General features: G+C 35.4%; 1 long non-coding RNA gene across 1 annotated transcript; it reads right to left on the bottom strand.

Moving 5' to 3' along the window:
* Positions 1-45308: 45308 nt before the first annotated feature.
* LOC129049166 (uncharacterized) lies at positions 45309-55487 on the bottom strand. Its single transcript, XR_008511999.1, has 3 exons — positions 55293-55487; positions 49669-49725; positions 45309-45566 (listed from the first exon to the last, which is right to left on the bottom strand). It is a non-coding gene; the product is annotated as an uncharacterized LOC129049166 (long non-coding RNA).
* Positions 55488-72089: the final 16602 nt, after the last annotated feature.

Here is a 72089-nt window from a genome sequence, read left to right on the forward strand (position 1 = left end):
CCTGCTCCACAATGTCCTGCTTTCATCCTGGTGTACAAAGTTGTCCTATTTAAACGGCTTTCCTCCCTATAACTAGTTGTCTAGTTGACCCATCCTTTTAAGGTCTACTAAATGCCTCTTTTCTAATGTTGCCTTCCTTGAGCTCTTTTGACAGAATAACTAATTCTTTTTTTTTTTTTTTTTTGAGATGGAGTCTTGCTCTGTCGTCCAGGCTGGAGTGCAGTGGCGTGATCTCAGCTCACTGCAGCCTCCGCCTCCCGGGTTCACGCCATTCTCCTGCCTCAGCCTCCTGAGTAGCTGGGACTACAGGCGCCCGCCACCACGCCCAGCTAATTTTTTGTATTTTTTAGTAGAGACGGGGTTTCACCATGTTCACCAGGATGGTCTTGATCTCCTGGCCTCGTGATCCGCCCGCCTTGGCCTCCCAAAGTGCTGGGATTACAGGCGTAAGCCACCGCGCCCGGTCCAGAATAACTAATTCTTTCTTCAAACTTCCATAGCCTCTATAATTTTCTAATTTGTATTTGAGCTATTTGTTTTCTATTTGTATGCTTCCTTAAAGAAGCATATGTCTGTATCTAAGCATCTTTGACGTCTCTAGGCACCTGCATAGCACATAAGAATAGCCACCTGGAAATTACTTTTTTTTTTTTTTTTGCATTAAAGTATAGTAAGATAGTATAGCTAGCAGTGGAAAAACAGAACCAAGTATATACTATTATGCACACCGTAACATGCACCAACGTTCAGCTAATAGACATAATACATTAAACTATGAATTTTAACCTCACTGAAAGAAAAATTTCTTCTAAGTGTTTTCGAACATTGAGCCAAATGTAGTCAATGCAGCTGAAATGTTTCTAATAGCTCTTTTAAAATTCTGCATTTTGTTCTATTTTGTTGGAGATCAGTTATAGACTTTTTCTTTTAAAATTAACTTTTGCAGATTATTTTGTTAGTGGGACCTATACTGTTTATGGAGAAAAAAATCTATAAAACAACAGTATTGAAAATTTAGCCACAATTCCTTAGAATGGTACTTCTGAATGAAGAATAATGCAGTTTAGTACAAGTCTCTTAAATATTGAATATAAACTAGTTACTTTTGCTCTCACTTTAAAAATTTAGCAATAAGCAGTTTATTTGGGATGACACATGCAATTCTTTAATTATTGAAGTCTAACCCTGCCTATTATAGCTATATACATATCTAAAGTTAGAAATAATTCTTACTCATAATCCAATTTCAGACACAATAGTGAATTTTAGTTCTTATTATAATACCAGAAGCATAGGCATCTGTTGATTATTGTTTTAATAAATCTCTGTTATAGCATGAATATACCTTTATTAATTGAAGAGAAAGAGTAAGAGATCATTTATCAAGTTTCTTTGAAAACTTTTAAAATATGAGAAAATATTTTTAAAATGTTCTCTTATCCAAACTATACTAAACTAAGTTCAATAGTTAAGATTTAAATATTTAGTTAGTTCAGTTAGTTTTATTAAAGTTAATTACCTTATATCTATATTGCTATATTATTTTGTGTTATTCAGCAGTAGTCTATTGAATTTGACTGACTCAGAAATTTTTATCAAAAACTTCAGTAAGAATATTATATATTATACATATCTTAAATATAGTAGCACATTTTAATGTGCTTTAAAGTTTATAAGACGTAAATTATTTGCTTACTTGTGCGATTGCTAATAAAACAGTAGGAGTATTTGAAATTTCAGATCAGGTGTTGCCAGAATTTAAAATATACATTTTAAACTAATAAAGAATCAAGAATGTAAAATAAGCTTTCTGGTATTTATGTTGGTGAATGATACATTATACTAAAAAAAATCAGATGAACAAACACACAAAATCAAAACCCAAACAAACAAGAAAAACTGTTCTGAATAAATGAGTAGTTTAATAAATGTTTAATATTTATTAAATGAGTAGTTTAATAAATGCTTAATATTTCAGATTATCTTTGTAGGCCTTATGATAATGCATTTAGTCATGCTTTGAGGAAGATACTATCATTAAATGAAATACAGATGTGCCCCAGAGTAGTTGAGTAACTAACTCAAGATTCCATAGCTGGTGCTATGGAAAGCTAAGATTTCAAATGGGTACTTTGACTCTAGATCTGTGTGCTTGCAAAGTGTTTCATTTTACTCCCATTTAATGTGTTTATGGAAGATTTATTTAGAAACTTCTTACAGAACATCAGACTTTTGAGCTTACAGTACACTCAAACAGGACACACATACACACATACACACACACACACACAAATGCCTTATTCAAGCATCAACATAAATGAGTTTTCCTTCCTGGATTCCAGAATCTTTGTAACAAGTGTAAGTTTGGAACCAACTGATTGAGCTCGCTTGCTCTCTCTCTCTCTCTCTCTTCCTCCCGTCCTCCCTCCCTTTCTTCCTTTCTTCCTTCCATGTAGTCTTCCTCTGTAACCCAGGCTGGAGTGCAGTGGGCAATCTCAGTTCACTGCAACCTCTGCAAGTGATTCTCCTTACTCTGCCTTTGGAGTAGCTGGGATTACAGGTGTGCATCACCATGCCCAGCTAATTTTTGTAGTTTTAGTAGCGATGGGGTTTCACCACTTTTGCCAGGCTGGTCTCAAACCCCTGGCCTCAAGTGATCTGCCTCTCTCTACATCCCAAAAGTGTTGGGATTACAGACATGAGCCACCGCACCCCACCAGATGTACATCTCTTTAATATTACTTCTATTAATTTTAGAGATGCATTCCTATAAAGAATCATATTTTATATTATGTTCTTCACCAATTGCAAGTACATAGCTCTAGGTATTTAGTTATTATTAAGTATGGTAGCAATATGCTCTTCAAAATAAGGACCATAGGCTACTGACAAGTTCCTATTCTCTTTCCATTAGTGATTCAAGTTGACAGATTCAGAGTAAGAAAAGAACTTCCAGGTTAAACAACCTCTGGTAAGTTTTTAACTCATTTTTTCTACCTAGTTGCTGCTTCTGTCTGCAACAATGCCTTCTTTGGAGCAGCCTGTGTTTTATTATTAGTTTGTCTTGTTTTGTTTTGTTATTTGGTTAGTGTTCACACCAATTCTTTGAGTTATAAATGTTTTCACTATTTTTCAAAAAAAAATCATATAATATAGTGAAGTTTGATTAGCAACGTAGTATAAGTATTGTGAGAATACACTGTCTACAATACAATAAAAGCTCAAAGAAGAAAACAGAATGTTCTAAATTGGGAGAATTTTATCAGGGAAACTTTATTACCATCTAACATTTTGTCTGAGTCCTCAAAGATGCACTTTCCTCATATAAATATTGAAGGATGATTGATACAATAGAAAGAGCATCAGAAACAATGACAAGGATATGAAATCATAAGGATATTCATTCAGAAATATTTGATAGAGTGGCATGGAAAATTTAAATGTTTTAATGTTTTTAAGGAGTCTTTTAAACTGTATGTCATAGTTTGGATTTTATTCACAAAGAAAGATCTACTAGTAGATATTACCTTAATTAATATGGATAAGACATTATGTGATGCCTACAATCAAAAGAAATAGTGGCGATAATGGAGAGTGAAAAAGTACAGCTGGAGGTGAGAGTAAGGTAGAGTGGATAAAACTTTGCCATCTGAGAGATGTAGGCTGTGAAAGACAGTGAATCCATTCCATTCTCCAAATTAGAAAGTAAGTAGAGACAAAGATGTAGAAGAAAGTTAAAACATTTAATTTTGGCATTTTGAAATAGCGTTGTTTTCGGCATATCCATCAGAAAATCCAGCTAAGAAGTTTAATTGGCCAGCAAAAAAATTGGTGATATCATCAAATATGTGGAAGTTGAAGCCTTAGGATTAAATAAGTTTCCTAAAGAAAATGCTGAGAATGGAGAAAAGAATCAAATACTGGGGATATTCAAAATTCAAAGCAATTCTGAGACAAACTTTACTGAAGATATATCTGAGGGGGAAAAAAGCATAACCAGAAAAGAACGAAGAGAAAATGCACTCCAAGAGAGATCTTTCAAGGTAAACAAACAAACAAAAGCTTTGATGATGTCTATTTTTTTCAGAAAAATGAAATAGAAGAATCTGTTTACAGTATTTAGCAGCACAGGTGACAATGGTAATGTTTCTTAAGACAAATTCAACAATGGGAGCAGTTGCCACAGTTTACCACATGGAAGTTGAAGGAAAGGAGGAAATAGAATGAATAGCTTATGAAAAATATTCTTTGAAGGATATTGGCTTTGAAGAGTAGTGATACTATTGTCACTAGAAGGACAAAATAGTTAATGGTGACTTTTTTCCCTTTAAATATGGAGATTTATTATAAGCTATTTGCTGTAAAAAAAAAAAAATGGAGTGTGACAGACTTGGCATTCAGGAAAGGATGTACTAAACCAGTAGATCAAATCCCCTAAGGAAGAAAAGACGGCATGCTCAAGAGCACAGAGGAGAGATGAGTCTTGAATAGAAACAGACACCTCTTCCCTAGATACTGGGAAAAAGAGTTGACATGTGATTGCAGTGTTAATGTGTGATACTGGACTTCACAGAAGTCTATGCTGTAGAGTTTACATTAACGAACTTAAATAGGGAACATTCTGTTTTATAAGATTATTTTGAGGATGGAGCACAACACACTGGCATTCAAAAGGTTTAAGGTAAAACTGTTTCCCACAAACAGCTCTGAACAAGAAGGCTGCGCAGCAGGGTCACAAAAGGATTGCATCTAAGGACAGTGTAACAGCAAGCTGGAGCTATAGGAGGTAGCTAATATATGTCAAGTGGGGTGTGATTAGCTAGACTTTGTAGACTCCTTACAAATTGGCCAATTTAAATAATTTCTTAGGCTCTGGGACATAGGGGATATAGTCCCTAGTTGTCTGTTCTATAGCCCTGGGGCAATTAGAGATAGTCCAGTAGTCAGGAGTATAAAAGCCTGAGAAGGAAAGTGTTTGAGATGTGGACTTAATCAATCAGCTGCTGAAGGAGGACTGACTCACCTCTAGCCAAGGGTTCAAAACTGGATCAAGACAGTATTAATAAAAATATGCCATATTTCACTTATGAAGAAAGACAAGATTTCAGAAGGTATCTTACATGTATCCTGGATGATTGAGTAAGAAATATGACAAAAAATACAGCTGACATTTTCAGGAAGGATTTTGAGCATTGTGCATATGTTATTTCAATCTTTGCTGCCATACAAGGTAAATAATATTATCTGTTTCAAAGATGAGGTATCTGAGGCACAGAGATGTTAAGTAGCTCGTTAAAAGTACCGTATTGCAGATAAAGGAGCCAAGACAGTGTTAACTTTAGAGCTCAGACTTTTAACTTCTTTTCTCCTAGTGATACCCACTAAGTGCTTAATGTCTTGCTGAGATGGAAATTATATCAACTGTAAAGTTATCATTACATCTCTGCACTGTGTCATGCCTCCCAGAAATATTCAGCAACCGAGTTGTAAGAAATAATAGATTGGGGGTTATAGGACAAATCCATGGAAAGGCAAAAGGAATTGGATCTTGTAGTTACGGTTTAAGGGGTCCAAATAAATAAAATATGTTTCTTACCCAGCAATGGAATAGATTGAGAGAAAGATTAAGGAGTGTGAGTAATAAAAACAAATTATTGCCTTAATTGCTATGAAAGGTGATTATAAAATATGACTTTTCTTCTGAAATCAATGAAATTTCTAATTCTTCAGTTCTGTCTTGGATATACGTAGCTGTCACTGGTTCCCCATATTAACTAGTTGCTGGTCTTTCATTTCAAGGTAGGCTTCCTTTTATATGACGGATCAGAAATAACAATGCAAGACTTGTTTAAATAGGCTGGCCACAAAACATAAGAGGTTAAAGCAAGAATGCTCAGTTCCTTCTCTTAAATTCCCAGATGATTCATTCTCCTTTTGTAAATAACAAATATGTTGAGTGGAGAGAGAACCAGATATGTTAGTTTAGTAAAAGACCTTATGTGGTAATAGAAGCAGAGAGTCATTGCCCATCTTGTCTCTATTTCTTTGCAATTTTGAGTCCACATGAAGTAATTCATCAAAGAGTTTAGCTTATTGGAGGAGGAAACGAGGTCATACTTTGGAATATGGATTGAGAGAAAAGGATTAGTTTGAGGGACTGAATTATCCCTCAATATTAATAGGAATATATTTGTAGTAAACTATAAGGTAGGAGACAGTAGCAGAGAAAGGCATAAGAAGAATTTTAATTAAATGAAAGGGTATTTTTTTAATTGATAAAACGGACATGAACAGGAAAGGCAAATAAGTTTCACACCATTCATGTCCCTTCTTGCTTAGTATGGCCACTTAAAATAGTATTTTGAGAGAACTGAAAAGACTGTCCCAAAGCCTCTAAGAAGCACTGGACAATGGAGACATTTTCTACTTTTTGTCCCTGAGATTGAATGAACCGTTGTCAAAATGTTTACTACCTCTTTCTACTGGCCCTTGCCTATAGGGGAATTAAATTTCCTCTGTGAATATGACTCACTTTATCCAATTAAATATAAAAGGAAGAGCTATCATGCATGTCCCCTCTTGTACATATTCATCTTCCAGCAGACAACATGACCCAGGGTAGAGCAACCCTCAAGCAAGGGTCTGAAAAGAAAGAGAACAGAAACTCAAGCCACAATTGTACCACAGTGGATATTCAAACTTACACTATGAGTCTCTGTTTTTCTGTCGGTATTAAGTTAGTTGTTTTTTAAGCATTACTTAGACTAAGAATATGGATAAGTACTTATACCTGAGTTTGACAAGCTTAAATGCTATTTCCTTCACACCAAGAAGGAGAATATAATTAATTATAACTCATAACCTGCTTCAAGTGTTGTAATAATAACTGATGCTAATGAGGATCAAAAGAGTGACTCCTCAGTGACCATCAGGAGCCTAATTCTAGTCGTTCCATTGCTGATAATATTAATGTGGAAAGTTAAGCAAATAAACCCATTAAGCGTATTGAAAACTCAGCAATAGTCTCGAAATAGATGAATAACATAACGTGGTAATTCATCAGGACTCTCATTCTGGGAAATTTAATTAAGCATTCTCTCACCTAAAATGCACACAATTCAGTTTACTATTATGCTTCTTGGAGCACAATACAAATGAACTTTTTATGAGGCAAGAGCAAAAAATACTTTACTGTTTCTTTCCTTTTTACACCTAACAAATGCTTCAGTTTAGGAATGTCTCTAGTACTCAAAGAAAGAATTGTCTTTCATGATTAGAGTATGCTTAAAGTTTATAAAATTCTCAATTGGCCTCTTATACTCTATGTTGCCTCTTAAAAATACAAAAGAAAATGGATGAAAGCTGAGAATTACATACAGAAGCAGAGACATAATAGCAGAGACAGAAAAAGGCAAGAAGAAACAAAATAATGAAAAAATAATTAGTTGTGGGAATTGAGTAAATGAAACTTTTTTCATTACACAACACCTAGCTTAATACCTTCTCTGTGGAACATATGTTGAAAGGCCACTTGGATTACCTCTTCTAGTCTATCTCCATTACCCCACCACCACCACCATTTTTAAACTGTGCAAAGATGATAATATGCAGTTTATGTCTCCCTCTTAGTCCTTTTCCCATAATATTTCATTTTTATGCTTATTTATTTTTTCAGCTAGATTGCTCTACCAAAACAGATGTACATCAATATTTATATCAATATGTATTAATATGTATAACAATTTGTATTAATATGTATATGAATTCTGTAACCTTTCTGTAACCTTATTGTATAAGGTTACAGAATTCATTTGGCTTTATTTTGCTTTGTTTTTCACAGTTTGGATGGATTTGGGGTGATAAAAAAGTTAATAACTGGAGAGTTCAAACTCTGTTAAGTATGTGTCTAAAATTATTTATAACTTTTCAATGTAATAATACAAAGACCCACACATTTTTTCATAGATTGCTTTTGTTCTTACTGGTGTACTTGATTAATCTTGTACTGGTATAGTCTAATTTTCAACTCATTATTTCTTAAAATAGCTTCAAATCTTTTTTTTTTTTTGATGTATTCACAATGATTTATTTAGCAAAAACAAGTTGAACTAGCTTCAAATCTTTAATTAGGCATTTTTAACAAATAAGCGCATCTTTTTTTACTAATTTGCTTGTTTGCTAATTTTTCTTGGAGAAATTAAAATCACCTTTGTTTTTATAATGAAAGTAATTTTGTATGAAAAGAGATGAAGCTCACTTGGAGATTTCCTTCTGTGCCCAGCACTCATGCATGGATCTATTAAACCTAAAACTGACAATTACAATAAAATACTTAAATATTTAAGTATCATCATCACAGACAAAATACTAGAAATATTATAAGTATGTGCCACAAAACATACTACATAGGAATTTTGTAAAGGAATACTTTTCAAGCACAGGTACATGCAAAGCTGATGATTTCTGATATGTGAAGACCAAAATGAATTGTTTTTTGAATGTTGGAAGGATTGGACATGGTGAAGTTTAATGAATTTTCATAATATGCTTAATAATAAACGTGCAAACAGAATTTTAAATAATGCTTAGCATTAAGAAGAAATATTTTTGAACTGAGCACTATGTGAACCCGACTGGAGTAACAGCAGATATTCAATAAAGCCTTCATATGTAATGGTAACTTTAGAAGATTTGGGAAAATGGAATTTGGAAAAAGTTTGAGACATGTGCAAAGTCTAAAGAATCTCTCCGACAGCTTAAGAATCTCTTAGGAGTTACTACACTTTGATTTTAGGGTAGATCTTAATGAAAGGGCAAAACGAATGAATAAAGTTTTCCTATTTTTAAAGACATTTCACTACATGCACACAGCTACACACACATATGTTATCTCTACGTAAACATACAAGTACACATACACACATATGTACGTGCCTATGTGAATATGCACTGGTCATGTACCTACATATGTGTATGTATATGTGAATATACACAAGGTATTTATATGTATTTGTATGATCTCTAAGCCAAACAGATACCCTGAAAGATAAAAGAAAAATCCAACATATTGATTCTGTGGTATGTTAGTATTTTGATTCCCCTTGGCAATTCAAATATCATTTTTCAAGAAACATTTTCAATTATTTTAAAATAAATGTTTGGCTTTATTACAAAAGTCTTCTCACACATTGAGGTATACTAAAGTGTAAACACAAATTTTAAAATTTAAATTTGACACAATATCTAAAATCCCCTTCAAATTTTCAGTTCCTCCCTTGACTTTGCCGTGATACATCCCAATGTCTTCCTATAGGAAACATTGTTTTGTATAATCACAATTTGCTAAAAGCTTAAAAGATGACATTCTTAGTGCTCCATTTGAGACTACTTTAATTAAATATTTCAATTTGGTATTGAACACTATGGAACTACAATTTAAAGACTTACTGTCAAAAAGTCAAACACCATTTTAGGACATTTAGTCTGATTTTAAATATATCTTTTGAAAAGCTCGAAAAGTTCTAAAATCCAATTTATGATGAACAACAGAGAGAGAAGTTATGTACTGCAATGCTCAAGTGGTTTTTAGCATGCGGTATCAACTGTAACAAAAGTTTGTATTTCAGTAACTGTCAGTGTATAAATATAACTATAGCTTTTATTTTGATTTCAGAATATCACACAATTTTGGATATAATTATAAATTACGTTTATTCTACAAGCTATTTAAAATTATTTCAAATTATTGGTTACTCAATTAAGGTCTTTTTTTAAACTAAAAAAAGTTTTGTCCTATTAATTTTAATGTTTATTATAATAATTTGATCTTCAATATTGAACTTTTTAAACTGAAGTTTTGCAGTAACAGCTTTTCAAGTAATTTCTGATGCTTCAAAATGAATTTCCTACAAAACAGAATTTTATCACACAAAATTTTCTATGAAAAATTCAAGCCACTCTTGCATCTTATACAATTGATTTTCTCTTTGGAGAATCTGATGGTACCAATATAAAAACTGGTAATTTATATGTTTTCAAATCTCCTCTTTGGTTAATGAAGCCAACACATTCACAGTCATTGTTTCATGCTTTGTATGTGCAGAGGAAAACTTAGAATTAAAAATGAATGAATACAATTTTTAAACAGGGTCTCTGTTTAAATAAAATATGTAGTTTCATAGAGCATTATTGTAAATGCAGCTTCTGCTGCTGCATATGTATAATATCATCTTTGGGGAGAGCCAGTTTCTTAAATTAACTACTAACTTTTGAAATAAATGCTAATACTTCTTCCGAAAATTTGTTTCTTCTGATTTCTTGCAGTCAGTGACACTTCGATTTTGATAGGATACAGAGTTTCCTATTGTGAATGAAATCAACTTCCTTTTAAAAAGAGACATTTAGTATGTTTTATAATTAAATATGAACTTTTGTTTTTAGTTCACTGATGAAGAATGCAGTTATAAGAATAATATAAATATTTTTGTATTTACACCACAGTAGGTACACAAAGCACAAAGGGTACTTTCCTCAGATTAACTCCCACTATGCCTTGGAGTTTTGTTTTTATTTTTTGAGGACATAAATCTGAACTGTTCTAGGAAATCCAGAATCCATGCTCACCTTAGAATCAGCAACACGAGTCCTTCAACTCAGTCCGTTCTCTATTTAAATTCTATCTGTCTGAAAATTTCAGAACACATTCTGATTTGATGAGGATTTCAGAAGACAGTGCCCTTAAAAAAAATGATGTAGCAGAGAGTGCAATGATATTCAATGTATTTTAAATATGAAGATGTATTTATTTTACATTTTTGAGCACAACTAACTATAAGAGAGATTTTTTTATGTTGAAGAATATCAGAAAGAAAAGTATAGAAAAAGGAGCAATTGCAACAACTTAGCTTATTTCTTTTCACCAAGTTCCTTTTTCTCCTCTTTCCTTTGTATCAATTGTTTAAATCTTAGATTCTACATCAGGTTTAATTTATTTGTCTGTCCTGACTTTCATTTTAGCCCAGTAGCTCTCACTCAGTTAATTAGCAGAGAAAATAAAACTTAGGTGTTTATTCAATTGCTCAAGGGATTCTCTAGGTTCTTTAATAGCAAGTACACATTCATTAGTATTTATTTCAGGTATAGGGGAGACAAAATCTATACAGATTTTGTAAAGCAAGTTACAACCAGAATTAAGCGAATAAAATGCCAGTGTTGAAAGGTGCAAACATCAACTATAAGATAATATTATTTAAGATATTAGAACCCCCAGTGGCAGAATAAGAAGAAATATTTAGATAAATGTAAGCAAAAATATTAATGATAATGACCTCTTAATGATGATGAGTGTATAACACTCTTTCCAGGCAAGAGATGGCAGTTATCACTTACCAACTCTGTAGCTTAACTGGATAAACTGCTAAGACAATATCCTTTGGAAATAATATGTACTGTCAAGGAGAAGGAAATAATCTCAAACTAAGAATGCCCAATAAATTTATGACACTCTTTTCTATGTTATCACTTTATATATAAAATTATATTCCTATTCACTTTTCTGAATAACAGAACATCTAACTAAAATTATTTCTTTAAGCAAATTTGAATGAAAAACTCAGCCAAGTTGAACTTTATTGGTATTACCTGCCCATAGCTTTGTTACCCTAAATCTTTTGATTTATTTAATCATTGTTAGTTTCTACATTCACAGCTAAGAATATATCAAATGCTGTAAAACCACCACACTTGCAGGAAGGGTACCTGGAATTCTTGATCCAAATTAATTTAAAAAGTACACATGTCAATCAGTCATATTTTTATTCACACAAAAACTAGTACATTCCACCAATAATTTTTCCAAATAGAGAACAATAAGTTATGTCAAGATTTCTAGCAGTTTGTTGATCTCAGCAAAAGCTCTTTAATTTTTTTCTTTGACTATAAACAATAAGAAATGTTCAGGGTCATTATATAAAATGAGGTTGTTTTCTTGCTGGAGAAAAGCCTTTCTGGGAATCAAGGTTAGAGTTAGGTAGGAACAGAGAAATGTAATTTTACAGAATTCTATTATCCCTTTGACACATAGGGGGAAAATATACTGGAAATGATTTCCTGAAAAATAGAGAATATATGCATCACAAGATTTTATTTTGAAAAATATCTTTGTTCAGCTTGAGACCAATGTTCCCAAGAAACATCAATGCCAAATATACTGTCAGAGTTTTTCACTTCACATAGGTGTCTGCTAGGAATATGAAAAGGAAACAAACAAAACCAGAAAACATGTGGTCCTCACTTTTATTTTATGAGATGGCTTATCATGGAAGAGTTTTCATTATTTCTCATAGATAAAGCTGAGTGGTAAGCACTCATTAAAAATTTAATTAACTAAGAAACATTACTCCACCATTATATATAACCACTCATTAAAGGGTTTTAGTAAGTATAATTAGAAGACGGTTGCATGAAAGTAAGTTTACCACCAAAAACATGTTTTATAAAAATAGCTAGTGTCAATAGCAGAATCAGCTATTGATTGTTACTCAGAACATGCTCCTGGTAATGGAGAATTGTTAACCCAAACCCAAACCAAAACCAAAACCTAAATTGAATTCCACTAGGAGATGGCGTTATGTTGACTGAGGTTCATCACGTATCTGCAACTGTCTCTTCCATTTCCTCCATATTCTTTAGATTTATAAGTAAATCAAAATTATGCTAAACAGGAGATAAAATATTAATGTGAAGTAGCCTTTTGTTGAAGTAGTAATTCTTACATAAAAATAGGATTGACAACTGACAGATAAGTGTCATTGGTATTGAATCCCTAATCTTTATTTATTAGACATAAATTAAAACATTCTGGGAGGAGGTTCCAAGATGGCTGACTAGGAACAGCTCCAGTCTACAGCTCACAGCGTGAGCAACATAGAAGATGGGTGATTTCTGCATTTCCAACTGAGGTACCGGGTTCATCTCATGGGGGATTGTCAGACAGTGGGTGCAGGACAGTGGGTGCAGCCCACAGACTGTGGGCCAAAGCACGGTGAGGCATCGCCTCACCCAGGAAGCACAAGGGGTCAGGGAGTTCCCTTTCCTAGCCAAACAAAGCTGTGACAGAGGGCACCTGGAAAATCAGGTCACTCCCACCCTAATACTGTGCTTTTCCAACGGTCTTAATGGTCTTAGCAAACGGCACACCAGGAGACTATATACTGCACCTGGCTCGGAGGGTCCCACGCCCACGAAGCCTTGCTCACTGCCAGCACAGAAGGCTGAGATCCAACTGCTAGGCAACAGCGAGGCTAGAGGAGGGGCGCCCACCATTGCTGAGGCTTGAGTATGTAAACAAAGCTGCCCGGAAGCTCGAACTGGGTGGAGCCCACCACAGCTCAAGGAGGCCTGCCTGCCTCTGTAGACTCCACCTCTTGGGACAGGGCATAGCTGAACAAAAGGCAGCAGAAACTTCTGCAGACTTAAACGTCCCTGTCTGACAGCTTTGAAGAGAGCAGTGGATCTCCCAGCATGGAGTTTGAGATCTGAGAACAAACAGAATGCCTCCTCAAGTGGGTCCCTGACCCCCAAGTAGCCTAACTGGGAGGCACCTCCCAGTAGGGGCAGACTGACACCTCATACAGCCGGATGCCCCACTGAGACAAAGCTTCCAGAGGAACAATCAGGCAGCTACATTTGTCCTTCCACAGTATTTGCCATTCTGCAGCCTCCACTGCTGATACCCAGGCAAACAGGGTCTGGAGTGGACCTCCAGCAAACTCCAACAGACATGCAGCTGAGGGTCCTGACTGTTAGAAGGAAAACTAACAAACAGAAAGGGCATCCACACCAAAATCCCATCTGTATGTCACCATCATCAAAAACCAAAGGTAGATAAAACCACAAAGATGGGGAGAAACCAGAGCAGAAAAGATGAAAATTCTAAAAATCAGAGTGTCTCTTCTCCTCCAAAGGAACCATAGCTCCTTGTTAGCAACGGAACAAAGCTGGACGGAGAATGACTTTGACAAGTTGAGAGAAGAAGTCTTCAGACAATCGGTAATAACAAACTTCTCCGAGCTAAAGGAGGATGTTCGAACCCATCGCAAATAAGCTAAAAACCTTGAAAAAAGATTAGATGAATGGCTAACTGGAATAACCAGCGTAGAGAAGACCTTAAATGACCTGATGGAACTGAAAACCATGGCATGAGAACTATGTGACGCATGCACAAGTTTCAGTAGCCAATTTGATCAACTGGAAGAAAGGTTATCAGTGATTGAAGATCAAATGAATGAAATGAAGTGAGAAGAGAAGTTTAGAGAAAAAAGAGTAAAAAGAAATGAACAAAGCCTCCAAGAAATATGGGACTATGTGAAAAGACCAAATTGACGTCTGATTGGTGTACCTGAAAGTAACGGGGAGAATGGAACCAAGTTGGAAAACACTCTGCAGGATATTATCCAGGAGAACTTCCCCAATGTAGCAAGGCAAACCAACATTCAAATTCAGGAAATATGGAGAACACCACAAAGATCTTCCTCGAGAAGAGCAACTCCAAGACACATAATTGTCAGATTCACCAAAGTTGAAATGAAGGAAAAAATGTTAAGGGAGAAAGGTCAGGTTACCCACAAACGGAAGCCCATTAGACTAACAGAGAATCTCTCAGCAGAAACTCTACAAGCCAGAGGAGAGTGGGGGCCAATATTCAACATTCTTAAAGAAAAGAATTTTCAACCCAGAATTTCATATCCAGCCAAACTAAGCTTCATAAGTGAAGGAGAAATAAAATACTTTACAGACAAGCAAATGCTGAGAGATTTTGTCATCACAAGGCCTGCCTTACATGAGCTCCTGAAGGAAGCACTAAACATGGAAAGAAACAACTGGTACCAGCATTGCAAAAACATGCCAAATTGTAAAGACCATTGATGCTAGGAAGAAACTGCATCAACTAATGAGCAAAATAACCAGCTAACATCATAAAGACAGGATCAACTTCACACATAACAATATTAACCTTAAATGTAAATGGGCTAAATGCTCCAACTAAAAGACACAGACTGGCAAATTGGATAAAGAGTCAAGACCCATCAGTGTGCTGTATTCAGGAGACCCATCTCACGTGCAGAGACAGACATAGGCTCAAAATAAAAGGATGGAGGAAGATCTACCAAGCAAATGGAAAACAAAAAAAGGCAGGGGTTGCAATCCTAGTCTCTGATAAAACAGACTTTAAACCAACAAAGATCAGAAGAGACAAAGAAGACCATTACATAATGGTAAAGGGATCAATTCAACAAGAAGAACTAACTATCCTAAATATATATGCACCCAATACAGGAGCACCAAGATTCATGAAGCAAGTCCTAAGAGACCTACAAAGAGACTTAGACTCCCACACAATAATAATGGGAGACTTCCACACCCCATTGTCAACATTAGACAGACCAATGAGACAGAAAGTTAACAAGAATATCCAGGATTGAACTCAGCTCTGCACCAAGTGGACCTAATAGACATGTACAGAACTCTCCACCCCAAATCAACAGAATATACATTCTTCTCAGCACCCTATCGCACTTGTTCCAAAATTGACCACATAGTTGGAAGTAAAGCATGCCTCAGCAAATGTAAAAGAAGAGAAATTATAACAAACTGTCTCTCAGACCACAGTGCAATCAAATTAAAACTCAGGATTAAGAAACTCACTCAAAACCACTCAACTACATGGAAACTGAACAAGCTGCTCCTGAATGAGTACTGGGTACATAACGAAATGAAGACAGAAATAAAGATGTCCCGTAAAACCAATGAGAACAAAGACACAACATACCAGAATCTCTGGGACACATTTAAAGCAGTATGTAGAGGGAAATTTATAGCACTAAATGCCCACAAGAGAAAGCAGGAAAGATCTAAAACTGACCCCCTAACATCACAATTATAAGATCTAGAGAAGCAAGAGCAAACACATTCAAAAGCTACCAGAAAGCAAGAAATAACTAAGATCAGAGCAGAACTGAAGGAGATAGAGACACAAAAAACCCTTCAAAAAATCAATGAATCCAGGATCTGGTTTTTTGAAAAGATCAACAGAATTGATAGACCGCTAGCAAGACTAATAAGGAAGAAAAGAGAGAAGAATCAAATAGATGCAATAAAAAATGGTAAAGGGGATATCACCACTGATCCCACAGAGATACAAACTGCCATCAGAGAATACTATAAACACCTCTATGTAAATAAGCTAGGAAATCTAGAAGAAATGGATAAATTCTTCAGCACATACACCCTTCCAAGACTAACCAGGAAGAAGTTGAATCCCTGAATAGACCAGTAACAGGCTCTGAAATTGAGGCAATAATTAAGAGCCTACCAACCAAAAACAGTCCAAGACCAGACAGATTCAAAGCTGAATTTTACCAGAGGTTCAAAGAGGAGCTGACACCATTCTTTCTGAAACTATTCCAATCAATAGAAAAAGAGGGAATCCTTCCTAACTCATTTTATGAGGGCAGCATCATCCTGATACCAAAGACTGGCAGAGACACCACCAAAAAAAAAAAATTTAGACCAATATCCCTGATGAACATCGATGCAAAAATCCTCAAAAAATACTGGCAAACCGAATCCAGCAGCACATCAAAAGGTTTATCCAACATGACGAAGTTGGCTTCATCCCTGGGATGTAAGGCTGGTTCAACATACACAAATCAATAAACGTAATCCATCATATAAACAGAACCAAAGACAAAAACTACACGATTATCTCAATAGATGCAGAAAAGGCCTCTGACAAAATTCAACAGCCCTTCATACTAAAAACTCTCAATAAATTAGGTATTGACGGGATGTATCTCAAAATAATAAGAGCTATTAATGACAAACCCACAGCCAATATCATACTGAATGGGCAAAAACTGGAAGCATTCCCTTTGAAAACTGGCACAAGACAGGGATGCCCTCTCTCACCACTCCTATTCAACTTAGTGTTGGAAGTTCTGGCCAGGGCAATCAGGCAGGAGAAAGAAATAGAGGGTATTCAATTAGGAAAAGAGGAAGTCAAATTGTCCCTGTTTGCAGATGACATGATTGTATATCTAGAAAACCCATTGTCTCAGGCCAAAATCTCCTTAAGCTGATAAGCAACTTCAGCAAAGTCTCAGGATACAAAATCAATGTGCAAAAATCACAAGAATTCTTATACAACAAAAACAGACAAGCAAAGAGCCAAATCATGAGTGAACTCCCATTCACAATTTCTTCAAAGAGAATAAAATACCTAGGAATCCAACTTATAAGGGATGTGAAGGACCTCTTCAAGGAGAATTACAAACCACTGCTCAATGAAATAAAAGAGGACACAAACAAATGGAAGAACATTCCATGCTCATGGATAGGAAGAATCAATATTGTGAAAATGGCCATACTGCCCAAGGTAATTTATAGATTCAATGCCATCCCCATCAAGCTACCAATGACTTTCTTCACAGAATTGGAAAAAACTACTTTAAAGTTCATATGGGACCAAAAAAGAACCCTCATCGCCAAGTCAATCCTAAGCCAAAAGAACAAAGCTGGAGGCATCACACTACCTGACTTCAAACTATACTACAAGGCTACAGTAACCAAAACAGCATGGTACTGGTACCAAAACAGATATATAGACCAATGGAACAGAACAGAGCCCTCAGAAATAATACCACACATCTACAACCATCTGATCTTTGACAAACCTGACAAAAACAAGAAATGGGGAATGGATTCCCTATTTAATAAATGGTGCTGGGAAAACTGGCTAGTCATATGTAGAAAGCTGAAACTGGATCCCTTCCATACACCTTACACAAAAATTAATTCATGATGGATTAAAGACTTAAATGTCTGACTTAAAACCATAAAAACCCTAGAAGGAAACCTAGGCAGTACCATTCAGGACATACGCATGGGCAAGAACTTCATGTCTAAAACACCAGAAGCAATGGCAACAAAAGCCAAAATTGAGAAATGGGATCTAATTAAACTAAAGAGCTTCTGCACAGCAAAAGAAACTACCATCAGAGCCAACAGGCAACCTACAGAATGGGAGAAAATTTTTGCAATCTACCCATCTGACAAAGGGCTAATATCCAGAATCTACAAAGAACTTGAATAAATTTACAAGAAAAAATCAAACAACCCCATCAAAAAATGGACAAAGGATATGAACAGACACTTCTCAAAAGACTTTTATGCAGACAACAGACACATGAAAAAAAGCTCATCATCACTGGCCATCAGAGAAATGCAAATCAAAACCACAATGAGATACCATCTCACACCAGTTAGAATAGTGATCATTAAAAAGTCAGGAAAAAACAGGTGCTGGATAGGATGTGGAGAAATAGGAACACTTTTACACTGTTAGTGGGACTGTAAACTAGTTCAATGATTGTGGAATTCAGTGTGGCGATTCCTCAAGGATCTAGAACTAGAAATACCATTTGACCCAGCCATCCCATTACTGGGTATATACGCAAAGGATTATAAATCATGCTGCTATAAAGGCACGTGCAAATGTATGTTTATTGCAGCACTATTCACGATAGCAAAGACTTGGGGCCAACCCAAATGTCCATCAAAGATAGACTGGATTAAGAAAATGTGCCACATATATACCATGGAATACTACACAGCCATAACAAAAGATGAGTTCATGTCCTTTGTAGTGACATGGATGAAGCTGGAAACCATACTTCTGAGCAAACTGTCACAAGGACAGAAAACCAAACACCACATGTGCTCACTCATAGATGGGAATTGAACAATGAGAACACTTGTACACAGGATGGGGAACACCACACACCGTGGCCTGTCGTGGGGTAGGGGAGTGGGGAGGGATAGCATTAGGAAATATACCTAATGTAAATGAAGAGTTAATGGGTGCAGCACACCAACATGGCACATGTATACATACGTGACAAACCTGCACGTTGTGCATATGTACCCTAGAACTTAAAGTATAATAATAATAATAAACATAAAAATTTGAAAAAAATAAAATAAAAAAATAAATTAAAACATTCCACCAGTACATGCCAGTAAGATACTATGTAATTATCAGGAAAATCACATTGAAGTATTTGTAACAATTATAAATTACAGAATACCATACAACACACACACACAAACACACACACATACATTTTGTTACAAAAAATATTTTTTGAGACCGTGTTTTTGTGCAAAGTATTGAAAATCTCCTCTGAGAAGGTCTTCCCATAGTCAAACTTCCTGTTTGATGCAATCAATTTGATACATTCTCTTGATCACACAAAATATTTCTCACCTTTTTCTTGTTAAATCTAGTGTCCACAGACTGGGAAATATTTCTGTAATTTAGGATTCATGATGTATAATTTTAGAATGTGTTATGGCTTTTTCCCTCACTTTCAAATCTGATAGCAATTTATATGCACTACATATAGATGGTGCTTAAACCATAATCATCATGATCATTACAATCGTAGTCAGGATCTGTACAGGAAATACGCTAAGGTTCTATTAATTTGTGTATTTATGGAAACCCAACATAATGTGAACTAGAAACCATTTGATTGCTCTGAAATGTGGACATTTTAAGAATTTATCATTATCAAAATTATCAGCAGTTCCCAAGGGTCAGTTTTGACAGAAACGTAATATATATTTAGATCAAGCTCCCAAGGGTTAGTTCAGACAGAAACATAAGATATATTTAGATCAAGCCATGGAGCAGGTAATGTGCTCTGCTATACTGTAATCCCTTTATACATTCAAAGCGTACAAGCTGGCAGGGCAGGATTTACTTGAGTTTCACTTTACACTTAGCTTTGCCACACAGTAGCATTAAGGTGAATCTCCCAAAAGATAACAGGCTAAGATGAGCTCATCTAAATGCAACCCAGTCATTCAGGTTTAGATAACAGCCACTGCCAAGATAATTTATGGTTTTCAACATTTGTTAGCATTGGTGACAAACCAGAGCCTAGCAACTGTATTAAGTTATGAACTGACACAAGTGCAAAGTAATTTGCAAAGGGCTGAAAAAGAGAGTCACTAAGAACTTTCATAATGAAAGTTTTATTTGAACTTTACCATAACCCTAGCTTACAGAAGTTAATTTCTACCCTCAGTTTCAAAAGACAAAGATTAATTGACCCTCCTTATCTGAGCGTTCTTTGATTAGAAATGTGCTTTTCTCACCTATATCTTCCGTCACAGATGGTGGTCGCTCAATAAAAAGATGTACCCTGAACCAATGCTTCCATTTTTCAGAACAGCAATATATGGCTACAGGTTACTGCTTTGGTAAAGCTGTTACTTTTACGGTCAACATGACTGCAGCACTAAGATGTCTCATTAGGTGGAATAAATTGAAACAAACAAACACAACATCTGCCTAGATGCCTCCCCCCACCCAACAAAATATCTGTTGCAGTGACAAAAAATAAATACAAACTTCTGTCACCATGCCTTTTAAAGGAAATGGAGAATAGGAGTTAACCCTTAATAGGACCTCCAAGAACTGTATTGTTGGGTATGTGAACCAAAAGTATCTGAGACAGGTCTCAATCAATTTAAAAAGTTTATTTGGTCGGGATTAAGAATGAATGCCTGGAAAACAGATCTGTGCCTTTCTCCGAAGATGATTTTGAGGGCTTCAATATTTAAAGAGGAAAGGGTGGATACTGGAGAAAGGGTAAGACCATTTTTAAATGTATGGGTAGATAAGAGACAAAAGTTTACATTCTTTTGAGTCGTTGATCAGCCTTTCACTGAATACACAATTTACACATAAAAGGGGACTAGAGGGTTAGCCACTTATGCCTTAGTCTAGCTCAGTGAACCTGCATTTTTTATTTATTTATTTGAGATCGAGTTTTGCTCTTTTTGCCCAGGCTGGAGTGCAATGGTGTGATCTCGGCTCACCGCAACCTCCGCCTTCTGGGTTCAAGCGATTCTCCTGCCTCAGCCTCCCAAGTAGCTGGGATTACAGGCATGCACCACCACGCCCAGCTAATGTTGTATTTTTAGTAGAGATAGGGTTTCTCCATGTTGGTCAGGCTGGTCTCGAACTCCCGACCTCAGGTGATCCACCCACCTCAGCCTCCCAAAGTGCTGGGATTACAGGCATGAGCCACTGCACCTGGCCATGAATCTGCATTTTTAAATAAACAATAGGACAGAGGAAGCGATCAAATATGTATTTATCTCAGGTGAGGAGAGGGATGACTTTGAGTTCTGTCCTTTGTCCTGCAACTGTGAAGATAAACTATCAATTTACATTGTCAAGGTGAAACTCAACAGAACTGTTTTAGGGAAAAGATCTTGAGGGCAGGATTCCTTGTGGAATTTTTGCAGCTGCATAATATCCAAATTTGTTGTGGGAAAATTATGAGGGAGGTATGTAGCTTTGTTATCTTTGTAGCTCTTTTATTTAGAATAAAATGGGAGGCAGGTTTGCCTGATGCAGTTCCCAGCTTGACTTTTCCCTTTGGCTTAGTGATTTGGGAATCCCGAGATTTATTTTCCTTTCACAGGTGAGACCAGAATAAAAGTAACAAGATCCCCAGTATTACTCTGTAACTGAGAAAATGAAAAACTCTTCTACTCTATGGCCCATTATAAAAAAAAAAAAGTATGAGAAAAAACAGCTATTCAAAGGTTTAAAGACAAACCAAAAATTTCACATCTAATAAAAGCCAATTGTTTTATTAATGAAAGCTAGTTAAACATATCATCTGCCTGTATGACAGACTTGCTTAAAATTCTAATTCCTGAGGGATCACGGATGAAAGCTTGAACTGAGCCAACACTAAAATTTTGGCCTTGTGCTGTCATTTGTAATTAGGATTTTTAAGTTTCTGGTTTCATTTCTTATTGAAGAATGGTTAAATGTCTTAAAATATGTAGCCAAAGAGACTGATTAATTTATACAAAATATTTACTGAATGAAAACTGGCCAAGAAGTCCTATTTTAAGCTTACTCTGATCAACATTAGCATTAATCCCTACTTATTTTTAGGGATACCCACATGATAAGCCAACAACTAGTTCTGTCTTTTGAAGATCATATATTTTTATGTTTTAAGAAATTAGATGCAGAAGTAATTTTATTTGACATCTAGCTATCCATTATTTAGTCTTTTATTCATTCCTCTCCAATATTTTGAGTAAAAAATTTCATCCTGTATAATTACACCTGGTAATCAATTCATAAGTGTATGAGTTGAGTTGATTCTGCCCAGAAAGATATGTTGAAGTCTTAACTTCAGAATGTGCTCTTATTTAAAAATAGGATTGTTGTTGGGGTAATTAGTTAAGATGGGGGCATACTGGAGTGAGCTGTTCTCCTAATTTTATATTCCTAATGTCCGTATAAAAATTTGGCCATGTGAAGACATAGAGGGATAGAGAGAACATCATGTAGTGATGGAGGCCGAAGTTGAAATTATGCAGCTGCTAGCCAAAAGATGCCAAGTATTGCCAGTAACACCAGAGCCAAGAAAAAATGTGAAACAGGCTTTCCCCTAGAGCCTTTCATAGAGCATAGCCCCGACAACTACTTGAATTTTGACCTGCAGAACTATGAGACAGTAAATGTCTACTAGGAAGGAAAGGGTGGGTGTTGGGAGGGCATGGTTTCAGCCACTAAGGTTGTTGTACTTTGCCACAACAGACTTATGAAACATACAAGTTAGGCAAACTTTTGTTTATTATAAGACTATCAAACCCAGATTTTCTTCATGTTTCCCTTTTCTCTTAGTGATTCCTCCAAGATTTTTCTGTGGAGTGGGAAAAAAGTGTTGCTAGCTTCTAAGAACTATCCCAACAATGTAAGGGCTATGCCATGTTTTATGGCTAGAGGAACTGCCTGGTTCTTCTAATGCTAAGGCACAAAACCCAAGAACAGAACACAAACTTGAAGAAAACTCTTAATATGTACTGAATATTTCAGTAACTGACAAATCACCATTAGGGCAGTGTCTAATTGCCATAAGTGTGCCAAGTGGAAGGATGACACATGAGGAATGTGTTATATAAACATGTGTTATATAAACAGCTTTAAAAGATTATGCCTGTAATCCCAGCACTTTGGGTGGCCGAAGTGGGTGGATCACGAAGTCACGAGATCGAGACCATCCTGGCTAACATGGTGAAACCCGGTCTCTACTAAAAATACAAAAAATTAGCCAGGCTTGGTGGCGGGTGCCTGTAGTCCCAGCTACTCAGGAGGCTGAGGCAGGAGAATGGCATGAACCCGGGAGGTGGAGCTTGCAGTGAGCTGAGATAGTGCCACTGCAGTCCAGCCTGGGCGAAAGAGCGAGACTCCGTCTCAAAAAAAAAAAAAAAAAAAAAAAAAAAAAGATTATGCATGACTCAAATACAGCTCAGAAAAACTAATGAAATAAATAAACTATTAGACTTAATGAAAGCTGAAATTCTATTATATGACTCCATATATAGAGGAAGGCTAGGTCAAAACAGTTGCATAAAGAGACAGATTATAGAATGAGATTCAATGTGAGAATGCAGTCTTACAAATTGGACCAACACAAAAATAGCAGCTAAAATATGGTTCGAATAAAGTATTTCCTGTCGTGTTGAACACCAGAACTGGCTAGGATCACAGTGTAATTTTAAACCTTACTGCTGGCTTGCTTTTGAATTACTCTTACTTCTTAATCCATCTCATGGCTGACACTGAAAATATTCTAAGCTCAACTCTGAAAGGAAACCATTAGCAGATTCAAGTGTCAGGAGACAAGACCGTTAGGAAGTCAAAACAACACTCATTACATTGGGACTAACATTTAATTTTCAGTCAATTTCTCATCACTTATGGGCCACCAAGCCAGTCTTAAATCTGGCTAAGGTTGTATTCTTAACAGGGTCAGAACATCTGAAACATCCAATATCAAGCTAGTTTAAAATAATGATACTCTTCTTACTGTGGTTTCATATATTAATTCCTTCTCCTATCTTTTTATTTAGTTCCTCAACTCCTGTAACTCTATTCTTTGTGGCACAATTTACTTAGACTTTCCATCTTAGGTTTCTTAAACTTCTAACAGCAGCATCATGATTAACATGAGAGAAAAACATAAACACACTCTTTTTCTGAATCTATGGCAAACGTTTTACTAGGAACTTTGTAAAGCATCATTTCCTATTTCTTACAACTTTAACGATCCTTTCTTATTCTATCTTTACAGTTATCTCACTTCTTTGGATTTTGCTTGCTTTTCTGATTTAGGAATATTCTGATAACCTTACTGCCTCCAACTCTGACCACTTCATTTGTGTAATAGTTCCATTATTTACCACCTCACCTTTGTCTTTTTGCCTCAGTCAGGAGCTTCATTCAAGGCAGTATTTCATTGTAATTTGTGAATAATTACTCGAGGAAAGTTCTAGAGTCTAATTAAATTTGACATTAATTGCTTCTAACTCTGTGAGTTGCTATAAATGAAAATGAGCATCTCATGGAATAATTGAGATTTCTTAGGATGAAAAGTGATTCAAAGCTCTGAGAGTCACATTGTGGTCTTTTGTACAGAGTCAGACACCATATAGTATAGAATAAAAATAAGACATAAAAGCAGAACCAATATCAAATATTGAAAAATTTGATAAAATGATGCACTCTAAATGCAGAAAATAACCTGTCTCTCTTCAATTTATTATTCAGTTAACATGTATTACAAGAATGCTATTATAAGTCAAGTATGTTTTTAGTGCTATAAATTTGAAGAGAAATGTATAAGCTTTGACTTTGGTGAGTTTACCATTCTGATACATACAAAACAATAATAAACTCTTAATAAAGTTAAACTAGTGATTATTCTTACTATAAATATATTAAATATTCAGAAAACAAAAATATCAAGTGTGGGCAATAATGGAGTTGGATTTCCATGGCTGTATGAATCCTTGTACAAAGACAATTATAAAACTAAATTAATTATTATCAAAATTAATTATTTTCTGTCCAAGCACAGGCAGAAGCCCACAGAGAGCTGACTTTTGAAAAACTGCAGCCAAAAGAAAGAGGGAATGGTAAGAATTGTGTCTGTGGCTTTCTGGTTATTGTAGGAAATAATAGCCAAGCTGCAGGCTTACTGATATTGTAAGAGAAACATAAGAATGAGACCAAAAACCTAAAATAAACAGTGCCTAAACCTAGGAACGGTAAGCTAAATTATGTAGACACAAAAAAAATCTCAAAATACCCAGTAATAAATTTCAGTACTTTATAAATTATCATCTCCTAATTTTTATAAATGAGAGAGTAAATCATCATAGTAAGATACATCTGTGTAGGATAAAACCTGTGACTTTTATACTTTTTTTTAACTACACGCATTTCCCAAGCTTACAGAGTTTGGAGAGCAGAATTCTAAAGACTCACAGACTTGACATCTCAGAAGATAGCCATAGACTAGCAGAACAGCTGGAAATTTGGAAGCACTAAAAATAAAAAGTGACAAAAAGGAAAATCCCCAAATTATTATTGAATATATGCTAAAATTCTTGGCTTTCCACCAAGTTACATAGGCACAGGAGAGGAAGTCCAATTAAACACATAAGCCCATCAACTTATAAGAATATTAAGGATTCAAAGATATTAGAAGCTATACACAACATGGGGAACAAAAACTTTTGTAGTTTGGTCTAAATAAGTTCACTACTTACTAGAATAATAAATAAATAGACAAAAAATCACAAAATAGAAGCCAGAGCTGCTGCAAGGTTTATTTACAATGCCCATTTTTGAACCAAAAATTAATAGACAAAAGAAAAAATACAAAATGAACAAAATCTAGAGAACTGTAACCTATACTGAAAAAAGTGGCAGTCTATAGGAAGAATTTCTAACTACTGGCCTGCTCTTTGGAAAGTAGGTTGGAAGATGGACACATTTTGTTCACTGTCTGCCATCTGCCTCAATCCAACTCTAACTCTCATGCCCTGGTTCTGCTGTTTGAGGCTTATTACCAGAGGGCTGATACAGTGACTTCCTTTCTCCTTCAAATCATACATTCTTCCTCACAGAAAACAGGCCACAAATAAATAAGTGAAGAAAGTAAAGCAATTAGTGACTCGTAACATTTATAAAATGAAGCAAAACACCTGAGATATCAATTGCAACACAAACATCTAAATTCTCCCCAAAGCAACAACCAATATTTCTACCCCATCAGAAGTGAACATAAGTGTATATGTTTATGTCACTACCATAATATAATGTGTTAATAATATATATAGTATTATATATATACACTATAAGGAGATATATATATACTTAAAGGTGACAAAAGGCAATTTTCTGGTTGTAACTTGAATTTTTGCCTTAAGTGAAATTTTTAAACTTTTTTTTTCAATTTAACTGAACAGATAATTTTTTTTTGGCAAATTGCTGGTAGATGTCTTACATGTATGCAGTTTCGTTTTTTATTTTATTACTTTTGAGAGTTATAAATATTTTTTCAATAAGAGTTTGGACTTTGTGGGAGAAGTTTCGATTTCAAATATTTTAAAATAAGACAAATTGTGCCTTTGTATAGAAAGGCATATCTCTTCAGATTTAATGCTCAGGAAATACACCACTGATATACATTTCTCGAAGACCACAATTGATGTGTTTCAGATAATTCTGCTATGAATTACTGTAAGTTTACAAAAGATGGAATTCAATCTTTTTATATTGAAACCTATTTTTTTACTAAATTTGAAGCAAAATTCAGTAATTGTTAATTTATATTTAGTCGGTCAGATTGTTGATTCTGTGAGAATGGATTAAAGTTGTAACATGTCCTTCAAAGCTACCATGACTTTCCCATTCCAGGAAGATATGCTTTTTGAACCCCTCTGCCTCACACTATTTTCTGTGCATAAAATGTGAAATTTGTAGACTTCGTGGTTTAGTACACATGAAATATATTGCTACATGTGATGAATATTCAAAATAATAATAATAATAAAATGATGATAATAGTAACAATAATAGCTAGGAACTGCAGTTTACTCTTTTTGGCATTTTTCCAAATACTTTACATATATTAACTAATCTGATTCTCAGAATAACTTTACATAATCAGTATTATAATTACCAACCATATTTTCCACATGTAGAAATGAGAAATTCACACTTTTGAACCCTAAAATTTCAGTAAATCTATACTACTTAGATGGAAGAGTTTAGAAACATACTACTATAATAATGCAGATTAATCTAAGGCAAAATTGTGGACATGCTATTTGCTGAATACTGTGAATAATTGTTTTCACAGCTCTAAACTAAGCACATATTAACACTGGTAATCTATTGTGATCAGAGAAGATAAACAAACTGAGATATATCAGAAATATATCTCCATCCATATGCATAAACTTATATTTTAATTTACATATGTTTGCTTTGTACTTTTTAAAGCATAAAAGCTTTATTTTATTAAAAATAAAATTAAAATAAAGCATAAAAGCTTTATTTTATTAAAAATTTTAATAAATTATAATTTTTAATAAAATTATAATTTATATAATTTTTATGGATCAAAAGATATTTTTAATTTAAAAGATGTGTCTGTTGGCATGTGGAATATTAATTAAATATTTTTTACATATTTTAATAATTATTTTGCTGCTTTCTGTTTAAGGTTTTGCCTATCAACCCATTTTCATTTAGAGTGACTTTCTATAAGAACATAATACAAATCAAAATTGCAATTAATTTTTATATAAATACAATAATATTTTTCACACTTAGAACTGGCAAGTGTGGTTCTTGAACTTTACCCTGAATAAGAATCAAGAGTTATAATATTTAAATTAAATTTCCCATCCTTACTTCAAAATTTTTTTTGTTCAATAGATCCAAGTGGGCCTTAGAAGCTGTATTTTTAACAAACTGTCTCATATGCATTGCATTAAAATTAAAACTGTATACCAATTGTTCCTTGAAGCCTTTGTTTTATTTATTTATAGTTCTTGTTGAAAGCTGGGCTGTAACCATGGGTATGGCTGTGGTTTGAGTATGATTTGTTTGTCCCCACGAAAGCTTATGTTGAAAATTGATTTTCACTGTGGTAGTGTTGGGAGGTAGAACCTGGTAATAGTTGTTTGGATCATGGGGGAAAATTCCTCACAAATGGCTTGGTACTGTTTTCCCAGTAGTAAGTGAGTTCTCATTCTCTTGAGACTGGATTAGTTCTTGTGGGACTGTTCTCCGAAGAGTGGTTGTTATAAAGCCAGGATACCTCTTGGGTTTTGTCTCTGAGCATGTCTACTTCCCCTTTGATCTTCATTATTATGCCATGATGCTCCAGGAAAACCTTCACCAAAAGTGAGGATCATTCCCTTGAACTTTCCAGTGTGAAAAACTGTGAGCTATATAAATCTCTTTTTAAAATAAATGACCCATTCTCAGGTATTTCTTTATAGGAACACAAAGTGGACTAAGACAAATATTTTAGAAAGGTACTTTAAAACAATGATTCTCCAGTCAAAATCATGTGGGGATTCGTTAAAATTGTACAGACTTGGTTTACCAGTTTGTGACAAGATAAGAAACCAGCATGGATGTTTGCCTTCCTACCCTGAATCTCAGTCCTAGGAATATCACAGGAAGGAGGGTATAGATTCATGCCCAAACCAACTTTTAAAAACTGAGAAATCCTAGGAAAGTTCAGTTACAGAGGTAAATTACAGTTTACAGCAGTGCCAGTAAATAAATGAGGCATAGATTGAGGAAGAATTTATAAACGGTCTTGTGCTTTCCCCACATCATTAATAGATATCATGAAAATGAATGGACTAACACTAGGTGACGAAGCAGTAAAAATGATTTCAGTTAGTGTGCCTGGTTCCTAGGAGTCCACTCTCCCCAAACCCAACCTATTGCTAAATCTAGGTATACCTCCCCAGCAAAAATAGCTGATAGCTGAGGGAATATACTTTCATAAGAAAAAATGATGAGACATTTAAGGAGTGCTGAAACTATTAATGAGAGCTAACAAATTTTTTAAAAAATCTATGCCAATAAGTGACACCACTTTAAAGAAAAATATAAAAACATTTCAAGTTACAAATTTTAATGAGCTTGTATGTGGAAATAATAGATTATTTAGATAACATTATTAAAATATATAAAATAAAAGGAATAACAAACAATACAACAATATTTTAAAATGTCCCTTAATCTTGATAACCTAAAAACAGAAATTGTCAGATTACTTTGATAGATACTGGAAAATATTTAATAAGATACAATACTTATGTAAGCAAAAATAAACTACTTGAAAACAAAAAAATATTCTTAAGATAGAAATAATATATAAAAGTAGCCAGTAAGAAACATATTTAATGAATAAATTTTAAGCAATCCTTTTAAAGTTGAACACAAGACATAAAAAAGCTGCAGAAATGTCTTCTTTTCAGAACTGTCTGTTCATATTTTTCACCTATTTTTTGATAGGGTTTTTTTTTCTTGTAAATTTGTTTAAGTTCCTTGCAGATTCTGGATATTAGACCTTTGTCAGATGGGTAGCTTGCAAAAATTTTCTCCCATTCTGTAGGTTGCCTGTTCACTCTGAGGATAGTTTCTTTTGCTGTGCAGAAGGTCGTTAGTTTGATTAGATCCCATTTGTCAATTTTGGCTTTTGTTACAATTGCTTTTGGTGTTTCAGTCATGAAGTCTTTGGCCACGCGTATGTCCTGAATGGTATTGCCTATGTTTTCTTCTAGGTTTTTTATGGTTTTGGGTTTTACATTTAAGTCTTTAATTCACCTTGAGTTAATTTTTGTATACAGTGTAAGGAAGGGGTCCAGTTTCTGTTTTCTGCATATGACTTACCAGTTTTCCCAGAATTATTTATTAAATACGGAATGCTTTTTCCATTGCTTTTTATCAGGTTTGTCGAAGATCAGATCGTTATAGATGTGTGGTGTTATTTCTGAGGTCTCTGTTCTGTTCCATTGGCCTATATATCAAAAACATATGAAAAAAAGTTCATCATCGCTGGCCATTAGAGAAATGCAAATCAAAACCACAACAAGATGCCATCTCACGCTAGTTAGAATGGCAATTATTAAAAAATCAGGAAACACAGATGCTGGTGAGACTGTGGAGAAATAGGAATATTTTTACATTGTTGGTGGGAGTGTAAATTCATTCAACCATTGTGGAAGACAGTGTGGCAATTCCTTAAGGTTCTAGAACCAGAAATACCAGTTGACCCAGCAATCCCATTACTGGATATAAACCCAGAAGATATAAATCATTCTACTATAAAGACATATGCACAATTATGTTTATTGTAACACTATTTACAATAGCAAAGACTTGGAACCAACCCAAATACCCATCAATGATAGACTGGATAAAGAAAATGGGCGCACATACACCATGGAATTACTATGCAGCCATAAAAATGGATGAGTTCATGTCCTTTGCAGGAACACGGATGAAGCTGGAAGCCATCATTCTCAGCAAACTAACACAGGAACAGAAAATCAGACACCACATGTTCTCAGTCATAAGTGGGAGTTCAACAATGAGAACACATGGACACAGGGAAGGGAACATCACCCACCGGCCCTATAGGGAGGCGAAGGGCAACAGGAGGGAGAGCATTAAGACAAATACATAAGGCACGCCAGGCTTACAACCTAGATGATGGGTTTATAGGTGCAGCAAACCACCATGGCACATGTATACCTATGTAAAAAACCTGCACGTTCTGCACATGTATCCCAGAACTTAAAGAAAAATAATTTTTAAAAAGCCCTGTTTTAATGCTACTGTTCAACAAAATTGTAGATGTCTTTACCAATATATTAAGACAAGAAATAGAATAGGATATGTGAAAATGAAATGGAACGAGCACAGTGTCATTATTTACAAATAATATGTTTTTTAAAAAAGTAAATCAATAGATAAATGTTTTTTTATTTATTTATTTTTTCTTTTTATTATTATTATTATTATTATCATTATTATTATTATGATACTTTAGGCTCTATGGTACATGTGCGCAACGTGCAGGTAAGTTACATATGTATACATGTGCCATGCTGGTGCGCTGCACCCACCAACTCGTCATCTAGCATTAGGTGTATCTCCCAATGCTATCCCTCCCCCCTCCCCCAACCCCACAACAGTCCCCGAAGTGTGAAGTTCCCCTTCCTGTGTCCATGTGTTATCATTGTTCAATTCCCACCTATAAGTGAGAATATGCGGTGTTTGGTTTTTTGTTCTTGCAATAGTTTACTGAGAATGATGATTTCCAATTTCATCCATGTCCCTACAAAGGACGTGAACTCATCATTTTTTATGGCTGCATAGTATTCCATGGTGTATATGTGCCACATTTTCTTAATCCAGTCTATCATTGTTGGACATTTGGGTTGGTTCCAAGTCTTTGCTATTGTGAATAATGCCGCAATAAACATACGTTTGCATGTGTCTTTATAGCAGCATGATCTATAGTCCTTTGGGTATATACCCAGTAATGGGATGGCTGGGTCAAATGGAATTTCCAGTTCTAGATCCCTGAGGAATCGCCACACTGACTTCCACAAGGGTTGAACTAGTTTACAGTCCCACCAACAGTGTAAAAGTGTTCCTATTTCTCCACATCCTCTCCAGCACCTGTTGTTTCCTGACTTTTTAATGAATGCCATTCTAACTGGTGTGAGATGGTATCACATTGTGGTTTTGATTTGCATTTCTCTGATGGCCAGTGATGGTGAGCATTTTTTCATGTGTTTTTTGGCTGCATCAATGTCTTCTTTTGAGAAGTGTCTGTTCATGTCCTTTGCCCACTTTTGGATGGGGTTGTTTTTTTTTTTCTTGTAAATTTGTTGGAGTTCATTGTAGATTCTGGATATTAGCCCTTTGTCAGATGAGTAGGTTGCGAAAATTTTCTCCCATTTTGTAGGCTGCCTGTTCACTCTGATGGTAGTTTCCTTTGCTGTGCAGAAGCTCTTTAGTTTAATTAGATCCCATTTGTCAATTTTGGCTTTTGTTGCCATTGCTTTTGGTGTTTTAGACATGAAGTCCTTGCCCATGCCTATGTCCTGAATGGTATTGCCTAGGTTTTCTTCTAGGGTTTTTATGGTTTTAGGTCTAACATTTAAGTCTTTAATCCATCTTGAATTGATTTTTGTATAAGGTGTAAGGAAGGGATCCAGTTTCAGCTTTCTACATATGGCTAGCCAGTTTTCCCAGCACCATTTATTAAATAGGGAATCCTTTTCCCATTTCTTGTTTTTGTCAGGTTTGTCAAAGATCAGATAGTTGTAGATATGTGGCATTATTTCTGATGGCTCTGTTCTGTTCCATTGATCTATATCTCTGTTTTGGTACCAGTACCATGCTGTTTTGGTTACTGTAGCCTTGTAGTATAGTTTGAAGTCAGGTAGCATGATGCCTCCAGCTTTGTTCTTTTGGCTTAGGATTGACTTGGCGATGCGGGCTCTTTTTTGGTTCCATATGAACTTGAAAGTAGTTTTTTCCAATTCTGTGAAGAAAGTCATTGGTAGCTTGATGGGGATGGCATTGAATCTGTAAATTACCTTGGGAAGGATGGCCATTTTCATGATATTGATTCTTCCTACCCATGAGCATGGAATGTTCTTCCATTTGTTTGTATCCTCTTTTATTTCCTTGAGCAGTGGTTTGTAGTTCTCCTTGAAGAGGTCCTTCACATCCCTTGTAAGTTGGATTCCTAGGTATTTTATTCTCTTTGAAGCAATTGTGAATGGGAGTTCACTCATGATTTGGCTCTCTGTCTGTCTGTTATTGATGTATAAGAATGCTTGTGATTTTTGTACATTGATTTTGTATCCTGAGACTTTGCTGAAGTTGCTTATCAGCTTAAGGAGATTTTGGGCTGAGACAATGAGGTTTTCTAGATATACTATCATGTCATCTGCAAACAGGGACAATTTGACTTCCTCTTTTCCTAATTGAATACCCTTGATTTCCTTCTCTTGCCTAATTGCCCTGGGCAGAACTTCCAACACTATGTTGAATAGAAGTGGTGAGAGAGGGCATCCCTGTCTTGTGCCAGTTTTCAAAGAGAATGCTTCCAGTTTTTGCCCATTCAGTATGATATTGGCTGTGGATTTGTCATAAATAGCTCTTATTATTTTGAGATATGACCCATCAATACCTAATTTATTGAGAGTTTTTAGCATGAAGGGTTGTTGAATTTTGTCAAAGGCCTTTTCTGCATCTATTGAGATAATCATGTGGTTTTTGACTTCGGTTCTGTTTATATGCTGGATTACATTTATTGATTTGTGTATATTGAACCAGCCTTGCATCCCAGGGATGAAGCCCACTTGATCATGGTGGATAAGCTTTTTGATGTGCTGCTGGATTCTGTTTGCCAGTATTTTATTGAGGATTTTTGCATCGATGTTCATCAAGGATATTGGTCTAAAATTCTCTTTTTTTGTTGTGTCTCTGCCAGGCTTTGGTATCAGGATGATGCTGGCTTCATAAAATGAGTTAGGGAGGATTCCCTCTTTTTCTATTGATTGGAATAGTTTCAGAAGGAATGGTACCAGCTCCTCCTTGTACCTCTGGTAGAATTCAGCTGTGAACCCATCTGGTCCTGGACTTTTTTTGGTTGGTAAGCTATTGATTATTGCCACAATTTCAGCTCCTGTTATTGGTCTATTCAGAGATTCAACTTCTTCCTGGTTTAGTCTTGGGAGAGTGTATGTGTTGAGGAATTTATCCATTTCTTCTAGATTTTCTAGTTTATTTGCGTAGAGGTGTTTGTAATATTCTCTGATGGTATTTTGTATTTCTGTGGGATCAGTGGTGATATCCCCTTTATTATTTTTTATTGCATCTACTTGATTCTTCTCTCTTTTTTTCTTCATTAATCTTGCTAGTGGTCTATCAATTTTGTTGATCCTTTCAAAAAACCAGCTCCTGGATTCATTTATTTTTTGAAGAGTTTTTTGTGTCTCTATTTCCTTCAGTTCCGCTCTGATTTTAGTTATTTCTTGCCTTCTGCTAGCTTTTGAATGTGTTTGCTCTTGCTTTTCTAGTTCTTTTAATTGTGATGTTAGGGTGTCCATTTTGGATCTTTCCTGCTTTCTCTTGTGGGCATTTAGTGCTATAAATTTCCCTCTACACACTGCTTTGAATGCATCCCAGAGATTCTGGTATGTTGTGTCTTGGTTCTCGTTGGTTTCAAAGACCATCTTTATTTCTGCCTTCATTTCGTTATGTACCCAGTAGTCATTCAGGAGCAGGTTGTTCAGTTTCCACGTAGTTGAGCAGTTTTGAGTGAGATTCTTCATCCTGAGTTCTAGCTTGATTGCACTGTGATCTGAGAGATAGTTTGTAATAATTTCTGTTCTTTTACATTTATTGAGGAGAGCTTTACTTCCAAGTATGTGGTCAATTTTGGAATAGGTGTGGTGTGGTGCTGAAAAAAATGTATATTCTGTTGATTTGGGGTGGAGAGTTCTGTAGATGTCTATTAGGTCTGCTTGGTGCAGAGCTGAGTTCAATTCCTGGGTATCCTTGTTGATTTTCTGTTTCGTTGATCTGTCTAATGTTGACAGTGGGGTGTTAAAATCTCCCATTATTAATGTGTGGGAGTCTAAGTCTCTTTGTAGGTCACTCAGGACTTGCTTTATGAATCTGGGTGCTCCTGTATTGGGTGCATATATATTTAGGATAGTTAGCTCTTCTTGTTGAATTAATCCCTTTACCATTATGTAATGGCCTTCTTTGTCTCTTTTGATCTTTGTTGGTTTAAAGTCTGTTTTATCAGAGACTAGGATTGCAACCCCTGCCTTTTTTTGTTTTCCATTTGCTTGGTAGATCTTCCTCCATCCTTTTATTTTGAGCCTATGTGTATCTCTGCACGTGAGATGGGTTTCCTGAATACAGCACACTGATGGGTCTTGACTCTTTATCCAATTTGCCAGTCTGTGTCTTTTAATTGGAGCATTTAGTCCATTTACATTTAAAGTTAATATTGTTATGTGTGAATCTGATCCTGTCATTACGATGTTAGCTGGTTATTTTGCTCGTTAGTAGATGCAGTCTCTTCCTATTCTCGATGGTCTTTACATTTCGGTATGATTTTGCAGTGGCTGGTACCGGTTGTGCCTTTCCATGTTTAGCGCTTCCTTCAGGAGCTCTTTTAGGGCAGGCCTGGTGGTGATAAAATCTCTCAGCATTTGCTTGTCTGTAAAGTATTTTATTTCTCCTTCACTTATGAAGCTTAGTTTGGCAGGATATGAAATTCTGGGTTGAAAATTCTTTTCTTTAAGAATGTTGAATATTGGCCCCCACTCTCTTCTGGCTTGTAGGGTTTCTGCCGAGAAATCCGCTGTTAGTCTGATGGGCTTCCCTTTGATGGTAACCTGACCTTTCTCTCTGGCTGCGCTTAACATTTTTTCCTTCATTTCTACTTTGGTGAATCTGACAATTATGTGTCTTGGAGTTGCTCCTCTCGAGGAGTATCTTTGTGGCATTCTCTGTATTTCCTGAATCTGAATGTTGGCCTGCCTTGCTAGATTGGGGAAGTTCTCCTGGATAATATCCTGCAGAGTGTTTTCCAACTTGTTTCCATTCTCCCCGTCACTTTCAGGTACACCAATCAGATGTAGATTTGGTCTTTTCACATAGTCCCACATTTCTTGGAGGCTTTGCTCATTTCTTTTTATTCTTTTTTCTCTAAACTTCCCTTCTCGCTTCATTTCATTCATTTCATCTTCCATAGCTGATACCCTTTCTTCCATTTGATCGCATCAGCTCCTGAGGCTTCTGCATTCTTCACGTAGTTCTCGAGCCTTGGTTTTCAGCTCCATCAGCTCCTTTAAGCACTTCTCTGTATTGGTTATTCTAGTTATACATTCTTCTAAATTTTTTTCAAAGTTTTCAACTTCTTTGCCTTTGGTTTGAACATCCTCCCATAGCTCAGAGTAATTTGATCGTCTGAAGCCTTCTTCTCTCAGCTCGTCAAAGTCATTCTCCGTCCAGCTTTGTTCCGTTGCTGGTGAGGAACTGCGTTCCTTTGGAGGAGGAGAGGTACTCTGGTTTTTAGAGTTTCCAGTTTTTCTGCTCTGTTTTTTCCCCGTCTTTGTGGTTTTATCTACTTTTGGTCTTTGATGATGGTGATGTACAGATGGGTTTTTGGTGTGGATGTCCTTTCTGTTAGTTTTCCTTCTAACAGACAGGACCCTCAGCTGCAGGTCTGTTGGAGTACCTGGCCGGCCGTGTGAGGTGTCAGTCTGCCCCTGCTGGGGGGTGCCTCCCAGTTAGGCTGCTCGGGGGTCAGGGGTCAGGGACCCACTTGAGGAGGCAGTCAGCCCGTTCTCAGATCTCCAGTTGCGTGCTGGGAGAACCACTGCTCTCCTCAAAGCTGTCAGACAGGGACATTTAAGTCTGCAGAGGTTACTGCTGTCTTTTTGTTTGTCTGTGCCCTGCCCCCAGAGGTGGAGCCTACAGAGGCAGGCAGGCCTCCATGAGCTGTGGTGGGCTCCACCCAGTTCAAGCTTCCCAGCTGCTTTGTTTACCTAAGCGAGCCTGGGCAATGGCGGGCGCCCCTCCCCCAGCCTCGCTGCCGACTTGCTGTTTGATCTCAGACTGCTGTGCTAGCGATCAGCGAGACTCCGTGGGCGTAGGACCCTCTGAGCCAGGTGCGGGCTATACTCTCCTGGGGCACCGTTTCCTAAGCCCGTCGGAAAAGCACAGTATTCGGGTGGGAGTGGCCTGATTTTCCAGGTGCCGTCTGTCAACCCTGGAAAGGGAACTCCCTGACCCCTTGCGCTTCCCGAGTGAGGCAATGCCTCGCCCCTGCTTCGGCTGGCGCACGGTGCACTCACCCACTGACCTGCGCCCACTGTCTGGCACTCCCTAGTGAGATGAACACGGTACCTCAGATGGAAATGCAGAAATCACCTGTCTTCTGCGTCGCTCGCGCTGGGAGCTGTAGACCAGAGCTGTTCCTATTCGGCCATCTTGGCTCCTCCCCCCCAGATAAAATGTTTTAAATAACCGAGAGATTTCAGCAAGGTCAGTGCACAAAAATCCACAGTTCATCCACAACAGCAATAACCAATAAGAAAACATGATAATAAATTTTAGAATTATACACAATAGCGACCAAACTAAAAAAGCATAATGAAATTAACTTCACGTTAAAAAAATACAATTGAAGTACATTAAAAATCTGAATATATCAAACTGCATACCATTTTTGGATAAAAGAATATGGTAAATAAAAAAAGAAAGTATTTAAAATGTAAAAGTTGATAGTTCGAGTATATTTGTATTAATTATTTCAATTCAAGAATGGATACTACACCTAATTAACTAATAGATGACACTCTAGAAAAATACTTGCAAATTATAAAATAAATAACAGATTAATATACTTACATGTATTAGGTATATTTACTTAAATATTGTAGAGCTCTCACTCCAGTGAGGGGAGATGGAGAAGACAAATAAAAAATAAGAAAGAAAACTATGGACATAAAATCTACAAAGGGAAATAATTACTAATAAATATAGACAAATATGCCTCATCTGTAAATAGGGAAATTCAAATTAGTACGACAATAAAATAATTATATTTACAGGACGTTATAATTTAATTAAATAAATACTGCCTCCACGTATCATTTTAAAAAGTGTTTCAGTAAATAAATATATATATGAAAAAAGATATATTGAACACTCTTAAAGTAGGCGTCTATGGGGGATTCGGAGCATTGAAAGCCAGATGTGGGGAAAGGGGAAAATGTAGTTTAAAAAGGAGTTTTCTCTGGATCAATCAGGCTAAGTATTTAAGTAAATATACTTAATATAAGTATATTAAGTATACTAAATTTAAGTATATTAAAGGATATATTAAGAGGATAGTAAGCCATAATCAGAGAATAATGAATGCCCCATTTTTTTTTTTAATTCCTGAGCTTCTCAAACAGAAAAATAAAACTGTAAGTAAAAATACTGAGAACCGACTTCAGATCTACTACAGTAGATGCTCCAAGCATGGGAATCTTTAATTACCCCATTATCATGATGGAAACAATTACAGTATACTCAGCTAAATTATATTTTCTTTAACACCCCATCTTGGTTTCTTAACACCATTTCCCAGTGAAGAGAACCAGGGAGAAACATCCATGAGTCCATATATATATCAAAATGACTGACTAGATGAATAAATGAAATAAAAGGGACAAATCTTTCTTGCAAAAAACTTCAAATAATATGTGTACATACTTCCTTCTCTAGGAAATGGAGATTAACACCTCATTCTCTCCTCCTTAAGTATGAGTTGGTTTTAGTTACTCACTTCTCAAAAAGCAGGTATGAGAAGGAAGAAAAATAACTTTTCAGTAGAGAAACCCAGCTTAAGAAACCTATCTTAACTGAGTGATCAAGGCTAATATCACTAGAGATAAGTCATGTTGATAGCATGTACTCTCTGATATGCCATGATGAAAATGGCATTTTATCTGTGCGACATTCTTTTTAAAAAATCTCAGTAAAGTAATTAGAAAAACATGACATAAACTTAAATTGGGGAATGTTCTACAAAATACCTGACCCATATTCCTCAAAACTGTCAAAATGATGAAAAATTACAGAAGAATATGGAACAGTCACAGACCAAAGATTTCAACTCAGAAGATTTGAATAAATACAACATGGTTCCCTGGATTAAATCCTAGAGTAGCAAAAAAGAAATTCATGGGGAAAGTAGTGAATTGCAAATGAAGAATGCAGTTAATAACATTGTATTATGTTAATATCTTAGCTTTGACAAATTTACCATAGTAATATAAGATGTTAGCATTGGGGGGATTGGATGTAGAAATATATAAACCTTCTGTACTATCTTTTCAACTTTTCTATGAAGCTAAAATTATTAAAAAATAAAGTTTATTAGAAAATAATCTTCAACCAAGTAAAAGGACACATGAACACACACACACAGACGTACACACACACATTGCTCAGAAGAGTTAATTTAAAACTTGCTGGTATTTTTTGTTAGAGGAGTACTCTTAGTGACTGTCAAAGAAAAATTACAGTGGATGCGTTAAATAAGCAAAGAAGACTTTATTCAAGACTATTGCAATAAGGAATATAAATTGAACTCAAGTCCCTGAATATTATTTGAAAAAGCTGGAGACTTTTGAATCAGTGGGGCGAATTAGTAGAAAAGTACTGGAGGATATTACAGGGGAGTTTGGTCAATATGATGAGGCCATCTGTATTTGCTAATTGGCATCCATTGAAGTTAGGCTCTTACTCTCCCACGGAGACTGGAAGATAGGGAAACTATGTTCCTTGATGATTACATTTCAAAGAGATGGCTTCTGGGTCCTTGAGAAAATATGACTGGATTTTCAAACTGGTAAGAGTTTGAGAGCTTTACATTTTAAAAGGAACAAAGAAATAATTTGAAATTACAAGTTTCCTAAAGCAAATGCTTTAGCAAAGGAAAGTTTGGGAACTAATAAGCACATTTATATCATTTGCCAGATAAAGAGTTAATATAAAATAATCAATTATATCTTTATCGACCAAGAAAAATAAGTTGGAAAATAGAATTTTAATGATACTCATGGAAGATAGCCACTTAATTAAAATATAGGAAGAATTTAGAAACCATAAAGTATTAAAATGAATAAATAAATTTAACAGGGCTGTTAGATCAAAGCCATTATACAAGAACCAATTATATTTCTATGTATCAATTAGAATCAACTAGAAAATAAAATTTAAAATATGTTATGAAAAAAGACATTTAAATAAGAGACCCAAAGATTTTAAACAGAGACATTTAATACTGTAAAATATGTCTTCTGTTGAATTTTCTGAGACCTAGATGGCATCTCCTAGCAGTAACCTGAATGAGAGACCACTACTATTCAGAATATAAAATTTATCTTTGGAAACTGTCAGACCTTGACTTTCCTACATTTTCAGCTTCAATTTATTCTTGTAATAGCATTTTAAAGCAATCAGTTATCTAGATATGTGTAGCAATATTAACTACTATGAACTGAGTGAGCAATGTTTCTGCCTCTCCCTAATTACATATCAGATGTTTGAATTCCAGAAGACTTCAGCTTCAAATAACCTAAAAGAGATGTTAACTAGACAAATGTATTTTGCTGTTGAGATGCACATTTCTTGTTCTTTTTCTCCATGAGATTTATTGCATCTTATACATGATCTCAGAAAGGAGAATAGAAACTGGTAGATATAGCATAATAAAATTGACCAAATATTAGGCAAATCACTGTTACAAAAACCATAATTCTAATAATTGTGTTGTATTACTCTGAACAATATTTATAAAAATTCATGATTATAGTGATTTTACATTCTGAATGGAGTGCTTATTGGGAAATTTAAAATTAAAGAGAGAAATATACTCCAACTATTCACTAGCAAAGTAAGTCAAAATATCTAAACCCTTTGTGAGCTTGGATATAACACTAACAAGATGGAGAGTCCTAAAATATGCCTTTTTAAACAGTAGAAAATCCTTCTCCTCCCATTAAAAGTTTCAGGTGATCTTGAAGGTAAATCCATGCTTTGAAATTTAAAATAATAAAAAACTTTCTTTAACACTGCTGAAGATATACTCAATTTACATTCCTAAGCCCAACTCCTAATTTCTACATCTGTAGCATCTACTTCTAGATTAATGAATTGGGCAGAATTTATGCTAAGAAAACTTAGGGTGTAGTTTCCCTTAACTAGGCTATATGTATTGGGCTATACATTTAAATATTCTATTCCAAATTACATAATACTCTTCACATTTGGAACATGCAAATTTGAGGGACCACTGGAAATATTTGATTCAGTGACATAAACTTTTTTCTGAATATTTCATTAGGAAGTAGGGAAGCAGATATACAACAAAGAAGACCAAGTACACTGCTATTATAGGTGTCTATGTTAGAATTCACAGTCACTGAAGCTTCACTTTTTGATCCTTATCTATAATATGGTTGCTTAACCCTCTTTAATAGAGTCTCCAGATGTTCCTTACCTTCTGTGTTGAGGCTGCAGTTCTCAAAACCCAGTCACCATCCTGTCATTTTTCCCATAGAATAATTTATATTTTATAGAAATAATATTCACTGTTTTCAGGGAAAACATTCTGTCTTATAGAATGTGTTTGACCACTTTGTTCCAGCATATTTTTCAATCTGATTTTGTCAAACTTAAATGTCACCTATTGGACTTTAAGATTCCAGCCTAGAGAAGGATATAACAAAACAAATCTAGTTAAAACTTACTCTTGTCTTTAATGTGAGGTGAAAGCATGTGCATTCTACATGCCACTTTTAGCATTATTCGGGCCTCACACTCTCACATGAATAAATACTGGGATAACATGTCCTCATATCTCTCAAGATAACTGTCCCTAAAATTCAAATTTTTAGGCATTTGAATGTAAATCCATGATTTGGAATTTAAAATAATAAAAAGAACTCTCTAACACTGCTAAAGATACACTCAATTTACATCCTAAACCCAATCCTAATTTCTGCATCTGCAGCATCTACGTTTATATTAATGAATTGGACAGAATATATGCTAAGAATACTTAGTTGTATTTTGTTTTACATTCCTGTAAAGACATGGCTTTTTATGGCAGTTTAGAACTTTGTTTTTGTTCACATTATTAAATTCCTGTTTCTATTTTCTGCAAGAGAAATAATTATATTAATAACTTCTAAACACTTAATCTGCCATGCAAGTGCAAGAACAAATGGAAGTCCCCAAAACACTGTATTGTATTCTATTTTATTATTTGTTTCAGAAACCCAACATTCTCCAACACCTCACATACACCTCACTTTCTATTATTGCTTCCTATTTTTTAATGATCATAAATTTCAAAAAAAATAACCAAGAAACCATATGAACAGTAAAAAACCAAATATCTTCCCCTAATAATTATCACTTTCTCTTCTCAGTAACAATATTCATGAGAGATATATCACTTAATTAAAAAGTTTTCTCATACAGCTAGAATAAAGAGAGCCTATTTTAATCTTTCCTTATTTACTCATGTGATTTGCTTTAATTGGTCACTGAAAATAATGGAAATTGATTTTATAATTGTGTATGCATATATAGTATATACAAATATGTGTATGTATATATGTACACATATGCATGTATGTGTATATATGCATATAATATTGTTGTGAAACTCCAACAGCTAAGTTTGAGTACCCTGTGCACACTTAGCTAAACACTGATACGTCAGCCCATAGGAGCAGAGAACGATTTACTTGATTTGGCCAAAACATGAGGACAGAAGAGGACAGGAGAGGCAAACTCTCAAATTCGACCTCCCTTTGAACATAACTGGGGATTTCTGTAAGTAAGGTATGTGTGTGGAAGGTCAGATATTCCAACGATGAAGTCTGCTTGTGTCCCTTGGCCCACCAAACTTTGGATGCCATCAAAGAGGTCTGTGTGGCCTAACGATCATTGTTCTTTTTGTAAGAAAAACACGTTCATTAATCTTGCAGGCTGGGCAGCCCCCAGGAATTAGGATATGAAGTAAATCAAATATTACTGACTACCCTCTACCAAAATGACTATGTACAAACAATCATGTATAGAGGAAAAAAAGAACAAAGGAAAAAAAATAAGTAAAACAAACATAGTTTTTATAAAATAGGCTTGATTACAATAGGTGTGTGTACACATTTATCTCTCCCAGCACGTGTCTTTGCTCATTCACTTACAGTCTGTTGTGCTCTTTTGTTTGACTTTTCCAAAAGCATAAAATAAGCTTCTGCTTTTTTGTTCAATCTTAGATTTTTAACCATTCAATTTATTATGGTCAATGATACATTTTATATTTGGTATTAATTCTACCATATTATTTTATATTTATTATATATAGCTTTTCCTTACTAGATTTTTGTAAAATTAATCATATTTTAATTTTTAATTGTTCAATGTTTAATATTTAAAAATATTTTTAATAATGGTTACCTTTAAACTCTTAACAACATATATCTGTACTTATTTAATCCTCTCCCCAAAATATTACATTAGATTTACATATTCACTTACTGTATGCTCAATGTTAGAAATAAATAAAGCCTATTATTACATAAATGCACCCACTCCAGCAATACTCTGCTGGCAGCTATGTGTACTGACACCTATTAGGTGATGCCACTCTTTAAAATACTTTTAGGAATTACCAACAACAATATTCCTTACACCACAATTGCCTTCTGTATCAAGAAAGCATGTTTAGCAAGTCCCAAAACAATTTACTAAACGTTTAAACATTTTCATAGAACTATAATCTTGATCTTGAACATAAGACTGTCAATAGATTCTTAAACTTTAAAGTTATTCCAAATTTCTGTTGTATGCTAAAATATCAAGTGTTTTGTGTGAAGAATACGAACAATTATAAATATAAGATGACAGCCTTTCAATTATCCCCTAGATTTCCTAGACATTTCCTAGCTTTTTCATTGGAATTTGGAATGACATCTCAAGGTCACATGAAAGTTAATTTATCTCACTTTTCAGTCATAAGTTTCTATTTTTTCCTTGGCCCTTTTCGATGTAGCTTGGAACCTGAAGAACAGTAGTCTTTTATAAAAGTCAGTTTTCCTGCAAAATGTCTAATGGTTAGAGTTATCCCTGGGGAAGGATGTAAATTCATTGCAAATGGTACTTTAATGGAGCCTAGCTTTTTTGTCATGCAAAAAGATCGAATGGATGTGGCAGCCAGCAGCAATTCCCATGGGAAGCAGAGCAACATGAAGCAAGTGATCTTGTCAGAAATAAGCAAATAAATACCTCTAGCTTTTCCATTTTAACAATTTTATCCACGAAAAAAATACAGAACATGATTTACTTGCTGTTGATAATATTTTAAAGAAAGAGTCCAAGTGCTAGAGCTTGTTTACACTTATTATAATAGCTCTGACAGGTATTTTATTCATGACATAGTAGAAAAAAACATTAGCTTCTACAAAGTTGCAAGATGCTCATCAGAGAATATATATTCATTTACTTTATATAGATGGCCTCCTTTCATTGCCATGGGTTATTTTAATTTGTTGGGTGTCTCTTCTAAAGCACCGTATGTGATCTTTTTTACAGTTCCTCTACATTTGATCATACATTATAATAGTAACATTCATGGCCCTGAGTTAATTAATAGAATGGTAAAGTTAGAGGAAGCAGAAGAAAGAGAGGAAAAAGGGGAAAGAAAAGAAGAAGGAGAAGGAGAAGGAGAAGGAGAAGGAGAAGGAGGAGGGGGACAGAATAGGGAGGTGGAAGAGAAGGAGGAGGGGGAGGAGGAGAAGGAGAAGATGGAGAAGAAGAAGAAAAAAAAAGAAATGGTGAAAACATACTCATTCCCAAGCATCACAGTTAACAATGGCAGGTAAGTACTCCATAGGGAATTATTTAAAAGTTAAGCACCTTTTGTAACAAACATGCACATTGTGCATATGTACCCTAGAACTTAAAGTATAATAATAATAAAAAAAAGTTAAGCACCTTTTAACCTTACTAAATTAAAATGCTTAGCTAGTTTGTTGAAGCTATGTTAATAATACTTACATGAAATTATTTGTAAATAACCAACCAACAAATATATCAATCTACTTAATCTGATACTGAATTACTAAGGGAATGGTTTGCTGCAAGCATTTCCATGGACAATAGGGTAGAGAAAGTCTGGGGCTTTGTAAAAGTGTTACCTGATTCTAGTGTCCTTCTTTGAAAAGCAGGACAGGTTCAGCTACTCATGGAACAATGAAATACCTGACTAGAGTTAACACTCTCTTTGGGGCAAAGAAGCAATTTCGATGGGAAGTAACTGTTGTAAACTTAATGAGATTCCAAATAGTTGCAACAGAAGATAACAGTGATTTTATATTGGAGTTAATCTTTTCAATGGATGTTTCATTACAGAAATTTGCTATGTCATTCATTTATTTTATTATGAAATATATCATCCATACAGAAAAGCACATAAAATAGATATATGCAATTTAGAGAATAATTATGAACATCAATATACTACCACACAAATCAAGAAATGGAACATTATTAATATCACAGAAGCATCCCTCCTGTGAGCCCATTCCTCAACACAAATGTTTTCCTTCTTCCTAAATCAACATTGTGAAATTTGTGATAACCATCTTTTCTTCTTAAGAATAAAAAGAATAAATTACTCACTCACATGAATTACTGAGTAATAGAGATTTTTGAACATTTTAGTATTTATCTATGTTGTTGCATGTAAATGTGATTACTTCATTTTTATTACTGTATACAATACCATTGCATGACTATTTTACAATTTATATATCCATTCTACTGGATGATTTCTAGCTTTTATAAACAATACTTAGATGTACAGGTAAATGTGTGTTTGTTGAGGTGGGGTGGAGAGGGATGGGATACACATTTTCTACCAGCAGTTGTCTTCAAAATGTGATCCCTGGACCAGCAACAACAGCATTATCTGTGGAGTAAAGTTACAAATGCAAATTTTTTAGTTCTACCCCAGATATGGTTAATCAGAAACTTTGCATTTGGGCCTAGTAATCTATCTTCATGAAACTTCTCATTGATCCTGACACACTCTTTTAAGTGTGAGAACCATGTATACTATATTTGGAAGAGAAATTACTGGATTATAGGGTGTGGACAACTACATCTTTAGTAGATAATTCCAAATTGTTCTTCAAAGTGGTTGTACCAACTATTTTGTACAGAACTCCAGTGGTGTATGACAGTTCACATTTGTTTTAGATATACTGATGCCCTGCCCAGATTCTTCTTCAAAGAAGAGCTCCTTGACCCAGCTGCTGGCAGAGCTGCATTGGACAACCGTCAGCTCTGAACTCCTTCAGGTACTGTCTTAGCTGCAGACAGCTGCCTCACTATGGTCAAATCCTTCCAGGGTATGGACCACGTCCAGTGACTTACTTACATGAAGGTGTAAACGCTTGGCCATTTTACCCTAAGGCAGGGAATTCTGATAGAACAGTAGGTTATTCTACTGCAGACATGTTTTCTGGGTCACTTTAAAGCTTGATTTTTTTTCTTACCAATCCTGTTCTCCTCCCTTCCACAGATATTAGGCCAAAGATACTTTTTAAAGTAATTCTGAACATTAAACTCTATCTATGAATCTGCTTCCCAGGAGACCCTGAGTGCTACCATATTCTCTCAAACACTTGTCAATTAACTAAATTTAAAGTTTTGTCTTTCTTTAAGAATTTTAATAATAATTAATTGCTTTTTCCTGATTACTAATAATGTTGAGCAACTTTTCATTTGGAATTTGTGAAGTTCCAGTTTAAGTATTTTGTTCATTTATCTATTGTGTTGTCTTTTTTAAATTAATTGGTAGAGTTTTTATATATGCCAGATATTGAATCTTTGTTATTATAGGCTTTAAGATATATTTTCCTAGTCCTACTTGCATTGTCATTTTTATTATTATTGATAGTGGATAACTGTCAAATTTATATGAAGTTGAATTTATAAATCATTACATTTATATTAGTTGAATTTGTGTTGTAAAACCTCTTTTCCTAACTGTAGGATATGAAAATATTGTATGGATTTTTAGAGAAGTTAAATAAAACCAATGGAAAAAATACTGAGAAAAGCAAAAGAGAAACAATATGTTACCACTACAGGGAAAAATCAGTTCTAAAGATAGCAGATTTCTTATCAGAAAGTATGGAGATTGGCACAATATTTTCCAATGGGAAAGAAAAGAAATTGCCAACCCACAATTCTATGTTTAGCAAAAATAACACTCAGGAATGAAAGAGAAAGCAAAACATCCTTAGATAAAGGAAAATTGAGAGAATCTGTTGCCAATAGGCTTTCCCTAAGAAAAAAATCTGGAGTAAATTTTCTAAATGGCAGGAAATGATAAAAGAAGAAAACTTGGAACATCAGGAATAAAGTAGTGTAATAAGAATATTTATTTCTATTTTTTACAGGTTACAAAATGTTGTGATGCACATATTTATCAAATTCTAAAATTAATCAATTATTTATTCTTCTTCCAAACACTGTAAAGAATTTGCAACACTTTAACCTCATTTTGCCCAATTATCTTTTAAAATTATTTTATGTAGAAAATAATATCATTATTTTTCATATAGTTAATGATCATTTAAATTTTTTCATATCTTTATACCATTTTCTTTCTTCTTTCAATTTAGGCATTTTCTTTGGCTTACTTTCCTTTAGCTTGTAAAACATACTTAAATTATCTTTAGTGAGGGTTTTCTCATGGCAAAATCTTTCTGCATATATCTCAGGATATAGAAAAAATATTTTTCTATTTCTTCCTGAAAGACTGCTTTCCTTGAAATACAATTATAGGTTGGAATTATTTTCTCCAATAATATCAAAGTTAATTTTACTGTTAGAAATTCCACTCTCAGTTTAGTGTCCTGTATCAGTCAGAATTATGCTCAAGGAACAAACTCAAATCCCAATGGGTTTATACATTAAAAGTTTATTTTCTGAACAGAAGGTCTCTTCTCATCATAGTTACCCAGCAACTCAAGTTAATGGAGATATCCTGTTAACACATATTTCTACTTACATCATGACCATGAAAAAGAAGTTTGTTGCACAGTGGATCTTAAAGTTTCAACCACAAAGTTACACACACAACTTCTGCTCAGGTTTCATTGGCCAAAGCAAGTTACTAGCCTATAGTTAATTTAATGAGACAGTAATATGCAATCCAATCATATGTCTAGAATGACAACATGGAACTTAGGTAAACATTACTAATAACTTCCATACTGCCTCTATTTATAGACAAAGAGAGACGAAAAAAAAGAAGAGAGGTTGGAGAGAGAGGAATGGGAAAATGAAAGAATGAAGGAGAGAAAGATACAGAGACAGAGATAAGTTAACATACCTCTAGTAAGTAGTAAATTTATGTTTACTTCACAACTCTGTATAATATGTAGGTGGCAGGATGAATTTCTCAATTTTGGGGAGGATGTTCAATTTTTTTTTCGATAGCATTTCTGAAGATTCCTTTTATCAATGCTCTCTGAATGATAATGGGCTATGTGTTTTATGGTATTTATAATTTTATAATGTATATATGAAACTATATATTACATTAGTTTTTAGTTATATAGGAATAGAGTACATTAAGCATACTTTCTTCTCAGTCAAAACACACAAATTATAGATTAAAACATCTTCAATTCTCTAATCAGCAATTTACATCCATTTATGTTGTTCTAAAAACTGGAATGGGTGGAAAATAATGAGTGCAAAATGTGTTAGGATTAGTTCTGTATGTCATAGTGAATTTCTACAGTTAACATATGGAACAATTATGAGAAAACATAACTTTTGACATGTCAATTTCCTTCTTAAATATTTTTTCTCTCCATTGCCTTAATATAAATAGACACACTCTTTCACACGCTATTTAATTTCTTTAGTCCTCTGAGTCTTGCATATTCTTACCTTATTCTATTTCTCCAAATCGACAGCTGAAATTGCCCTAAAAACAGCGGCAGTAGAATTCCTGCAAAGGACTGCCCCAATCCAACCCAAGATAGAGATAGTTGGGATTCCAAGAAAGAAACACTAAATACCAGAGTGATTAGTCTAAAGCATTCATTAGTGGAGCTTACATACAGAAGACTTCAGAGTCCTCAAGACAGACAGAAAGACAAGAGATGTTTTCCTTTAAAAGGAAGTTGTGTTATGGAGTTTATATTCAGATTTAAAGAATATGACTTAGGGCCAGGGCTAGTTTCTACATATGAAGCAACATAGTTGATCTTTCAGAGTTTCAAGCAACAACCTAAACAACATTATCAGTACCTAGCAATGCTCAACACTCTGGCTTGGGTTCAAGCCTGCAGAAGAAAACATGTTGCTGGCTTTGTCACAGAGCAGCCAAGCTACCCTGTGTTACTTGGTCAGGATAAAGAACAAAAGATGGGGAACACTGGGGGACTCTGCCTACCTTATTCCAATAAGAAAGCATTACCTTTTGTCCATGTTCTTCCACCTTATCATCTAAAATTTATTCTTCAGCTATGTTAATTGAATTATTTCAGTCTCTAGCACCCCTTCTAAACTTTTATAACACTCTACATTCCCAAACAAGAGAAGAAATCAAATGAAAATTCCTTCATTTTTTCAATAGTTGAACTACAGATTTATCTACATTCATATATCTTTAACTCATTCTTCCTCTCACCAAAGAGGAACTGTGCGCTTAAGTTAAACTAATCTCTTCCTGGTGCTTTGGAGACAATATATTCCAAGCCCTTCAGAAATCCTCTCCTATTAGCTATTTTTTTCTTTTTTATTTAACCTTTTCTTTTAATGTATTCAACATTTGAAGGAAGAGACGTGGTGTCTCCTTTCTTCTGTATATCAAACTGATTGTCTTTTTTCTACCTAGGATGCTTTCAGTGCAGACTTCTAAGTGATGGATTGCCCCAGGGTCTGTCCTCCTACATTTTCTTCTTTCTATTCTTGCTCCCTCTTGTACAATATCATGGCTTTAAATAAAATCTCCCCCACAAAACAAACCTGATCACATTTCTTACCACTCTCCTTCTGTCGTCTCTACTCCAGACATGGTGACCCTTCTGATGTCCTTGATCCTTGAATATAAGACAAATGTTCTAATTACAGTGCTTTAAGCTTTGCCTGTCTTTTACTATGAATGCTCTTCTCCCTGATATTTGAGAGCTCACCACCTAACTTGATCCAGTTGTCTTCCCAAATGTCATCTTTGTGGCTACCCTAACTAGAAATATCTAACAGGCCAAACTCCATTAGTCTGTAGTAGTCTATCTCATGGCCCTACTTTATTTTTCTGCATTGTACTTTTCAACACTTGAAATTGTATATTGTGCACCTGTTTATTTACTTAGGGGATTTAAGAAATTTAAAACAAAGTTACAGTGATAATAGGGTTATTGGGAAGAGTAAATGAACAACTAAATGAAAAGTGCTTTTAAAACAATTTTCTTTTTTTCTTTTCTTTTCTTTTTTTTTTTTTTTTTTTTGAGACAGAGTCTTGCTCTGTCTCTCAGGCTGGAGTGCAGCGGCACAATCTCGGCTCACTGCAACCTCTGCCTCCCAGGTTCAAGCAATTCTCCTGCCTCAGCCTGCCGAAGCTGGGACTACAGGCATGTACCACCAAGCCTGGCTAAATTTTTGTATTTTAGTAGAGACGGGGTTTCACCATGTTGCGCAGGCTGGTTTCAAACTCCTGAGCTCAGGCAATCCACCTGCCTCAGCCTCCCAAAGTGCTAGGATTACAGGCGTGAGCCACTGTGCCGGCCTAAAACAGTTCTTTAAAGATAGAATATGTTCTATGAATATTAGCTAATTAGAAATATTTTTTAAAATTTTCTCCAACTAGAATATATGTTACACAAAAGCACTTGATTGTTTATAGTTTTCTGCTGTATCACTTCCTAATGAGCAGTAATGCAATAGATTGTCTATTCCTTAGTTCCTAAAGCAATATCTAACAAAGTTCAACAAATATTTCTTGAATTAATGTAATAATGGCTCTCAAATCTGAACCTCCAGCCTGAATCTACCACTGAGTTTCCTTTGGGTATATCAAACTGCCTAGAAGACTTCCCCTGGATATCTAATAACATTGTAAAAAGGAAATACTGATGATATGATTTTCTTAAAGTGTTTCTCACTATCCATGAAGACTTACAGTTATCTTTGACCTTTTTTAATTATCCATCCATGTTTATCATCAGATCCCATTAATACAACCACCAAAATGTATATAAAATCCAACTTCTTTTCTCTACCTTCCCTGTCAGCTTCATTTTTTATGCAGACTGTAGCCACTACATCCTAAGTTTCTCCACTATTGTTTCTCTGTTGCCTATTTTCCAAATAATACTTTGATCATAGCATTCTGCTGTCTAAAACCCATTGATATCTTTCCAATGCAATTTGAAAGGAATTTTGAAATTGCCAAAGAACTTTCAAATTGTCAAAAACAAGAAATGGGGAAAGGACTCCTTATTTAATAAATAGTGCTGGGAGAACTGGCCAGCCATATGTAGAAAACTAAAACTTTTCACCTTATATAAAAATTAACTCAAGATGAAGTAAATACTTAAATGTAAAAACCAAAACTAAAAACTCTAGAAGAAAATCTAGGCAATACCATTCAGGACATAGGCACAGGCAGAGATTTCATGACTTAAATATCAAAAGCAATTGCAACATAGGCAAAAATTGACAAATGGGATCTAATTAAACTAAAGAGCTTCTGCACAGCAAAAGAAACTATCATCCGAGTGAACGGACAACCTATTAGAATGGGAGAAATTTTTTACAATCTACCCATCTGACAAAGGTCTAATATTCAGAGTCTGCAAGAAACTTAAACAAATTTACAAGAAAAAAAAAAACACTAAATGTGGGCAAAGGACGTGAACAGACACTTCTCAAAGGAAGACATTCATGCAGCCAACAAACAAAGCTCAATGTTGCTGATCATTAGAGAAATGCAAATCAAAACCACAATGAAATACCATCTCATGCCAGTCACAATGGTGATTATTAAAAAATCAAGAAACAACGGGTGGTGGCAAGGTTATGGAGAAAAAGGAATGCTTTTACATTGTTGTTGGAAATGTAAATTATTTCAACCATTGTGGAACACAGTGTGGTGACTCCTCAAAGATCTAGAAGCAGAAATATTATTCAACCCAGTAGTCCCATTACTGGATATATACCCCAAGGAATATAAATCACTCTATTATAAAGATACATGCACAAGCATGTTCATTGCAGCACTGTTCACAACAGCAAAGATACGGAAGCAAACCAAATGCCCATCAATGTTAGACTGGATAAAGAAAATGTGGTACATGTACACCATGGAATGCTATGCAGCCATAAAACGAAATGAGATTATGTACTTGCAGGGACATGGATTGAGCTAGAGGTCATTATCCTCAGCAAACTAATGTAGAAAAAGAAAACCAAATACTGCATGTTCTCATTTATAAGTAGGAGCTGAACAATGAGAACACCTGGACACACTGTGGGGAACAACACACACTGGGACCTGTTGGGGTTACTGAGGGGGCGAGAGCTTCAGGAAAAACAGTTAATGGATGCTGGGCTTAATACCTAGGTGACGGGTTGATCTGTGTAGCAAACCACCGTGGCACATGTTTACTTACGTAATAAACCTGCATATCCCGCACATATACCCTGGAACTTAAAATAAAAGTTGAAGAAGAAAAAAAATTATTTCTCAAGGCCAGAACTTTTATATAGATTGCAGAGCTTATACCTCCCTGCATACTTGACACTGCTCCTTATATATGACAAAGACACATCAAACTCCAAATATCAAAAATATTAATTCTAGTGTAAACATTTTTGTGACAGTCTTGTTTTTTGTTTTTTTTTTTTTTTTTTTGAGACAGAGTCTCACTCTGTCACCCAGGCTGGAGTGAAATGGTGTGATCTCAGCTCACTGCAACCTCCACCTCCCTGGTTCAAGCAATTCTCCTGCCTCAGCCTCCTGAGCAGCTGGGACTACAGCCATGCCACCACACCCGGCTAATTTTTTTGTATTTCCAGTAGAGGCAGGGTTTCACCATGCTGGACAGACTGGTCTCAAACTTCTGGCCTCAAGTGACCCACCCGCCTCAGCCTCCCAAAGTGCTGGGATTATAGGTGTGAGTCACTGCACGCTGCCTGTGCAAGTCTTTGAATGCATATATACGTGTGTATTTGTGTATGTTGAATTTATCTATGAGTCAAATTCCTGTGTTACAGTGAATGTATAGATTCAACTTTGGTAAATAATGATCAGTCTCAGTGATTTTTTTTAACTATTGGAAATTTTTTAATGATCTTTTTCTCTTCATCTATATTCCTACAGCTTTTAGATAAAAATAGCAAAGCTACCTAAATAATGGCAATAACCTCTCCGATCTTCTCAATCAACTCAGGCTATTCTTCAATAATTGCGTTACTCTAATCTCATTAACCTTTTCAGATATGGTAATATAACCTTTGCTTACACTTCCACCACAGGACATCTGAACATGCTGTGGTCTAGTCTCCATTCTCTCACTTTCCTATACAACCACCACCCCAACTATAGAATTTGCCTTGTTAACTCATATTCTTCTTAAGTTATTGTTTTTTCTTGTATGCACTGATAGTACAGTGTATAAGACACAGTTACAATTGTACATATACAGTTGACCCTTGAACAATATGAGTTTGAAGCACGAACTCCACTTATATGCAAATTTTCCTCCTCCTCTACCACCCTGAGACAGCAAGACCAATTCTTCTTCTTCTCCTCAACCTGAACATGAAGATGACAAGGATGAGGATCTTTATGATAATCCACTTAATGAATAGTAAATATATCTTTTCTTTCTTATGATTTTCTTAATAACATTTTCTTTTATCTAGCTTACTTTATGGTAGAAATACAACATAAAATATACATAACATACAAAATAGGTGTTAATCAACTGATTATATTAACTGTAAGGCTTCTGGTGAGCAGAAGGCTATTAGTAGTTAAGGTTAGGGGGAGTTAAAAGTTATGCACAATTTTTCTACTGCAAAGGGATCAGCATCCCTAACCACTGCATTGTTCAAAGGTCAACTGTATTACTGTGATTCTTTTATAAATGTCTCTCTTTGCCACAAGATTGTAAGTTTTGTGATAGCAAAGAGAGATATTTATTAAAAATGAATCACAGTAATACAGTTACTGTATTACTTTGCCACAAGATTGTAACCCACAAAATTGTAAGCTCTGTGATGGCAGGGACACTATATATTTCTTCCCTAAATTTGGACCCCTAATATTTAGAACTATCCCTAGGACATAATAGGTGTTCAAAATATAAGGTTATTGAATGAATAAACTCAAGCCTGAATTCATGAACAAATGAATGTTATTTTCCCTATTTGGAAAACTTTTCCTTTGCCCTCTTCCTACTCCCCCTTTTCTAGGTGAGTTACAATTCATCTTTCACATCTCAATTTACACATTGTGGACTAGGATATTTTTCTGAGGCAAATCTTTGTTAAAATGTCCCTACAATGTGCTTTACATGGTTCTTTATTCTAAGTTAGCAGTTAGCACATTAGGTAACAATTTTTATCTCTTTTCCACATCCTTCACTAATTTGTAAGCTCCTTCACAATAGAACTTATATCATATTCACAAGAAAACCGTAGTTTCTAGCAAAAGTACCAAAATAGCACTAGAAGAAAAAAACCTTTGGACTTTTCTTGACTTAGGTCTTAGTTTTTTCATTTAAAAAATGAAATAATGTCTTCATCTCTATTCAACTTAAAAGTGTCACATGATTCATTGCATAAGTCCCAGATGATAAATATCAATTACTTCAGGCACAACAATATAAAACATAATAATTATCTAAGAAGTAAGATAGACAAAGACGAAGAAGGAGTACCAGGATTAAAAATTATCTTTTCTCCTCTTATTTTCCTCACAGGTACTAACCTCAGCCTTCAGTATTTCCAAATTTCATTGCTTTTTCACACCAAAGTTCTAGCTACAATAGTGTTCTAAAATATCAAGAAATAGGTTATTTTGCACTATATCGAACTCACCCCAATAGTACAAAATCCAAAAACAAATATGTGTTTTACAGGTTTCTGTACTAGCTTTATCAGGGTCAGTAGTAATGAAATTGACCTCTATCTCTGAAATTTGGATAGCTTCACATTTTTAGAAATGACTGAAAACTGAGTAGACCAAACAAGTAAATAGATTTCGTCTAAATTTGATTTTCTATTAATATAATTCCATAAAATTCTTTCAAAATTACTTTATTAAACTGAAGTTATGAAAATGCATTAGTGATACTTATCAGTAAAAAAGCAGTATTTTTCAGTATGTCAAAAATTCTATGTATTTGATCTTTGTTCAACATCTACCATGAACAATTAAATGTATGCCATGATGATAAATTATATAACTGTCATGAGTTATTTGAAAGAGAGAGGAGTCCTTTTTCCCTCAGATTTATTGAGGTATCATTGACAAATAAAATTTTAAGAGTTACATATATATCAAAGTGTACAGTGTGATGATTATAATATATATATGTATTGTGAAATGATTACCACAACCAAGTTAATTAACACATCCATACCTCACATAGTTACTTACCATTGTATATGTGTGTGTGTGGTGAGAACACTGAAGCTCTACTCTCTTAGTAAATTTCGAGTAAACAATACAGTATTATTAACAATCGTCACCATGCTGTACATTAGACACCCAGAAGTTATTCATTTTGTAACTGAAAGTTTGTGCCATTTTACCAACATCTCCCCATCCTCTCCTCCCCTAGTCCCTGGCAACCACCATTCTACTCTGCTTCTAGGAGTGTTGATTGCAGTATAGAATGTCAATGTTGGTCACAATAAGAATTATGTTCTTTATATAAAAACAGTATTTTTTCACAGATGGCAAAGATGGTACTACTTAAAACATGACAGCTATAACACACAAGGAAGAGTAATGGTAGACAATCCCTAGTTTATGAGGACATTATTAGAGTGATTTAAGGGTTAAGAAACCTCTGAGAAGCCAATGATCAATAACTGTCAGTATTTGTATTGATTAACCATGTATAAAACCCATGGTAAAGTATTTGAAGACCATGCTATGAAATATATCTTCTGGGTCTCAGAAGTATCATTAAAATTAGGAGAAGGATGAAGTTGACGCTGGTCTGATTTATGCTATTTAAACCTAAAATGTTCCAACATTAATGATTGCTTTCAGAATTAATAAGATCATAAATATATATTAAAATTATAGTTATTAATAATGCCTCTGTTTTCTAACAAAAGAATACAGAGTTCTTGACTTGATTTGGAATTTTTATTCTTAAAATGTGTATTAGGATAAACAAAAATTGTGGTACAAAAATGAGATTATGTGAGTCAAATGGCTCGTGCTGTGGTAAAAAATATATACATTAATTTTTGTTATTCAATGTCATCAAGTAAATCAAATATTACCTTTTTGGATATTAGAGGAGGCCTATGAAAAGAAAAGAGCTCTCAAAAAAACAGTATATTTGTTATATTCATCAGTAAATTATAAATTATGCAATAATATATTTTTCTCAACATGAAAATGTTTTGTCAAATATTTCCACACGTATACTATATATGTTTATTTCCTTTAAAATTTTTATCTAAAAAATACATTTTTATTCACCTCATTAATTCAGTTGAGGAAACAACATGTAAGTGAATTTCCATATTACAATGATACAGTTCTAGTTTTCTTCATGATTTTCTAAAAAATGACTCTATATTATACCTCATATTCTTTAAAATATTTTTCAATACGGAAACTTTATTTACCTACTTTTGAGTATGGATAGAAATCATAGTTTTATTTCTGTGGTGTTATTGATACAATCACAAACCTGTGATTTCTAACACAATTGCCCAACACATGTTAAGCTTAGGTCTCTTTAAGACTAAAACGAAAGCAAATAAAATGAAGATGCCCTCTAACTTTGGATAACCTCATGTTCTTGCTTACAAATAGTGGTGAACATCATTGCTGGGAATCAGGTAGGGAGAACTAATATCTTATAGTAATCAAAAATAAAACTCTGAAAGCTATGTTAAATATATTTCTTACTCTTGCACATGTGAGTAAGGTCAGATCCAGGCCAGTGTCAAGATGCCCTGGCCGGAAATCTCTTTCGATCTCTGAAATTGTGTCATGAAAGTTACGTTCTTTCTATAGATGGTAATCCCCAAATGGATGTTATATATTTTAGTAGTAGATAGAAATTTGGCCTTTAAACATCCACTCAAAGTTTTGTATTGTTATCACCATTTTGACATGCTATATCATGAAAATATGTACAAACATGGTGAAATTTATCAAAATTAACATTGAACTATACAGATCATGTAATGTGAGTGCAGTAGTTGAAGTTACTACTGAAGCATGCATTCCCCTATAGAATTGAGATTCTATCCTTTCATCAGAGAAGTACTGTCTGAAAAAAATCAGGGGAGGATCACATATTAAAAAAACCCTCCCGAGGTTCTCAAAGAAAAACAATTTAGAAAATATCTTTATGAACTTTGAGAATAAATAATTATGTTGGATAAAAGCCCTGCAGGCCATGTCTTTTTTTTTCTTATTTTTTGCATCAATCTGGAGGCAAGAGGAGGACAATGTACAAGGCAACACTCTGCCTATTCAACCTACTCCTCAGGGTTTAATCTTAATTTGTCCTTTCCAGAGGCCCCATGTCTACAATTTATGAGGATGTCAGTCATAAGAGTAAGTATCTCTCAGAAAACAAAGCAGAGAGACTCATGAGAAATAAACAAAATCCTGTGACACTTCTCAGATTCCTTTTCAGCCTATCCATGAAAATGAAAGAATGATGGAGCTGGCCAATGGATCTTACCTTCAGGTGACAGTGTAAAATACAGTGAAATGATTTGGCTGGTTTGGAGGCAGAACTTTGTTGTATAATATACAACGAAATTTACTTTATGTAAATTGTTGAACTTGCTAAGACTCAGATTCCTCCTTTGAGATAACACCAGATCTACTACTTCACAGGTTGTATCAAATGCTGATGTATTACTCTCTTCATCCTCTCTCCAGTATTTTTCTAGCATGGACCAAATATAGCATATGCTGAAATGTGTAAAGAAAGCCAGAGGGAAGGGTATGTGAAGAAAAGCTGTGGACTGAGGAATCAAAGGGTAACTATGAAATCAGAGATGTATGTTAATGTAAAGGCGAAAGATGTATTGGGTGCCACTACCTCTGCCAGGGCAGCCAGGACTTTCTGCTTCAGTTTTCCTGACTGGATCCCATGCCTTCTGTCTTCTGCAGGCACCTGGGCATACTCTATGACAATGGAAATTTTCTTAATCAGTTGTGTCAAAACCCTTTCTGTGAGGTATGCAGTACAGCAATTGAAGACGGGGTCTTCTGCTCTTTGGAGACTCAGTGAGATTTGTTGCTCCTCTTATGTCCTCTTTTGATTCCACACAAACGCTGGCTGAGTCATCTCTAACCCTGGCCTTCATCTTCTTATCAAACCTTTCAGAATACCAGTGATCAGCTCCTCTATCTCTAAGTCTTCTTTAACTATGGCCTTTGTCCTACACTGTTTTCCACAGAGGACCACACAGAATACCCATTTTTGATTCCTCTTAATCACATGCCTCCATCTGTTCTGGGACTTCTGGGGGCAATCTGTCTAGTTTAGGACCCTATTGACACAGGATTTTTTTATACTACTTCATCAGCCAGAGACCTCCATGGCTGACAATAACCTTGCCCAGGCCTCACTCAGGCCCTAGGCTTGCTGCAGGAGGTACCCCACCCAGTTGGCCTGGCAGGCTGCACTTGGCTTGCACTCCCAACCAGAACCCACACTCACCACAGGATCCGTGCTCAGCCTGCAGCTGGGCCAGATGTGCTGTGACCTGCTGCTGCATTGGGCACTACACTGGCATCTAGACAATGGGAATGCAGCGGCACCCAAACAAGGATGCTGGTGACCCAAAAACCCCCACCCAAACAAGGATGCCAATGACCCAAAAACCCCAAAGGGTGTGTTACAGCATGCTAACAGACCTTTCAGTCCCACCATCTGTAGCCTGATGATCAGAGGGTGTGTGGCACCCAGGAGCTCCCTCTCCCATTGCTCAGCAACTGGGAAGGAGAGTGCTACAGGGTTACAACTTTGTTTGCTCTTGCTGATCAGCAGGTCTTGAGTTCTTGTCCCATGTCCAAAAAGAATGAGGTTATGCTGACAGCCAACAGGTGAGCAAGGCAAAAAGTTTTATTGAGTGACAAAACAGCTTTCAGCAGAGAAGGGGACCCAAGTTGGTCTGCCCCCTTACCCAAAATAAGGTAGTCTCCACCCCTACTCCAAAGCAGGTAGTCCCAAAGCTTGCCTGAGTCTGGGGCTTTTATGGGCACAGAATGGGGGAGCGCATGCTGGTTGGTTTGTGAGTATGCAAAAAAGGCACCACTCAAAGTTGGGCACAATAGTGTAAAAAACCAATTAGGGAAGGGTAGTGATATGTAAAATAGGTGAAGGGTGGGGATCAATCAGAGAAAAGCACACCAAATGGGAAGAGAGTTTCTCAATCTAGTCTGTGGATTTATCCAAGACCTGCAGCTTGGTTTTCCAGCTTTAAACTGTCTGGTTTGAAGGTTGAGTTTCACCGGGGACCCACCCTTGTCTGCCCAGGGATTTGTCTGCCTCTTGCTGCTATCACTATTGAAGCTCATTTTCTTTCACTGGATCCCAACTCTGACCTACTTTCTCTCCTGTTCTTCCTGATGCCTTTTATACTATGCCTTCAAAATTACCCGCCCCCCAACCATATTCCACTCACCATCATCACCAACTCTTGCAGCTGTCAGAGGCCACTCTACCATTGGCATTATATTTTTATTCACATTTTTTCCACACAAGCTGATGTCTCTATTTCTTCTTAATTCAGAGCCCACCTTGCCAGTGATCTCTTATAATCCTTCACTATTTCTACTCTACGCTGCACCACAGGCCTTCTTGTGTCTTTCAACAGTGTCTCATCTGCCACTGTATCCTCTATAGTCCAAGATTTTCTCTTTGTATCTTCCAACAACATCTCCTTGTCACCAGATATCTGCTTGCCACTGGACTCATACAAATTTATTTTATTTCATCCTTACCACTGGGCACCCCTCTGGCATCTTTTTTACTAGAGATCTCATACTTTGAGGGAACCAACACTTCAGCAGGCTATTTGTACTCTTGCTCTCAAAATTTTCCACTACAGCCTGGCCCATAAGGACTCTGTGCCAATCTTTATTTTTACTGTAGTAGTTTCTTTCAATGATGAGATATAGAACCAACTGAAGCATCACCTTCAAAAGAATCTTATCCAATACTAGTGGATCCTGGCTAACAGAATCCAAGCATCTCTGGCACTAATGCAACCCCGGGAAAACATAATAGAAGCATTGCAGACAAAAGACAAACAGGCTCTCAAAGCCCTTTGTTGTTAAGAACCAAAGTGGCAAGAATATAAAACAAAGAGGATTGAGATACACAGTAATCTTCCCTGAAAATGTCTCAGTACATTTCTGGTTAGGGAACGACCTGATGAAAATCTAAAGCATAACTTAGGAAGAGTCCAAAAGATAGTCTATTAATGGGCCAAGAAGGCAACCTCATAAAGGTTCTATGGGAGACAAAATTGGCTAGATAAGTAACTCAGGGCTTGACTCAGGGAGTGCTTCATCAAAGAGCTATAGGGAGAAATTAGAGCAGAAGCAATTGGAAAAGGCCCTGAAAGTACACTTGAGCCATTGATATGCTTGATAGTACCTCTAGCTCTGGTTTGTTTTTGCTAGAAGTTGAAGTACATAATTTTCAAAAATGGTTTTTGCACACTAGAAAAGTATTACAGAACAAATTTGAAGTATACAAGTAAACTCCCAATTTCAAGCAATATTTGAGTGCATGTCTTATGAGACTTTGTTATGATATTTTGTAAACAATAACGTGACTTTTACAAAAGGCAACAAAACACATAATATGTAATTTCTACATTAAAAAATCTTCATCACCATCAATTATTCTGTCTATGTTTTATTACATTTATGTACCATATAAACCAATGCCCTTCCCTTGACATTTAGATGTTTTCATTTCCTTTTTTGTATTATATGACTTTATGTAACATCTTTATGTAAAATTGTACTAACATATATTGTCTTATTATATGTAGCAAGTTCACAGACAAACACAGAATATTATAACACAGTAATTGTGATTTATAAACTACTCATATCTTGAGTAGAAAGACTAAGAGATGAATCTATCAAAAATAACTACAACAATGTTTTAAATTGTAGACAGTATAACAAGATAAATAGAAACAACAAAAAGTTAAAAAAGGGGGGGATAAAGTTAAAATGTAGAGTTTGTGTTAGTTTTCTCTTTGCTTGTTTGCTTTTGCAATCAGTGTTATGTTGTCATCAGTTTAAAATAATGGCTTATAAGATGTTATTTGCAAGGCACATGGTAACCTCAAATCAAAAATCCTACAACAGATACACAAAAAGCAAAAAGCAAGAATCTAAAACATATCAGCAGATGACTAGGGAAAATCACCTTCACAAAAAGGAAGATAGGAAAGAAAGAAGAAAGGAAGAGAAGACCACAGAACAACCAGAAAACAAATAACAAAATAGCAGGAGTAATTCCTTAATCAATAATAATATTGAATGTAAATGGACTAACCTCTCCAATGAAAAGACATAGAAGAGCTGAATAGATTTAAAAAAAGAAAAAGCATTTCCTTTCCAACTTAGACCCAGTAGAATGGCTCCTGCAAAGAAGGGCAGCAAGAAGAAAAAAGGCCATTCTGGATCATTGAGGTGGTGACCCAAGAATACACGATCAACATTCAGAAGCATATCCATGAAGTGGGCTTCAAGAAGTGTGCCCCTCAGGCACTCAAAGAGATTCGGAATTTTGCCATGAAGGAGATGGGAACTCCAGTTGTGCTCACTGATACTAGGCTCAACAAAGCTGTCTGGGCCAAAGGAATGAGGAATGTCCCAAACAGAATCCATGTGTGTTTGTCCAGAAAATGTAATGAGGATAAAGATTCATCAAATAAGCTCTATACTTTGGTTACCTATGTACCTGGTACCACTTTCAAAAATCTACAGACAATGTGGATGAGAACTAATTGCTGATCATCAAATACATCAAATAAAGTTATAAAATTGCCTTTAAAAAAAGGCTTGACAGTCTGTTGCCTACAGGAAACATACTTCACATATCCAGAGACACATAGACTGAAAATAAAGGGAAAATAAAAGCTATTTCATGTCAATGGAAACCAAAGAAGAACTGGAGTAGCTATACTTATATCAGAAAAAAAAAATATTTTAGGACAAAAAGAGACAAAGAAAGTTGTATAATAATAAAGGAGTCAATTCAGCAAGAGTATATAATAATTTTAAATATGTATGTATGGATCTATCTATCTATCTATCTATCTATCTATCTATCTATCTATATCTATCTATCTATCTATCTATACCCAACACTGGAGCACCCAGTTATATAGAGAGAGCAAATATTATTAGAGCTTAAGAAAGAGGTAGATTCCAATACAATAATAGCTAGAGACTTCAACACTCCACTTTCAGCATTGGACAGATCATCAAAACAGAAAATCAATGAAGAAACATCAGACTTAATCTGCACTACAGAACAAATGGACCTAATAGATATTTACAGAATATTTCATACAACAGCTACAGAATACAAATTATTCTCTTCAGCATATTGATCCTTCTGAAGGACAGGCCATATATTAGGTCACAAATCAAATCTTTAAAATTGTAAAAACATTGAAATCATGTAAAGGATCTTCACTGACCATAATGGAATAAAACTATAAATCCATAACAAGAGGAAATTTGGAGAATGTACAAACACATCAAAATTAAGCAATATGCTCTTGAATGACCAGTGAGTTGATGAGCAAACCAAAAATAAATTTAAAAAAATTATTGAAACAAATAAAAATGAAAATACAACATGCCAAAACCAATATGATACAGCAAAAGCATTACTAAGAGGAAACTTTATAGCTATAAATGCCTACACAAAAGAAGAAAAACTTTAAATAAACAATATAACCGTATATCTTAAAGAACTAGAAGAGCAAGAGCAAACCAAACCCAAAATCAGTAAACTAAAAGAATAATAAGGATCAGAGCAGAAAACACTGAAATTGAAATAAAACAATAAAAAAGACAAATGAAATGATAATTTTTTGAAAAGTCAAACAAAATTTACAATTTTTTTGTGAAACTAACTAAAAAAAAAAAGAGAGAAGACCCGAATAAATAAAATTATAGGTGAAAAAGGAGACATTACAACTGGTACTGCAGAAATTCAAAGGATCTTTAGTAGCTACTAAGAGCAGCTACATGCCAATAAAAACCTAGAAGAAATAGATAAATTCCCAGACACATACAACTTACCAAGATTGAACCAGGAAGAAATCCAAAACCTGAACAGACAAATAACAAGTAATATGATTGGAGTTATAATATAAACTCTCCCAGTAATGAAAAGCCTGGGATGTTATGGCTTCACTAAAAAATTAATACCAGTCCTACTCAAACTATTTCAAAAAATAGAGGAGAAAGGAATGCTTACAACTCATTCTACAAGGCCGATATTACCCTGATATCAAAATCAGACAAAGAAACATCAAAAAAAGAAAACTATAGGACAATAGCTCCCATAAATATTTATTCAAAAATCCTCAAGAAAATACTGGCAAACCAAATTCAACAATGTATTTAAAAGATCATTCATCATGATCAAGTGGGATTTATCCCTGGGATGCAAGGATGATTCAACATATGAAAATCAATCAATGTAATACATTATAGCAACAGAATGAAGGACAACCATATGATCATTTCAATTGAAGCTGAAAAAGCATTTGATAAAATTTAAAACCTCATTATGATCAAAACCCTCAAATGACTAGGTAGAGAAGGAACATATCTCAATACAATAAAAGTCATATATAACTATGACACACACATAGCTAGTATCATACTGAATGGGGAAAAGCTGAAAGCCTTTACCCTAAGATCTGGAACATGATGAGTTGCCCACATTCACCACTACTATATAACATTGTTTTGGATGTCCTAGCTAGAGTGATCAGACAAGAGAAAGATATAAATGGCATCCATATTGAAAAGAAAAAAAGTCAAATTACCTTTGTTTGGAGATATTATAATTTTATATTTGGAAAAAAGCTAAAGACTCCATCACAAATTTCTTAAAACTAACTAAAAAAATCCAGTAAAGTTTCAGGACACAAAACCAACATACAAAATCAGTAGCATTTCTATATGCCAATAGTGAACAATCTAAAAAAGAAATCAAAATTTACAGTAGCCTCAAATAAAATGAAATACCTAGGAATTAATCAAAGAAGTAAAAGATCTCTATAATGAAAACTATAAAACACTGAAGAAGAAAATGTAAGAGGACACAAAAAGTGAAAGAGATTTCATATTCATAGACCAGAAGAATTGATGTATTTAAAATAGCCATACTACCCAAAGCAATCTACAGGTTCAATGCAATCCCCATAAAAATACCAATGACATTCTTCACAGAAATAAAAAAAAATTCTAAAATTTACATGAAACCACAAATTACCCAGAATAGCCAAATCCATCCTGAGCAAAAAAGAACAAAACTGGAAGAATCACATTACCTGACTTCAAATTACACTACAGAGGTATAGGGATGAAAATAGCATGGTACTGACATAAACACAGCCACATAGACCAATGGAACAGAATAGATAACCCAGAAATACATCCACACACCTACATTGAATGCATGTGTGACAGAGTGGCAAAGAACATACATTGGGGAAAGACAGCCTCTTCATTAAGTGGTTCTGGGCAAACTGGATATGCATACACACACACAAATAAAGAAGAAATGTAACCCCTGTCTCCCATCATATACAAATTTCAAATCCAAATGTTTTCATGACTTAAATCTAAGACCTCCAAACAATAAAACTACTAACAGCAAACATTAGGAAAAATCTCCAGGACATTGGTCTGGGCAAAGATATCTTGAGTAAATACTCCATAAGCACATATAACATAATATGGTTTGGCTTTGTGTCCCCACCAAAATCTGATGTCAAGTTGTAATTCCCTGTTTTGAAAGAGGGTCCTGGTGGGAGGTGACTGAATCATGGGGGTGGAAATCCCCATTGCAGTTCTCATAATAGAGTTCTCAGGATATCTGACTGTTTAGAAATGTATAGCAACCACCCCTCCTGCCAGCCATGTAAAAATGTGACTCCTCCCTCTTCACTTTCTGGCATGATTGTTAATTTTTTAAAGCCTCCCCAGCCGTGCTTTCTGCACAGCCTGTGGAACTGTGAGTCAATTAAACCACTTTTCTTCATAAATTACCCAGTCTCAGGTAGCTCTTTATAGCAGTGTGAGAACAGCAGCCAGATACAGAAAATTGGTACCAGGATTGGAGTGTTGCTATGAAGATACCTGGAAATGTGGAAGCAATAATGGAGCTGGGTAATGGTCAGAGGGTGGAACAGCTTGAAGGGCTCAGAAGAAGACAGGGAGATGAGGGAAGGTTTGGAACTTCCTAGAGACCTGTCAAATGGTTGTGGAAAAAAATGCTGATGGTGATATGGACAGTGAAGTCCAGGCTGAGGAGGTCTCAGATGAAGATGAGGAACTTTTGTGAACTAGAGTAAAGGTCACTCTTGCTATGCTTTAGCAAAGAGAATGGTGGCATTGTGTTCCTGCTCTTAAAGATCTGTGGAACTTTAAACTTGGGAGAGATGATTCAGAGTACCTCTTGGAAGATATTTCTAGCAACCAAATGTTCAAGGTGTTACCTGGGTGCTTCTAACAGCATATGCTCATATTTGTGAGCAAAGAGATTATCTGAAACAGGAACTTGTTCTTAAAAAGGAAGCAGAGCATAAAAGTTTGGAAAATTTGCAACCTGATCATGTAGTAGAAAAGAAAAATCCATATTCTGGGATGAAAATCAAGCCTGCTTCAGAAATTTGCATGAGTAAAGAAGAGCTGAATGCTAATAGCCAAGAAATGAGAAATATGCCTCTAAGGCATTTCAGGGACCTTTGTGATTGCCCCTCCCATTACAGTACTGGAGGCCTAGGATGGAAGAATGGTTTCATGGGCTAGGCCCATGTCCCCATTTCCTGGCACAACCTCAGCACACTGCCCTCTGCATACCAGGCAATCCAGCTCTAGCAATGGCTAAAATGGGCCCAGATACATCTCAGGCTTCTTCTTCAGAGGATGCAAGCCAGAAGCCACCAAGGCTCCAGGTGCTGTTAGGCTTGTGGGTGCACAGAGGGCAAGAGTTGAGAGTTGGGAGCCTCCACCTAGATTTTAGAGGATGTATGGAAATCCCTGGATGTTCAGGCAGAAGTCTGCTACAGGGGTGGAGCCCTCATTGACAACTTTTTCTAAGGCAGCACTAAGGAGAAATGTGGGGTTGGAACCCCCACATAGAGTCTCCACTAGGGCACTGGCTAGTGGAAGTGTAAGAGAGCCATCATCCTCAAGACCCCAGAATGATAGATTTGATAGCTTGCATTGTGTGCCTGAAAAAGCTGCAGGCAGTCAATGCCAGATCGTGGAAGCAGCCATGGGGGCTATACCCTTCAGATCCATAGGAGCAGAGCTGCCCAAGGCCTTGGGGGCCCACCCCTTGTTTCTTTGAGCATAATAATCTCCGTTGACTCCATGTCTTACATTCAGGCCAGCAGACATAAGTGGCCAAACAAATCTGTCTTTTGTGGAAGAAATTTCCATTTGTAGGAATCTCCATTAATGCAGCCAGACCTTCTCTTTTTAGGCTTTTCCTAGATCTAAGAGAGATTGAGAGTCTGACACCTTTAGAAGTCCAAAAAAAAAAAAAAAAAAAAAAAACATTTACCATCTACTCTGAGAGCTACTACCTGAGAGACTTCATCTATATACAAGGCCACTTTTGCAACCCAAACCTCTTCATTTCTTACTCTCATAACTTATCTGGCCACTAAAACCTGTGTCTGGCCATGATTGGAGGCCTTTTTCTTTCTATAACTTCAAGATGTACAGATGCTTCTGTACTTTATTGGGGAGTTGGGTTCTCATTCTGAAGGCTCCATTGTATGAATGTCAAATAAATTTGTATTCCTTTCCTCCTATTAATGCATCTGCCTCTTATCAGTGATTTTTTCAGTGAACCTTTAGGGGCCAAAGGCCTTGGCCCCCACAATGATCTATATAGAAAATCCAGATGAACCTACAAGAAGGCTACTAGAACAAAGACATGATTTTGGCATAGCTGCAAGATACAAGTTTAACAAATAGAAATCAGTTATATTACTAAAAAGTAACAACAGGAACCAGAAATTTGAATTAAAATAGAAATTCTAAAGACAACAGCATCAAAAAATATGAAATTCTTAGGGACAACACTGACAAAAGATGTGCAAGACTTTTACACAGAAATCTATAACTATTGATAAATAATTGAATAAATAAATATGTGGAGAGAGAAATATACTGTTTTTGTGGGTAAATATTGTAAAGATATCAATTCTCCCCAATTTGAAATGTACATTAAATGCAAGCAGACATTTTGTTTTCATTGTTGATATATATATATCAACATATATATATATATATATATATATATAGAGAGAGAGAGAGAGAGAGAGAGAGCAGGCCAGTCTGGAACTCCTGACCCCAACCAGTCCTCCTACCTCAGCTTTACAAAGTGTTGCTATTACAGGGGTTAGCTACCAGCTGGGCTTCCTGAGATATTTTGCAGAAGTAGACAAGATAATTTAAAAATTCATATGGAAACGCAAAAGAACTGTAGTGTTCAAAGAAAATGTTAAAAAGAACAAAGTTAGAAGGATAAGAATATCTGCTTTCAAAACCTATAATAAAGCTACTGTAATCAAGATTGTTGATGTTGACATATATGTAAGTAGGTCAGTAGAAGAGAATAGAGTATAGAAATTGACTCACACATACATGGAGAACTGATTTTTGAAAACAATGCAAAGGCAATTCTGTGGATAATGGATAGTTATCACAAGAAATAGTGATAAAAGCCATTGGAGATAAATATTGTTTTTTTAATTAACACAATTCTTATTGCACACCATATATAATATTTAACTCAAAATAGACCTTATCTAAATATAAAACCAAATATGATAGTTATTTTAATAGAAAAATTAGGATTAACTTTTTGTGAACAAGATTTAGATGATGATTTTTTTAAATTTTTATTTTATTATTATTATGATGTTTTGAGACAGAGTCTCCCTCTGTCACCCAGTCTGGAGTGCAGTGGTACAGTCTCAGCTCACTGCAACTTCTGCATCCTGGGTTCAAGTGATTTTCGTGCCTCAGACTCTCGAGTACCTGGGATCGCAGATGCACACCACCATGCCTGGCTAATTTTTCTATTTTAAGTAGAGACAGGGTTTCACCATTTTGGCCAGGCTGGTCTTGAACTCCTGACCTCGAGTGATCCATCCACCTCGGCCTCCCAAAGTGCTGGGATTACAGGAGTGAGCCACTGCACTAGATGAGTTTTTAGATATTATACAAATAGCAGGATTTATAATGGAATAAATTAATAAACTGGATTTTATCAAAATGTGTGTATACTCTTTGAAAAGCATTATTAAGAGAATACAGACAATTTATAAACTGGAAAATAAATATTTTTAAGTAAATATATGTGATAATAGGCTTGTATCTAGAATATATAAAGAACACTTGGACAGGCACAGTGGCTCATGCCTGTAATCCTGGCACTTTGGGAGTCCCAGGTGGAGGATCACTTGAGCCCCGGAGTTCTAGACCAGGCTAGACAACATGGTGAGACCCCATCTCTACAGAAAATTTAAAAATTAGCTAGGCATGGTGCTATACACCTGTAGTCCCAGCTACTTAGGAGGCTGACGCAGGACGATCACTTCAGCTCTGGAAGTAAAGGCTGCAGTGAGCCATGATTAAGCCACTGCACTCCAGCCTGGGGCTGGGTGACAAAGTGAGACGCTGTCTCAAAAAAAAAAAAAGAAAAGGAGCTCTCAACTGAATGAGAAACAAACAACTCACTAAGAAATTAGTGAAGAAGAAATACAGCTAGCAAATCAACACATGGTGAAGTTTATTAGGCTTGATTGTGTGGCTTGATTGGGTCAATAACACAATAACACGCATATGAAAAAAAAATTAAAGGAGAGCTCTTCCAAAATAAAGATTTCTCTTTTAGCCTTACAGGTGAGAAATAACATGGAAGAGAGCTGCAGATACTTACTCAGATTCATCAACATGTAATGAGAATGAGAAATAAAGTTAACTTTGTTACCCAGTGAGGTTTGGGGCATATTTGTTACTCTGTAAATATACCTATTATAAGGAATCTATATTTTAATTTGACATTCACTTCCTCTAATATAGTGGCTCTCAACCAGGAATGATTTTGTTCACCAGGGGACATTTGCTAACACCTGGAAGTATTTTTGATTGCCACAACTGGAGACGTGTTACTGCCATCTAGTGTTAGAGGCCAGGGATGCAGCTGCAATGCCTGGAGCCATCTCTCACGGCAATAATTTGGCCCAAAATGTGAAAAGTGCTGAGGTTACACTGCTTTAGTGTATGGTGTTTGTGGCCCATCCAGACAGACCTCCATTATTGGCTGATGCATCCATGCTCTAGTTGCCGTGAGCATTAGCTGATAATGATGCTTCTTAATGACTCTCTTCTCCAGATAATTGAACCTAAATAAATTGGAACCGCCTTCCAGGAAGGCTACATACCACATTATCCCATCCCACCTCAGATAATGTCCAATAACTGACTAATATATGAGTGCAAATTGTCTTTCCTTTTTCCCATCTCAAGTGGAAAGCAACTCTGTGGGTGTTTATCTTTAGCTGACACTGAATTCTTAGATTTTTCTATTGTCCCATTATGCCCCCTTGCTCTCCTTCCCTTGAGAATACTCCCACAATAAATCACTTCATCAAGAATATCTTCTTCAAGTTCTTCTTCTAAAGAATTTGATGTAGGACCATGTTGTATGCCCCTGGGAAGCAGATTCAACAAATGGAATTCTGGAGATGAATCACTTTCATGTCAGATGCTAATGAGGACTTCAACACTGGTAGTAGAGAACTAATAGTTGCTGCTATGCTTTTTATTGAGTTTTCTAAGAACTTCATCTCTAGTGCTGATGTAGGTTGAAGGGGACATGTACTAACACATGCATTTTCTCTGGCATTTTAGAGTCTGGAGCAAATAGTATCTGTAAGAACCATAGAATTATGTGGCTACTGTGAATTGGCATTGATTTAATGAAGTGAGGAAATGATAGATCATGTTTTATTAATATACATCTAAAAGCAATGGGAGAGTCATAGGGCCTGCTTGGAAGCATTAAAAATGACCCTCATCTCTGGTAGTGAGAGGAAAAACAGACACAAATTTAGGCATGGATCTTCACTGAAAGAGATGAAAACTTTGCAAAATTCTGAATTTCAACTAGACAAATCTCCTACTTGAAAATCAGGGCCCTAACAATGTAGCAGTGGAACGATAAGGCTTGGGATGTAGGTGTATGTGCAGCTGCATTTGAGAAAGTTAAATGATCAGATTCCCTTGTACCAAAAAGGAATATTATTTTCTAAACAGAATTTTTTCAGCCAAAAAGTACTTATATAATAAAAAATAAAAGTTTTTAAGCTCCACGTTTGTTAACTTGTTTAAAAACCCTATTTCAACTTCCATACTAAAATTCAGTTTATTAATTACTTCAGTGACATGGGTAATTTATGAGCTGGTTCATTAATTTGTTTATGAATTTATAATGAATTGATTCAGTTTTGATATGAAGGAAATGAAGTTGCAGAGCTGAACATATGCATTTTCTTTAGAGAAAATTATGAGTGATTGCAAATTTAAAATATTTGAAAAGTCATTCAATTGATTAGAACACATAGATATAATGCAGTTAACAAATATTTTTAAATATAGTTAAAAACATCTCCCATTGATAACCTACAGGTCAGGTTTGGCAGGCTTCCAAAATAACCTGCCTGCAGGAGGTCTTAGGGTTGATTCATGGCTTAAATCCTGTTCCTGAATAAATAATCTTATCATGAATTCCTCAAACTGTTGATGTACTGATTAATAAATAACCTATTGACATTGAAAATGATTCTTATATTTGTTTCTGGATTATGAAGTTTTACTGGTTTGTTTCTGAATCATGAAGTTTTACTGAATGTCTTGCATATAGAATATTTTACTCTGTATGTTGTAAGCTGTAGCCAAGGATTCTAATCTCTGTATTGTACCCTTCAATAAACAGGACAACTACATTCTAAGAAGTCCTCCTTCCTTCTTCTAAACTTTTCCATTGATATGGTTTGGCTGTATCCCTACTCAAATCTCAAACTATATCTCCCATAATTCCCATGTATCATGGAGGCATCTGGTGGGAGGTAATTGAATCATGGAGGTGGGTCTTTCCCATGCTGTTCTTGTGACAGTGAATAAGTCTCATGAGATCTGATGGTTTTATAAAGGGGAGTTGCCCTGTACATCTCTCTCTTGCTTGCTGCTAAGTAAGACATGACTTTGCTCCTCCTCACCTTCTGCCGTGAATGTGAGGCCTCCCCCACCATGTGAAACTGTGAGTCCATTAAACCTCTTTCTCTTTATGAATTTCCCAGTCTCAGTTATGTCTTTATTAGCATCATGAGAACAGACTAATACATCTATAAAAGTCTTGCAACTTGTAGCAGACGCTGAAACACTCCAAATTTTGTCGGTGTTTTTTCCAGGTCAATCCTCATATTTGGCATCCAATAAACCTTTATCAAATTACTTCTGCCTCAACACCCTTAAGTTTCATCAACATTACCTATATTAGTAATTTTTTGCTTCATAAAATATTAGCTCAGGATTTAGTTGTTAAAAACAGTATTTATTACCTCATTGTTTCTATATGTAAGGAATTAAGTGGAGCTTTAGCGGATTCTCTGCTTCAAAATCCACTCCCATACTTTCATTGTCTGTTATGGCAGCTCCCTACTCTACTATCAAAATGGCATCTGTCATATATTGCTGTGTAACAAATTAACGCAAATATCTTCTTCAGGGGTCAACTGGGGCTGTAAATATTCTAAGGCTGCACGGGGAAAGAATCTGCTTTCAAGTTCATTTAAGTAGTTGTTGGTAATGTTTAGTTCCTTGCTGGCTGATGGCCAGAGGCTTCCTTCGCCCCTCATAATATGGCAGCTGGCTTCACTG

Source organism: Pongo abelii, chromosome 10 (genome assembly GCF_028885655.2).
Source record: "Pongo abelii isolate AG06213 chromosome 10, NHGRI_mPonAbe1-v2.0_pri, whole genome shotgun sequence".
Lineage (NCBI taxonomy): Eukaryota > Metazoa > Chordata > Mammalia > Primates > Hominidae > Pongo > Pongo abelii.